Raw genomic sequence first — 72,089 nt, 5'->3', positions numbered from 1 at the left:
ACAATCATAGTCACCATGGCCATAAAGTATGTGAACCTTTCATTCATTTGTGGGTGTGGTAGTTCATCAGAGCTTCCTTCTTCACTTGGTGTACGTTTGGGATTGCTTAAAAAGCCAGTTTTTTTTACCATTCAGTTTATTTTTGCTACTATTTATGGATCCCAATTCACTTTTTGGTACTATTCATGGACACCACTATACTATTTCAGTTACTTTTTAGCTTTATTTACAGCACTTTTAACAAAAAAATTTCAGTTTCAGCTAAATAAGCTATTCCAAAACAAACACTTGGTCAATCATAATAGTCATGGGCCTTTTTAACTTTCCGCAAAGATTCCTCTGAGAGATAGAGAGAGAGAGAGAGAGAAACCAAAGACAATTGAGACGAGAATTTTATCCTAATCTAGAAGCATTTTATCCAAGTGAATTAGAGAAACACTCATTTTTCAAACAAACGGCTCTTTCTTGTTAAGGGTCTAAAAAATAAGAAAAGTTCAAACAAATTGCCCAAGATTTCTTAAACAAGAAGATCTCGGACTCAATCATATCTATCAGTAGTTTAGAAAAAGTTTTAAAAAATTAGGAGAAATACAATCAAAATCATTAAATTAATAAACGGTATATAAATCAATTAAAACCAAAACAACTAACATAAGACATCAAAGATGCCTATACTGCTCCATGCATTTAACAAATTGACACTGACACATTTTAATCGTCTTTTTTATTTCTGACTTGGGGAATTATATCTAGATTTTCAGTACCCTACCAAAATTTCACCCCAATCAACAAAGAAAACCTGGATTTTTCCCCCTTTAGACAGTTTTTGTTAACAATTTTGTTATGTGGCCGAAAAACAAACATTTTAGTTATGTAGCATCTTGAGTCTCTAAGACTTGAGTTCACTCAAGAAACTCATGTCTCGATAACTCAAGTTTCAAGAGGTGGCAAATATGATGTGGATAAAAAAATCAACGTGGAGACTCGAGTTCGAATAAAAATTCATGTAGAATTTGAGTCTCAATTCCTTTAAGGAAACTAAAATGTTATAAAAATCCTTAAGACTCAAGTTCTCTTATAAGTTATAACAACCTTATAATTTATTTTAAAAAACTTGAGTCTCTAAGACTTGAGTTTTTTTTTTTAGGAACTCTAAGACTTGAGTTCTACACGGATTTTTTATCCACATCAGTTTTGTCACTTCTTAGAACTCGAAAATTATATGTTTTTTTTTTTAATAAGAGAGTGTTAGATGTTGGGTGTACATGTGTAAGTGAAGTCCCACATCGAATAATAATGAGAGGAATGAGTGATTAATATATCATAATTGAGCTCATATGTGTTGAGTTTAGGCTTTTTGGATTAAATATATTTATAAGTTATATTAACTAAAAAATTAAATGGAGAAAAATGCTATTGAATGTATTCAACATTAGTGTTGCTATTTATCAAAAAAAAGAAAACATTAGTGTTACTAGAATTACACTTTCACTAACATGTGGAAAATTAGGTGGACAAGATTTTGGGGACCCATGAGCTTTACTCTACTAAAACTATATTTTCTTGGAGAAAACTAGACACTATAACGTGTAGAAAGTTTACACTTTCTTGAAAAAGACAAGATTTTGGGGAACTCTACTAAAACTATACTTTCTTGGAGAAAACTAGACACTATAACATGTAGAAAGTTTACACTTTCTTGGAAAAGACAAGATTTTGGGGACCCATGAGCTTTACTTTACTAGAACTACACTTTCTTGGAGAAAACTAGACACTAAAAGTCTATAACATGTGGAAAGTTTACACTTTCTTGGAAAAACTATACAATGAACAAAATTTTGAGGACCCATGAGCTTTACTTTACTAGAACTACACTTTCTTAGAAAAACTATACAGTGGAGAAAACTAGACACTAACATGTGAAAAGCTTTGCCCAATATAAAAGAGGCTCTAAAGACTTTAGAAAAGAAAAACAAAGTCTCCAAAACTCCCTTTTAAGACTTTAGATGTTCAAAGTCTTTGGATTATAAATTTGTAAATTTCAAAAAAAAAAAAAATAAAAAAATAAATTGAATTATCATTATTTGAACAATTAGGAGTTTAGAATTATCGTTTTGTATTTTGATTTTGATCACAATGGTGGCAACATAGCAGCCCCATTATGGTTACGAGGCATTTGATCTAAATTGGGTTTTTGAATAAGAGACTCAAAGTTTTGGTTATTTTTCTTAAAATTTTATGAGTCTTTCAACTAAATATTATTAACATTTTCGTTTATAGGTGTTATGTTGATTGTGTCAACTAATTTAGGTAATTGAGAAGAGACTTGGGAGAATTCGCTGCCCTAAGTGTTGAATTCCACAAAAAATTGGCATTGGCAGTACCGAATTAGGGGGAAGAGAGGGAGAAATTATACAGTCTTCTAATGGACCACATCACTTGTCCACCATTCTACTAAAAGACTTCCACTTGTTTAAAATTGCTGAGTCAGTAATTAGTTTTTGTTTAAAAAAAATTTCTAACTCAGCAATTTTAAACAGGTGGGAGTCTTTTAGTGGAATGGTGGACCATGTCACTTGTCCACCATGAGGACTTTATAATTTCTCGAAGAAAGGAGAGAAACTTTGATAGCAAATTTAGTACTTCCTTTCATATTACTATGAGATTAGTTGTCTCTATTAACATTATGCAAACTAGAGGACTCCTTTAAAAATACACACACACACCTGGCACTTCCGTTTGCCACGTCAGCTTCTTCTGTAACCGGGTTAACGGTAGGGACGATTTTAAAAACGATTTTGAAAAATCATGGATTGACATAGGAGCAAAATTAGTTTAGGGACCAAATCGAGAAATGACCCAAAATGTAGGGACCAAAAGTGTATTTATGCCAAAATTTTAATTTTACATCTTGAAGTTTGATTATGTTAGCAAAAAAACACCATTCGTTATTTTTGGGTGTTAAGTGACATGTCATCCTATTGACTTGTATTTGTTTTTTGCCAAATTAGCCATTAAACTACTGTTATTTCACTTAAAACAACATTTTTTTTCTTCTTCAAAATAACACCATTTTTTAAACAATTTTGTTAGTTAACATAGCTTTCAAACTATTTAGGAAACTAACATCTTAAGTTTGTTAGAATTGATTTTGCTAGCAAATCGTGTCTTAAAAACTCAATTTCTTGGGGGAAGTTGAGTTTGTAAATCTTGAGTTCCTTCTTTGAAAAACCAAAGACCCCACTCTCTACTTCCTTCTTTCTTCTTCTCCTCCAACTCAAAAATCACAATCTCAGCACCGGCATTAGAGCGGCTCTTGGAATAAAAAAAAGAAGAAGGGAGAATCGGAGAAAAAGAGAGAAAGTAGAGACAGGCCTAATTCGCCGCTGAGATGAGAACAGGTGGGTATGGGTCTCCTCTTCTTCTCTGTGGGTATGAATAGCATTTGTTGGGTTTTGGTTTACAGGTTCCGATTGGGATAAGTTGTGGCACGATTTTTGGTTATGGGTTTGTGAGTTCCGATCGGTATGAGGTGGTGGTGTGTTTGTTGGGTTTGGGTTTGAGTTTGTAGGGTTCCGATTAGCTTTGATTGGTATAAGGTGTTGGGTTTGGGTTTGTGAGGAAGGTTTTGTTCAGAATGATCTTACCTGGGTTTTGCTGGTTTTGTTCTGATTGGATTAGAATTGTGAGGAAGGTTTGGCTGGAGTTGATTGGATGAGATCGGACTTGTGAGGAGGAAGAATTTGCTGGAGTTGGTTGAAGGCGACAAAAGGAATTCTGTGTGAAACTCAAGTCTCCTGAGCTCGATTTCAATGTGGCCAGATCAAGGACCTCGAGTCTTTGTGCTCGAGTTACTATAGTAAAATTGACTCTAACAAACTTGAGATGTTAGTTTTCTAAATAATTTGGAAACTATGTTAACTAATGAAATTGTTTGAAAAATGGTGTTATTTTGAAAAAAAAAAATTCCCTTAAAATATAGAGAATAGATGGCATCTCCAAATAGTGTTGTTTTGTCCAACAATCAAAACACAAAATTCTAGATTTTTAAAGACACCGTTTCACCCAAATGGAAAACACAACTCATAAATCAAAACCCACGACACCCTTTCACCCAAATCGAACCTATTCCCAAATCCCTAACCCACGAACTCCATAAACTTATAGCAGATCTCATAAAACCACTGGCAATTTCATACCAAATCCACTCTAGAGCATTGAACCCCTATCTTGGAAGTTGAGAAGTCGTGCAACAAGTGGTTCTCTATATATAAAAGATAATATATATATATATATATATATATATATATATATATATATATATAGATGTAAGAAATGTAGACTTCAAATGCTGATTGAAACACAATGAAATTCTCTCAATGCTTTGTCAAACATAATGGGATCCCTACAGGCGTTTAATGCCCCTTAAAAAATTGGGAAACAAAATAACCTTTTCACTAACTCTTTTTACATCATGAAAAGACTGCATAGTTTGACGAAAAGTAGTTTATTGCACAGTTCATCTCTTTTAACAATAACTAAAACAAACAATTTGTCAATTGTTGAGCCGATGGTTTTGAGGGGATAGGTTCACGATGGGTCTCTGCTCTGCGATTTGGTATTGAGCTGATTTGTGGGGTTTTGAGTTTGGGAATAGCTACGAAACGGTATTGTAAGAATTTTAAAATTCACGTGAAACGACAACTATTCTCTATGTTTAAGGGCTGACTTGGCTAAAAAAACATGTCAGCACAGTGACTTGTCACTTAACATCCAAAATGACCCGAGGGTGTGTTTTTGCTAATGGAATCAAACTAAGGGTGTAAAATTAAAATTTTCAAACTTTAGGGTGTAAAATCCAAGAAACCCCAAATTTTAGGGATGTACATTGCAATTTACCCTATAATGTATTATAAACCCGGTTTAAAATACTAGTATTACTATTTTCATGTGTATTCTAATAAGTTACTGTTTACTCCAAAAAAAAAAAAATGTTGTAGTCAATTTTTATTAGCTTTCATTTGGGTTTGCTACTAACATCACTCTTTTTACTTACCAATAACAACTTACCACATTAATAGTTTGTAAAAAAATTTAAAAGCCTAACATTTTCCTTTATTTCAATATAGGGATGTTCATGGGTTAGATTTGGTCGTATTGCCCATTAATATGTCACTTGACCTAATTGGGCCAACTTCATTAGGTCTTATAAATCCAAACATTTGGTGAAGACCTTTCAAATTTAGTGAGATCTTTGTTGGATTTAGCAAAATCTGAACCGTGAAAAATGGTGACAAAGTGTACAAGGATGGACGACAACAAGGAATGGTGGGTTGGTCGAAGTCATTTCTTTTTTCAGAATCAAGACAAAGTTGTTTTATTGAAATAAAGCTAAGAAGCATTAGGAATTACAAAAGGTAAAACCTTATGAGGAACATCTTCAAGCTAGACCTGAAGGTTCTCAACATCTCTAGCCTTTCTTGTTGTGGCGTGATTAACAATATTTCCACTTTGCTTAACATGACGAACAAATGTTACATTCTTTGAAGGGGGAAAACCACCACTCGAATTGATATTGATCAGTTTGAGTGCTCTGCACTCACCATTGACTGTAGACTAAGTTTTTTATTTTTATTTTTTATTTTTTATAATTTGATAGCTAGAGGTGGAGGGATTTAAATCCTGGATGTCTCTCTTAAAAGTCCGATGAGATGTCAACTAGTTTAGGTACAAAGCTCTTGGCAGGCCTAAGTTGGACAACCCTACATCTAATACATGATTTTTTTTTTTTTTTTTTTTTGGGGAAAGAAGGTGTTAGGAGCTTTTAATGATATTAAAGCATCCATAATTTATTTTGGTAATTCTATATAGTATGATTTATTTGGTTTTTATCCAACTCAGGGCTGTCCAAACCCATTCGAAGACCTGACCCACCTAAAGAAACCGACTAGACTTGATTCGACACGGATCGACCCGACTACTTCGGTGGTCGGCGGTGGGCCTTTACCACTAGAAATAGACTCCAGCAGGTAAATTTCGGTTTACCTCCCCCAAAACCCAAAAAACCCGAATTGACTGATGTATTAAGAATTTCCAATAGAAAATTTCCAAATTCTGGTGAAAAATACCTAGATTCCAGCCAAAAAACCCAAACTCTGGCAAAAAATTCCCAAATCCTGGCGACAAAACCTAGATTTTGACAAGATATTAGGTAGATCTGGTGAGATTTCAACTGGATCTAGCAAAATCTCATTGTATCCGGTGAGATTTATGCTGGATTTGGCGAAATCTCATAGAATCCAATGAGATTTTCACCAGATTTGGCGAAATCTCACCATGTTCCTGCTATTTCCTACCGTTTTCTCAGAATTCTGACTCTGACCGACCCACTTGCTACCTGTTGAAGGTCTAATTTGCCTGATCCGACCAGTCTTTCAGTTGGCGGCGGGTTGATGGCTGCTCCACCTGACCAGGTCAGGTCGGATGCGGGTTGAGCTGAAACCCAACTTGACTCGACTCGTGGACTGCCCTATTCCAACTTATTCCAATTGTGTTTTCAAAACTTTTTGATTTATTTGGTTTTTATCTGACTAATTTTAATTTTGTTTTCAAAATTTTTTAATTTATTTCTACTTATCAATTTTTAAAAAAATTTATTTCTAATAACTGCAAGTATAAAATATTTGTATTAATTTTTTCCTTTAATTTAGCTTATTTATTTATGTAAAAATTATAAAATACCAACTCTCTTTAGGTATAATTGTACTTTCAAATTTTGCTTCGTTTTTTCTACTTTTTATTATTATTTAATTTCAAATATTCATTTGGCTTTAGTAGCTTAAAAAAAGTGTATAGCCACTCATACAATAAAGTTAATTCCATTTTTTTTTTTTCATTTTAAGTCTCTTTTAGAAGCCATTTATTTTTTAAGTAAATGTCTGTTAGAAACAATTTAAGTACTATAGGAAAAAATAAAAAAGAAATTATTTAACATGTTGAAATCATCGGAAAAAAATTGAAAGCCTTTTCCCTTTTCTATTACATTGCACGTATGATGTGTATCATACTGCCTTTAGTTGCACAAAAACTTCATTTAAGGGCATATTAGGGATTGTGCTTTTTTTTTTTTTTGGGAGAGAGAAAGGGATTGTACTTTAAAACCTTAAAAAAAGGGTTTCTTTTTAATAAAATATAATTTAAATCTCCATAGCCGAGAAATATCTAGGCCAAAATGGGCAAATGCCCTTTTCGTGCAAAAAAAATCAGTGTTTTGCCCAATTTCACAAACTAATTAGGAAAATGCCCATGTTTTGAAATTCGATTTTCTCAAAATCGAGTTTCAATCTAAAACTCGATTTTTGGACAATCGAGTTATAACAAATTGAAAATAAATAATAATAAAAAAAAATTCTGGAACTCGAGCTCCATGAACTCGAGTTCCATGCATTTTTATTTATTTATTTTATTTTAAAGTTTGATCGCCCCATACTCGATTTTCTACAAATCAAGTTTTACATTGAAACTCGATTTTCAGAAAATCGAGTTTCAAAAGAGGGGTATTTCCCTAATTAGTTTGGGAAAGGGGACAAAATGCTGATTTTTTTTTGCGCGAAAAGGGCATTTGCCCATTTTGGCCAAAATATCTATAATGGTATGTAATTAGAGGTGACCACTCATGTTTGCGTGTCAGGTTCGTGTTATGTCGATTCATGACTATCTAACTATATGAGTAAATACAAACTCGACATATTTATTAAATGAGTCAAGATTTCTCAATCCTAATACGACCTATTTATTAAATGGATTAGTTATGTCAACCTATTTATCAGATTTTATCAAAATGAAAAGAAAAAAAATAGTATTAACCAAATTGATATGAATTATGAAAAACTAAAAAAAAAAAAGTTTTAATATAAAATTCAGAAATAACGAGTAACTGAATCACAAATATTCATTCAAAATTAAAGTATATCTCAATATTACAAATAGTCATTCATAATATGTCATAGAAAATAAATCACAACAACTAATAAGTTTATATACCTAAGGTTTGAAGGGTATATTAGTAAAATGTCATTTAAATAAATGGGTCAGACGGGTCAAACGGGCTTTATGTGATGGACACTAACCCAACCCATTTATTAAATGGGCCAGTCATGTCAATCCGAATATAACACAAACCCATTAAATCTTAACTTATAACCTGCTAATTTCATGTAATATCGTGTCGAGTTTGCGAGTCATGTCCAATTAGGAATTAGAAATAAATAAATAAATAAACAAATCGAATTACAAAAATTAGGAATATTTAAGTATTGAACACATAGTATATAAAATGTATTGCAACGAGACTGATAAAATCTTTAATTCCTTAGAAAAAATTTTATAATTGATACCGGTATTTTATTTAAGATTTAACAATGATTTTTTTTTTAACCACAACCCTTTACATATATAATTATCATATATTACTGTTACAAAAATAGTGAAATTGAGTGAGGCATTTATAAAATCTGTACCATTTATTTCTCTATTTATTTTTATGAGAAAATACAATATATATATATATATATATTAAGTTCCTTAAAAGACTAATTTATTTTTTAAGGAGGGATTTAAATTTTTTTTGGAGACCAAGCTATTAAAAAATTTAAATGTTTTTATTAAAATTTGAAGTTAGAGGACAGTATAGCCCGTGTTTTTTTTGTAGTGAAAATTATATCATTGTGATTCTCGTATTTTATACCATTATATGATTGTTAATCCACTCTCCTATTTACGGTTGTACCATATTGTATTATAAGACTTGTAGAAAAATTGAACTAATGGTTTCAATAATCAACATTACAGCTTGTCAAGAACTTTGTATCTTGTAGCTCATGGGCATTCCCGATTTCTCCCATAGAATTGAACTTTGATTCAAATCCCTCTCTGCTTAAAGTCAGCTAAGAAACCAAAAAAAAAAAAAAAAACAAAAAAACAAAAAACAGAAATAACACAAAAGAGCACTAATATTTAATTTACAGTTTGGCTAAGGGTTTTGAGGCTCAATTATAGCTCCAAAGATCAAAATCAAGAACAATAAGAAAAGATAGGCTTTACTGGTAATAAGCTTGTAGTTTAGATGTTCAAACTTTTGTCCTTAAAGCAGAATATGAACACTACATGAGTTTGTGACAGTACATAAATGCCATGATATTGACACAATATGGTCATGGTGGCCCAGTGGTGTGAGATCCTGCGTGCATGCATGAGGTCCCTCGTTCAAGTCGTGGCGGGTACCTTGTGGGGGGTGGGTTCCTAGCATGCATTGCACCTTATTTGCTGGCTCTCTTAGGGTGCTAAGGTGAGATTTGTGCCCCTATTAGATCATGCCCTGGGGGGTAAGCCACATATGGTCTCCCCCCCTTTTTTCCATCAAAAAAAAAAAAAAAAAAAAAACACAAATTTTATTAATGCTACTTAGTAATGATCTGGGATGCACGGATGCGGCTCCGGACCTAGCGCATTCGCGTCCGACGCGGCGTCCTGCCACGTGGATTTCTCGACTCGCGCCGACGCGGCTCAAATCGGGCCGACTCGGGCCGTATCTACCGAAATCGCCGAAATGGCCGGTTCAAGCCAAAACGGTTGAGTTAGGCCGAAATTCAAAAAAAAAAAAAATGTGCAAAACGCACCGTTTGAACTTAACCTAAAACCCTAGGACTCTCTCACACACTCTCACTTCGTCCAAATACTCTCTCTCACTTCGTCCCTTATCTCTCTCCTCTTCTCCATGCTTTGTCCCTTATCTCTCTTCTCTGTGCTCCGTCCCTCATCTCTCTTCTCTATGCTCTGAGCTCTCTGCGAGTGCAGTGTGCTCGGCTTCAGCCTTCAGGTGTGCTCTCTCTTCTCTTCTCTTGAATTTTTACTCTCTGTTTTTTACGATTTCTCTCTTTCAAATTACTTAGAAATGAATTTGTGAATCTGAAAATTTGTGTGCTTGACTGCTTGCTGTGTTTTTTTGCTTGTTTTTTTGGTTCTTGTGGGAGTTAAAGGGTTTTGTTATTAATATGGCTGCTGTGATTTACAAATTTTAGTTAAAGGGTTTTGTTATTAATATGGCTGCTGTGATTTACAAATTTTATCAGTTAGGATAAGAATCCTAACTGATAAAATTTGTAAATCAGTTAGGATAAGATAGGATTTAGAAGTGATTTGTGAACCTATGATTTGTGAATCTTAGTTTCTTTTCAATCTTAGTTTTATTTAGTTAATAGTTATTATTATTACTCATTGTGATTTGTGAATCTGTGAACTTGGGTTTGATTTATCATTAATTAATTTAGTTAATAGTTATTATTTGTAGGTTAAATTGAATCTATTGAATTTGCAATGGACGAAGTTATTAGCACAGAAAGTTCACCTTCATCTAATCAAGAAGTGTCAAATGATGAATCTCCTCTTTGGCAGTATGTGACTAAAGTAGAAAAACCACCTGGTGCTTCTGTTAAATCAGGTGGAAACACATACTTTAAGTGCAACTATTGTGATATAGTTTTTATGGGATCCTATTCTAGGGTTAAGGCTCATTTATTACAAATTTCTGGCAAAGGTATTAGAGCATGCATTAAGGTGACAAAGAGCCATAGGCTGGAAATGTAGTGAATGCATGATCAAGTTGAGAATAATAAGTTAGAGAGAGAACAGAGAAGTCAAATTCCCTTACCCCCACCTCCCCCAGGCCGTGGGATACCTATTTCCCCATTTCGGAGACAGGAAGGGAGTGATAGTAGTCATGGTACAAATCCGATTGATGCTAAGAGGAGGAAGGTGACTATGAATTCTACTTTGGAGAAAGCATTCCAGAATAATGCTAGACATGATTTGGATGGCAGAATTGCTAGGATGTTTTACACCGGTGGGCTTCTGTTTAACTTTGCAAGGAACCCACATTATCGTAGTTCCTATGCATTTGCTGCTACCCATAGCATTCTGGGTTATCTTCCTCCTGGATATAATGCCTTGAGAACAACACTTTTGCAAAAAGAAAGAGCTCATGTTGAAAGACTTTTGAAACCAATTAAGGACTCTTGGCTTGAAAATGGTGTAAGTATAGTTTCTGATGGATGGTCAGATCCACAAAGGAGGCCTTTTATTAATATTATGGCTGTATCAGATGGGGGTCCAGTGTTTATAAAGGAAATTGATGGGTCAGGTGAGTTCAAAGACAAACATTATATTGTTGGGGTGTTGAAGGATGCTATAAAAGAGATTGAACATGAAAAAGTTGTGTAAGTCATCACTGATAATGCTAATGTGATGAAGTCTACTAGAGCTCTTATTGAAGGTGAGTATCCTAAAATATTTTGGACACCTTGTGTTGTCCACACTCTCAATCTAGTTTTGAAGAATATTTGTGCAGCAAAAAACACTGAAAAGAATGAAGTTACATATGAGGAATGTAGTTGGATTACACGTGTTGCTGATGATGCATCCTTCATACGTGTTTCTATCATGAACCATTCAATGAGGTTGGCAATGTTTAATGAATTTTGTTCATTAAACTGCTCCAAGTTGCTGATACTAGATTTGCTTCGGTGGTTGTAATGTTGAAAATGTTGAAGTTAATAAAAAGATGCCTTCAAGCCATGGCTATTAGTGACCAATGGGCTTCTTATAGGGAGGATGATGTTGGAAAAGCTCAAAAGGTGAAAGATATGATTCTAAGTGATCTTTGGTGGGATTATATTGATTATATCCTTGAATTCACAACACCCATTTATGATATGCTAAGAATAGCCGACACAGATAAGCCTTGTCTTCATCTTGTGTATGAGATGTAGGATTCAATGATAGAGAAGGTGAAGGCAATAATATATCGGCATCAAGGCTTGGAAGATAATCAGTGTAGCTCATTTTGGGGTGTGGTGTATGATATACTCATTGATCGATGGACTAAAAGTTTTACACCACTACATTGCTTGGCTCATTCCTTAAATCCTAAGTAAGTACATTTATTCTCTATTTTCCTTAATTCACCCTTTTAGTAAAACACACGTTTCATCTATATTTGTTTTTTAATCTTTAACTAGGTATTACTCCATTGAATGGCTTTCGGCGAATCCAAAACGCATCCCTCCACATCGGGATCATGAAATTTCTATGGAAAGAAGCAAGTGTTTGGAGTGATACTTTGAAGATGAGAATGACTTAACGGTGGTGAAGTTTGAGTTTGCTAAATTTTCAGGAGGGAGGTTTCCTTCACCAAGTGCCTTGACAGATAGGTGGGCCTTACAACCTTTGGTTTGGTGGCAATACCATGGCTCCGCATTTCCAACTCTTCAAACCCTTGCCCTTAAACTTCTTGGACAACCTTGCTCATCCTCATGTGCTGAGAGAAATTGGAGCACATACAAATTCATTCATTCCTTAAAAAGAAACAAAATGGCTCCTGCACGCGTTAAGGATTTGGTATATGTGCATTCTAATCTTCAACTCTTGTCAAGGCGCAATGAAGAGTACATACATACAGCAACAAAGATGTGGGATATTGTAGAAGACTCTTGGAATGAGAGCGACATACATGGAGGAGCTGGAATTCTTGAGAATGCAGCTCTTACACTTGATGAGCCAAAGTTGGAGGCTATGGTTATTGGGAATGTTAACACTAGTGCTACTACTAGTGAAAGTGAAGTTCGAAGTGAAGCTATTGATCTTGAGGATGATGATCTTAGTGTTTGATTGTCTTGTTGATTATCTTTTATTTTGTTTTAGTTTCAAACTTATGAGTTGTATTCTAATTTCCGAACATCATGGAATGTTTTAGTTTCAATCTTGTGGATTGTATTTAATTTATGAACATCATGTTTTAGTTATTATCTACTATTACTCTTAAATTTAGTATTTGTTTATATAATGTGAAAAAGTATGCTTAGCAATATATTAAAAATATATTGTAAAAATATTTTTAATAATTTTTTAATCACCGAGTCCCATTGCACCTGCACCCACCTTTTTCAAAAATTGCTGAGTCCCACACCCGCACCCACACCTGAGTCCCGAAACGCACCCGTGCTTCATAGGTAATGATGAAGCACAAATTTGTATTAACCCCTTGTTGGCATGATCTCGATCCCTGCAACAATAAGGCCATACTTCACTGAAAAAGACTTTACCTCCTTAAGTCCAAACTATAGTTCATCATCTTCTCCTCCCCCATTGAAAAATGGACCCAACTCAATCTCTAACCACCCATCCTCTCTCTCTTTGGGAGGTGAAGTGTGCTGCTGCTGCTGCGGCAGTACAACCTGGTCTTGTTGCCTTTGTTGCACGGCAGGCAGGTCCAAACCAACAGTCTGTTCATAAACTCCACCTCCTCCAGTAGTTCCAACTGAAGCCCTTAGAGGAGGGCGGTCAAATCCAAAGGCTTCCTTCGTCAACTTGTACACAAGGTAAGCGGCATAGTTTGTTTTTAGGGACAGGATGGAAGTACTCATCTTGCCAGAGATGTCAAACAAAGCCACAGAATTAAGTTCAACTACCTCTGGGAATCTATTTGGTTTTTACAATGTACAGAATTAAGAACTAAATGAAAAGCCTAAAATTAAAGAAGGAGTGCTAAAATAGAGTAGGAACAGAGTTGGAATTATGTCGGGACCTGGATTCAGGAGGAGGAAGTGAAACCCATTTCCAATACCAAGGAATGTCACCCGATTCAATGGTCAGCTCCCTTGCAGGAAGAACGTAACATTTCTTACCATTCAATTTGTCCAAGAAAAACCTTTGCTAGAAAGAAAGAAAGAAGATCAGCACAGATATGGTTATATTCAGCGTGGTGCTACCATCACTGGCCAGAAGCATACATTCAACAAAATCCTTCATAATTTTCTCAGAGATAGCAGGTGCTTTTTATGTGTTTTTTGTTTTTAATTCTGTTCTTCTATTCACTGATTGCATTACAACTTAATTCATGCATAATCACATAACTAATTTAAATCGAACACAATTTTGAGAGTCCACTTTGATACCAACCCACCCAATCTTGCTCCTTCCATTCCATGTGGATCAGATTTACCAAGTTATTAATTTTCAAAGCTGTACAATATGTTTGTGAACCAAAACCTTACACAAAATTGGATAAAAATATAGCTAACTTGAATGGCATATTATATTATTATGCCACTGTCAGTTTGATAACATTCTGTAATAAAATTTGTTGTAGTTTTTGAAAGCTCGATAGTCTAATTACTAGAGCTAATTAAGACCCCTAAATTTTAATTAGGGCTTGATTAATTTTAAGCTTAACACACTTAATGCGGAATATACGTGATTAGCAAATTAATTAATCGAAGCATTCAATAATTGCATGAATGAACAAATATGTGGAAGTCAATAATGTAAAAGGCAGTAGGGAAAAGAAAATCAAACCCAAGATAACACACGATGTGTTATTGAAGAGGAAAACCGAAGAACTAGGCATAAAAATCTCTCTGTGGCCCTCTAAGCCAAAATGATCATGTTAGTTTTTAGACTCCTGGAAAACATAGTTTGTTTAACCTAATTTATTGGCCAAGTTGTTACTTAGGTTAATTATTTAAATCTAGGTTAAAAAATAATAAATCATATCACACATAGCGGAAAAGTAAATAACATAAGCGATATGATGACCTAAGAAAACCAATGAAACCGTCCAGTTTCAAGGTAAAAAAACCTAGGGAGGATTTAACATAAATAATCCACAAGGCAACAATTCACTAATAGAATGGAAGTTTTTACAATAGACTTAACCCTAAATCTAATGCTACCTCTTGTAGTACTTACTCACGTGACCACATGTAGCTCCGAATCTACAAACTTTTCTATTCTGAATTTGTTGCACACAAACGATCCTGTTTATGACTTTGAGATCTCCACTCAAAGCTTTATATCATCAATAGTAGGTGATCTTGTTGCAGCAACTTAATTCCACCGATTCATGCAATATTAATCTAATCTCTGGTAAATGCTTGTTGAGTTAAAAGGTTACAGAACCTCGCAGGAGTAACTCACAAGACCTCGAAAATGTGTATTAGGGTTTTGTTTTTATACCTGGCAGTGTTGGACTCAAACCCTAAATGTTTCGCGGGCTTTTGGGACTTCTTTAAAATGTGCAGAATTTGTGTTTCGACTGATCGAAGGACACATTTGATTGGTCAAGTCTTGCAGTTTTTGAATTCTTCTTTCTGCAGCTTGAATGTTCTTGAATCTTAACTTGAATCAACTTGAGCAATGTCTAAGCCTATTCTAAGACATAAATATCTTATACTAGACATGTTATTATACTCGGTTTCCCGCCATACATAAAATTAGAACCTAAACATTTAATCTTAAATATTTAGAACCTAACAGATCCACTAATGAATAAGTTAGAGTACAAAGATAACCAAAGAGACCCCCCAAGCTTAATCTACCAAAATACTTGAGCCCTCCAAGCTCCAGCTTCTGATGGACTTCTCGAAGTCTTGTCTTCACTAACTTCCTAAATCCTACAATACTGCTCAATTGTATTGCCAAGCCTTATTGGCTTAATTTGGCAAGACCCAATACTTTTCAAGCTCCAAAACCCCCCTCAACACTTAGATTTTGTGTGAGTCGTGTTTGGGTAAAAATCTCCTCTCAAGTTATGACAATGGAAGAGAGGAGGAGAAGAGACTGCAAGAATATCTCTCAAGATTTCTCTCTTGAAGATGAGTAGCTCTCTCTAAAAGGTGGGTGTTCTAAAAACCTTAATCTCTCCACTTTTTCTATTTGATAGCCTCTTTACAATTTTATAGGTAATGAGGGTATATATAGTGTGGGTGAAGGATATGAAGAGTCATACAAAAAATCCAGTTGTCAGAGCATTTCGCGGGTCACTTCGCAATTTAGCCAAGTTGCGAGTTACTCGTGAAAGCTAGTCACGAATTCCACTATCTTGAATAATATTCACCAACTTAAGATTAAACCTATTATAATTAAATCTCACAAAATACAATGAAATAAATTCATAAAATTATAAAAAATTTTGTCATGGAATACTGCCAACAATAATGTTATGAAAAATCATAACTTAACCGTTTTAACTGTTATAGCATTGGTATAAGGTTAACTCTTGGTAGGGACGGAACCAGGATCTTTTTTTTTTTTTTTTTTTTTTTTTGGGGGGGGGGGGAAGCCTTAATAAAAAAAATTCTTTAAAATACAAATTAGCATATATTTAATGTTAAGAAAATATCAACAAAAGAGAGAAGAAAGAAAATAACCGTTTATTAATACATTTTAACTTAATCATTTACAAATAGAATGCAACATTCTTTTAAATAACAAAAATCATCTATAGTTGATTTTGTACTAAACTTTGCAACAATCTCCCTTTCAATCCTAATTTTCTTTTAATTAATGATACATGAATTTATAAAATTTATGCAGTAAAATTTGTAATACTAATAGCTATACACTACACATTAGCACCAATTTATTAATACAACTATTCAATTCCATAATACCCCACATAAAATTAAACTAATTTACTAATAAACAACCAACAACAACTACTAAGTGGTAAGTTAAAAAAAAAAAAATTTAAGTTAAAAATTAATAGCCAAACACACCTGCCATTCCACCCCACACACTAACTAATGGCCACCCCTGCACCCCACTCTCGCTCACTAATAGTACATTAACTTGGTTTGTAATTTGTATTTATCTATCTTTCTTCTTTTTTGCTTTGTGCATTTTTTTTTTCTTTTAAGCGAAAATAGTCATATCTTATTCACAAAAATTCAAATAATTAATCTTAATACTCATAAAAAAAAAAGCTTGGATCTAAGAAGAAATAGTAAGAAACAGCCAACACAGTTACACAAATATTGTAGTATAATTGTTTGCCAGTTGGGTTTTATCATTTTCATGGGTCAATTTATAACTTATTGGGAGAAGGGGGACCAAAAATAATTATTTTGGGCTTAATGGTTAAACTATTCATTAAATGTGTATATACTATGACTATTTTTTAAAAAATCTGGTCGGGGTGGGGGGCCATGGCCCCCTTAGCCCATTACTAGTTCCGTCTTTGTCTCTTGGCGTTAATATGTATGATTATATGCTGGTTGTGTCTATTTCCAAGGAGTGGCAAACTGTCTATAAATATCACATACACGTTAATGCTTATTTTCATTCAACGAATTCAGAAATAGAATTAAGAGTTCCAAAAGGGGAAAGCTGTTTGAAATTGAATTGACCCTAGTATATATATAACTTACTGAAGCCAATCAAATAGTTATAGCAAATACCTTTTTAGAGTCGTCGATCAAGATTGGGTTTTCGGAGAGATAGAGGTAGAGCTCTTTCTTAGGAGAGTAATTCAACAAATCCGACAAATTACGACTTACCCCGCCGAAGTTTAAATTGCCTACATGTAGTTAAAAATTTGACGTTTTATTCATTTGAGGTTAGCTCAGTTAAATTTCTGTAGTCTACTTAAAACATGACCAAAATGTAATTTTACTATACTTTTATGTTTCTCTCCTCCAAAAACACAAAAAATATAAAAATATAAGATTAAATAAAATAAAAAGCAATCCATTGGAACACATGCATCATACGATTTTAAACCACCTGTAGACAACTTAAATTCCGATCAAACTTTAGGTGCGTAAAGTGTTAAATTTTAAACCACAGGTAGACAACTAAAATTTCAGCCAAACTATAGGTAGGTAAGTTGTAATTTGGCCTTACTCATTTATTTTTATTTTTTTCAAACACGGGCCTAAATTAGTTTAACACCAAACAAGGTTTTATGTATAAGCTTGGCTTAATTTTTTATCGAACAAGCTCAAATTTTTTCAAGAGTTACTTGATTAATTTATTCTTTTTCATTATGAAAACATGACTAAAATGTTTTATCTTTTCTTGATTTTATGAAAATTATAAATAATAATTTAATACCATATAAACATATTGTTAAACTTATACAATCCAATTTCAAATTTATATAAATATATTTTTAGACAAGTATACATATGAAAATATAGTATTACATATAGTTAATTGACCTCTCATGTTCACAAGCTTGTTGTGGAACATATTATTATGTTTGATTTTGATTTGTTTAATAATCTTTTTTTTTTACACAAATAATAATTTATTTTAAACTTAGAACATTCTCATCAACCTAGCTAAAGCAACATTTAGCATTAAAAAAAAAAAAAACTATACTCACCCAAAACTTCCACACATCAGTTTTAATATTTTGCCCTAAAAACTTAACAATGAATAGTGTCCTCAATACATCTATTGAGCACTATCCACTCAATACACCAGATAAAAATCTTATTTTATTCACAATTTGAAAATGATGAGTTAAAAAAAAAAGTTCCGGTTACTTTTAGGGCTATGGTTAGAAAACCATTTTAGGAAAGTTTTCATAGGGAATATAAAAAGTCGTAAAAAACATTAATTGCTTTTGTAAGGACCAGATTTAGTTCTTTAGCCCAAAAGGTGGATGGATTTCGTCCCAAAAAGCCCAAAACAATGAATTTGTAGAGAATGGGTTAGAAAACTAGGCTTTAATGAATCAGACAAACATTAAAGTAGATCCAGATGACAAGTGAATGAAATTAGACAGGTTTATGCTGAAGAAAATCATCCTCGACACAGTCTGACTCACCGTTTAGTCTGCCTAGTTTGAACTTGAACCTACCATTGTTCGAAGTCAGACTCACTATCACACCAATCTTTCCCACAGACAGCGCCAATTGTAAGGACCAGATTTAGTTCCTTAGCCCAAAAGGTGGATGGACTTCGGCTCAAAAAGCCCAAAACAATAAATTTGTAGAGAATGAATTAGAAAAATAGGTTTTAATGAATCAGACAAACATTAAAGTAGATCTAGATGACATGTGAATGAAATTAGACAGGTTTATGCTAAAGAAAATCATCTTCGGCACAGTCCGAGGAGATCAGTTTTTATATATTTCTTTCGGGTTTGAATACAAAGTTAGTTCTTGATTGCTACAGTGTTTCTCTCTTCATTTTCCTCATCCAATTCTGATTGCTCCCCCTTCTTTTATACCCTTTTCCCTTTTCATCTCTACCCTTCACGTGCAGGCCAGATTGGTTGATCTTGATACTTGTCCCATCAGCCCATTCCCAAAGTCTTTAGGCAGTAGCTGTAAGGTTGAAGGCTATTGTTCAGGTATCACCTCTACATTAATGCGGCCAGAGAATTAGCTGCAGAGCATTTAATGTGGCGGTAGCAGCTTTCTCCTTAAATATTTTAGGACTCCTCCCTGTTTGATGTCTTTGCAATGCTTATTCGTTCCAACATAATTTCCTGGAATGTTATCCTAGTTGATAGACTACCTCTTCGGATCTCAGCTTTGTCTAGCCAAGGATGCATTTATCCTTAGCCCACCCTCTTAAACCATTATGACCAAAACTGACTTCTTTATGCACTAACACAGTCTCTTTTGACAAAGATTTCTCCTCCTTAGACAAACCCTCGTCGTCGCCTTGGGCCACAGGCCCAATATACAAATAGATAATGAACTCTTAGGCCCAATATCCCTACAGCATTTTTCTATAAAAGATTTTTATAAACATTTCTTAAACCAATGCCCTTAGAATATTCATTAAATTTTCACTCAAAAAATATATTTGTGGAGAAAGAGAATAATATCAAAATAGAATAATGATGGAGTGCTGAGGTTGATGTAATTGTCTGTAAGTAGTAGATTAACTAAACTAATAAAAGTGAGTTTTTAAGACTAAATTTGACTAAAAACTCACTAGGCTGATGTGAATGCTCCTGAGACTTGAACTTAAACAAGCTTTTTCTTAAGCCAAACTTGTTCTATTCTTGGTTCATTTACAACCCTATTTGCTGTATTTTGATTTGCCGTATTTTGATAGAGATGTATTTACATTTTTATCCTTAAAAAAAGTTATATGGCCTACAGAGTGTGAGAGGCTATTTGGTCTCTTGGCTCTCAGTTGCTGAGCCTGGGATTACCTGCATGAGTTTGTCCAGATGATTAAGGGGGCATTTTGTGTTGTCTCTCGTATTACGGATCTACAGAGGACAGGTAATCTCTTTCAATGAATTTCTAATTTTATGCATTCTAGATTGAAGTAACTGAGATTGCTTTTGTAATTTTTGTGCTTTCAAATAGGTTTTTAAGATTTTCGTTATTGGTCTGATCCAAATCAATTTCATGTCTAGATTATGAAATGTATGCAATATTCTTTATTTGTGGAAGGAATTATGTGTATTGTATAGTCTGTATGTAGTTATTTTAATGGAAATTTGAGGGAAAATTAGTCTTTTTTTTCTTCTTCGATCCACTTTATCTACAAAATCAATGTCAAGCTATACAAAAAAAGTAACGCGGAAAATTATAATGTGTAATATACACTTTTCTTATTCCAGCTTATACTAACTATCATGCTGCATCTTCAAATTTTTAAGTTTTTAAAGATTTTTATTCGTAAAGAGCTATCCATATCTTTCAAGGAATTTAGAAGAGCTATTTAAAATGATTTATTGACTATGATTAATTACTCTCATAATAATTAAACATTAAAATCTTATAGGTAACTAGTAGATGGTCTAAACTGTCCAGTACTCATGGTAACTCTGAAATTCTTTAAAACACATGCCTGGCCTAATACCAAATGAAACAAAAAATAGAAAAGGTAAGTATTTAATTAAAGTTTGTTTGATAGTTTTTCTGCTCTCGTTAGACACTTGCTCAATCGAGGGCTGGACAAGATTATGCAGAATTGCGTTTTCTATAGAATTTATTACCAAGTGTCATACCCAAATCCAAACCAGGATTCAGAGTCAAACCGACTTGCTAATATTAAGCCTGTACCTGATATTAACACAAACTAATTAACTGTGTATGAAAATTTTCTTTTCCAGTTACAAATCTTTTACTCATGCTTATCAAGTGATTCTATTTATCATCTATAAGATATGAACGATTTGCCCATCTACAGGAAGTGACGAATCAGAGCATCTAGAGTACCATCAAATGTAATAACATAATGATTAGGTAACCTCAATATACATAGCACAACAGAATTTATTTTTACATAGCCATCGTTAAAATTGTTCCATCTCCCACTACCATACATCATAACTATCTAGGTACTCAGTGTCTTAAAATACAATAACAATTCCATCATGACTCCTACATAAACTCCTCCACTGCGGAGACTTTGAGCTGCAAAAGGAAAATACCTGCTCTCTGAAAATGTTAAGGGTGAGCATACCACCTGCTAAGTAAGGGAGGCGTGACATGAGCATATATCTAACCTGCATGATAGAAAAAGTGTTGTTAACATGTGGTTACAACTTTCTTATAAACAGTTTCAAGAGTTTGCATAAACATGTATAACATTCTCGAAAACATAAAGCATATATCAATCTCATTCTGGAAACATCAAAATAGATCACATGCTTATAACATAAGGTAACATCTTTTGAAAACATTTCCTGTAAAACATGACTTATGATCATTAGCTTGGAAAGCATCATCAATTCAACATATAACTGGGTTCCATACACCATTCATGAGAATCATAACTTCCATACTGAAAATGCCTATGCAGATCATAACCGCACATAAATTGTGAAACTCATGAATCTAAAGCTAAAACTATCATAATGTCAAACATATTAAAGAAATACAGGATCATAATCATTTAAATCATTTTCATAAACTTAACTACCCGACCATTAAGGCCAGCCATTATCTGGTTATGCGTCCCCCAGGTACAAACATCAGGGTACAGTTCATCTGACTGTGTTAGGTACTCCTCGGCCTATGCCGAGTACAATGTTAAACTGACTTGATCCACAATAGTATATCATTTGGTTTGAAATTCATTTTCTTTCTAAAAACATTCTTTTCTAAAAACAAATTTGTTTCCATAATAATAATTTCCTTGATCTTTAGTCTCAAACAGAGGTTATAAACATCTTGCATATCCACACGATTTACTCATTATCTCACTATAAAACATATGTGTAGTTTGACAAAAAAACATGCTTAATTTCAATGAAACATAAGCATAATCATGTTTATCAAAAAGCTTTGTTTAAAACACATGTTTACAAAAATATGGGCTGCTAGACCCTCATATCACAATCCCTTACCTCAAGGCAAATGCTTTTGCTTGTAGTGGAGTTCCCTATTGGTCTTCTCCTGCCCCTAAATAGAAAACAGCCACTTTCATTATTAAGCACACTATTCAACTCATGGAGTGTTCTGATCCATAATTTCGTTACTTACCCCCTCAAGTTCCAATACCTATTAATTCTTCACCCTAACTAGGCCCCTGTGAATTCCCACAACCATCCCAAATGCAGCCAAACACTCAAACATGCAATTACCAGTTTAAAACATCAAAACACACAAAACTGAGCACTAATCATAAAAAACTATAGTTGCCGGGCTTATAATTTTTCCTTTGTGTTCTAAACAGTAGAACTAAGGTACATGAACATTCATCCATACTTTATACATACTAAACAGAGCTCCCACAAATTTACAACTCAATCCATTCACCTTAACTAGAGAAATAAATCCCCAAAGTTAGGTGGTACAATTCATTCTTACTGCTTTATCCAACAAAGTGCAACTTACTTCCAAACTTCAATTGAGTCACCAAAACACATCAACATGTCATGCCAATTTACAAGGATATTACCCTATATGTCTTACACATGCCATAAAATTCTGAAAGCCAGATTCTAAAGCTACAATTTAATAAAAATCATACAAGCTAGTACACTCAAATCTGCCCCAACAGATTTGAGGTCTAGATAGTAATTCCACTATAAATTTTATACTCATCCAATTGGCTTGGGACCAATATCAAGTTCGATAGAATTGCAATTTAGTGTATCATCAATGTCACTTAGTGCTAATAAAAGCATAAATTTTACTAACTCGGTTGTTGGCCTGATCTCGATCCCTTCAACAATGAGGCCCCTCTTCCACTGACGAGAATGTCCCTCCAAAAGTCTAATCCGCAGTTCATAATCTTTTCCTTCCTCATTGAAATACTCACCCAACTTAAACTCTAACCATCCATCTTTTCTCTGACTTGGATGCGAAGTGTGCTGCTGCTGCTGCTGTGGCGATACAATCTGACCCAAAAAACCAGTTTCCATACAAACTTCGCCTTCTTCAGTAGTTCCAACTGAAACCGTTGGAGGAATGCGATCAAATCCATAGGCTCCCTCTGTCAACTTGTACACAAGGTAAGCAGCATAGTTTGTTTTCGGAGACAGCATGGAAGTACTCATCTTGCCACAGATATCAAGCCAACACACATCTAAAAGTTCAGCTACCTCTGGGAACCTGTTTGATATTTACATGTACATAATTAAAAACTATACGAAAAGCCAGAAATTATAAAAATGAGTACTAAAATATGTAAGGTTGAATTTAATCAACCATCTTGTTGGCTTCATTTCGTGCCAAATTTGCTTCTATTTCAGCAATTAGTAACCCTGTATTTAGGTGGGTTTGTTGTAAGGGTAGTGAGTGAGATAGAGTGATTAAATGCTTAAGAGTGTGCAAGAAAACAGAATCTCGCGGCTTGATCTTGCGGGTGACTCGCGGCTGCAAGCCGCCAGAAGCAACACACATGCCAAGCATGCCAGAAGTTGAAGCGTTATGCTAGCTGGAGCATTACAGGACAAAATAGGACAACTGGCCATTCTATTATCGCGCGGCTGAATCTCGCGACTCAATCAAGCCGCGAGTCCAAGCCGCGAGCCACCCCTGTTTTGAAAAACCTGACGTTTCACATTCTTTTCTCACCTCAGTATAAATACCCCTTATACCCACAAAAGAAAGAGAGCTTCCAGAGAGAATTTTGAGAGAGAAACCCTAGAGTAAAACAAGATTGATTCATCTACAATCTTTACATAAGAGTCTCTTCAAATTCCTCAACTCTCTTCCTCTCCATTGTCAAATCCTTAAGAGGCATTTTACCAAAACCTTTTTCTCACCATATCCATTACTGTGAGAGGGCTGTTTGGTGTTCTGGAAAGCAATTAGGAAGGAACCAATTTATATTGGTTGATGCTATGGTCAAGTAGCAGAATCCGGGAAGCTAGGAAAGAAATAGGTTCGGCACAATCTCGTTGGAGCAAGAAGCTTGGAGGACTTAGGTGCACTGGGTGGATTAGGCTTGGAGGGTCTATTGCTGTCCATGTATCCCAAGTACATTTTCTAGTGGATTGTTTACCGCTTGAAGGGTGGTGGAGAGGTTTTACGCCGAGGGTTTCGGTTTCCTCTTTGATAACACATTGCGTGTTGTCCTTATGTTTGCATCTTCCTTCCCTTTTTATCTTTGCCTTTTATTATCTGCTGTGGGTTGTGATTTTAAATTGGCTTAGAGTGTTTACCAATTCTGTTTTATAGTTTTTGTTCATTTTTCGCACACTTGTTGTTTGACATAAAGCTTGAATTGGTTAATTTGTAAATTGGGGGTCTAAACGTTCAAGGGTGTTTTTACACTATTTGAACCTTCAATTGGTATCAGAGCGGGTGCACTTGTTGTGGTTTAATTACCTAAATGCAATCCTAGACCTTTTTGGATGATGTTATGGAAAATACCATGCTGAATTATAGTTTAAGTGTTTGTGAAAATGACTCTATGAGTATGTTTGAAGGGTGTCTTAACAATGAACTCGTAGAGTTGTTAAAAACAAAGAAACATGCTAGGATATTTGTTCACATGCTGAAATATTTTGAAAATCAGAATCATATCTTACACAGTAGCATATTTGAATCTAAATCGTTGATTAAGAAATACAAAAGAAAGAATAGAATGTTGTGTGAGATGATTGAGAGTCTAAAAATGAAAGGTCAATATAACAGAAGCATGAAAACTGATGATAAGATTCTGTTTGAAGGTCAAGAATGTTTGTCTCATGTGAGCTTATTTGTGCATACCTCATTGAAGGTATTTGATTAATGCTTGTGGTATCTTGACAACGGTTGTTCTCGTCATATGACAGGGGATAAGTCACTGTTTAAGACACTCAAAGAAAAGGTTGGTGACTATGTGACTTTTGGTGATGGAAGTCATGCTCAAGTTCTCGGCAAAGGGACTATCGAGATACCTGGATTACCTCTGTTGAAAGATGTGTTATACATCAAAGGGCTGAACGCAAATCTTCTGAGCATCACTCAAATATGTGATGAGGATTTCCTGGTACAATTCTCTAAGAAGGGATGCTTAATCATCAATGAAGAAGGGATTCAAGTCTTGGAGGGAAATTGGACTACAGACAACTGCTATGGAGTAGTTCCCACGACACCCATTTCGTGTAGAAGTGCTCGTGTTGACATGCTGGAACTTTGGCATCACAGATTTGGGCATGCGAATTTCAAACAAGTAGCTAAAGTGTCCAAACTTGAAGCAGTTGAGGGACTTCCTAAGTTTGGAAAGGTGAAAAAGACTATTTGTGGTGCATGTCAAATGGGAAAGCAAACAAAGGCAAGTCATCACAGGGTGAATGTGATTGCTACTTCTCGGTGTTTAGAGTTACTTCATGTTGATCTAATGGGACCTACCAGAACTGAAAGTCTAGGAGGAAAGAGATACATTATGGTTGATAGTTTTTAGACCCCTTAAACAATTGATTAAACCTAGGTAATTAGCCAAGTTGTTACTTAGTCCAATTAAACAAGTCTAGGTTATCACAATAAAAAAGATCAAATCATGCAAAGCAGCGGAAAATAAATAACACAAGATATGATCACCTAGGAAACCAAACCGATAAAAACCTGGGGAGGATTTGACCTAACTATCCTCAAGGTAAACCTGAATCCACTATCTTGAAAGAATCGAAGTTCATACAAAAGGACTTACAAGCACCCCCGCTTGACTTCCTAATGCTACCAACCAGTAGAACTTACTGACACGACCACGTGCAAGTTTCGAATCCACGGACTCCTTCTTTCTTGGATTCCCACCAGCTACAAGCACACCCGCTTGTGTATTCTTTAAGCTTTAATGGCAGCAACTGAATTGATCATCAAGGTGTAGAAAATATCTCCTCCTTGAAAACCCTAAGTTTGTGTAAAGGAAAGCTCCTCTAGATCTCACAAGAGATTTACACAAACCGCAATATGAGCAACACTAAAACGTGGCTAGGGTTTGCCTTTTATACTTAGGACAAATAAGAAACCCTAAAAACGTTTTAAAACAAATAGGGCTGAGTTGGACGAATCTGCAGAAAAGCGATCTGCCCGAGCTTCGATCGGTCGAGCCTAAGCTTCGATCGATCGAGCCAGGCCGAAAGCCACAGTGCTTCCTGCTTTAAACTCGATTCCAACTTTACATTGACATACAACTTTGAGCTAGCTTTAAACACTTCTAAACACATTGTTTTGATCATGGTTTGCCAACAATACAAATTAGAGTTCTAAATACATAAAATCCTAAACTTTAGAACCTAACAAACTCCCCCTTTGGCAATCCGTGACAAAACACAACTTAGAAGCTCAAAGTTTACAAAATGAAAAGCCCTTTACAAAATAATGCTCATAAACCAAATTCAATCCTAACTACTATCCATCAGTTGCAAGTGTAGACAACAGCTCAATTGAATCAACCTGTATATTTCCTGAAACACTAAACAAAATGCATAACCGCATGCGTGGAAATAATACAAGTAAACAAAATAACTTCTTGATTTCAAACAACACACAAAGAAAGATATATATCAATGAATAACTCATAAATATAAATCAATAAGCAGTTTGAAATAATAAACAAATAAAGTACCAACAAAAACATAAAAACTCCCTCTAACATGAATATCCCATCAAAAACAAGGTAAGAGCTAAAAAAGTTAAGTACACAGTGAAGCACCTAGATATAATCTAAAACTCCACAAGTTCCAACCAAAAACAAATAAACTCCCCCTGAAAACAAAAAAACCTACAAGTACTCCCCCTTTTTTTGACGGAATGCCAAAGGGCAAACAAGATATCCATCATCAAAAGGGAGGTGGTCTAAACTACGCTAACTCCGCATGCAAGGCACGAATCTCATCAAGTACGTCCACCAAAATCTGTCCTTGAGTAGCCTGAATGGTCAAGACATGATCCAACGTGCGACGAATGTCTGAATCATCCGAAGCAGTCGGTGGAGGAACAGCAGCATCAGCATCAGCAGCAGCACCTGAAGTCTCAGCAACAGCTGTACCTGTAGAAGAGGGAGGAGGGGGAACACTACTAGATGACGCACCTCTAGGACGAGGAGGAGCAACTCTCAACTGAGCAGTCCTCTGACGAAGAAAGGTGGCACCTATGGGAGCTATCACATGAACAGGCTCACCCGACGGATAACCATCTAGACCTAAGTAGAGCAGAATCTTATGAATGAAAATAGGATGAATCAGCGCATGCCCTACGGCAGAACTTCTATGAACCTCGTTCAAAGAACGAAGGAACAAGTGAGGAAAACTGATGGACGCTCCAGAAGTAAAGGCGTACAAAAACACACATCACTCTAAAGGGATGATGTGGAAGTGAGAGATAGGTCACAAGGAATGACATGCAATCCTAAAGATGAGATAGGCCGTCTCGGTAAGCTCAGCGGATGTGATCCGAGAATCAGTACCCCACTGGATAGATGACCCAGTGATGTAAGATATGACAACATCTAAAGAGGGTGACTCATTATAGGGATAGTCAGCATCCCGAACAACCGGCACCCCAAGAGCCTTAGCCACTACCCGAGGGGTAATGGTGAACTCTACACCTCGTATCCAACTCCTAACTAGGGTGTTGGAATCATAGATGTGGCAAGAGAGGTTTGAGTAGAACTCTCTAATCAGGGCGGTCGGGGGTGGATAATCTATCTCTACGAGAGGCAACCAACCCCTAGACTCAAAATTGGCCCTAATGGCCGGATCAAGCGCATCTAACACAACAGCTTGCTCAGACCAGATCTTACGCTTACAGTTCAAGGTGTCATAGGCTTCTCTACACTTATCATTCTTAAACAGCTCAACTCTAGTGGGAGACTCAGAGGAAGTGGAAGTGGTCCTATCAGCTCTAGTTTTCCTAGGCATGGTGCTAAGATAAGGATCAAAACACAGAGTGAAAGAACAAAAAACCACAAATCAAAACCAAGGGCAGACTGCAAGTTAGCACAAAAACAAAAAAAAAAATAGAATCAAAATCTATATGATGCATGAACAAGTTTAAATGTCATGATGCATGTTCTAATGCAGTGAATTAAGTCACAAAGGTTCAAATTACAAAATTGGCTTGAACATTAAGGTTTTTAAAACAAAAACCCCAAAATTTGAAAAACCACTTGATTAATTTGAAAAATATTGACGAATTGATCATTACACAGGATATAATAACAAAAATAATGACCAAATACATCAATTGGATAAGCCAATTTCATCAATTTAAGCCAATTTGACAAAATCCCCAATTCGGATCAAATTTAAAACCCTAGAATTTCCAATTTTTCAAAAACCACAAAATTGATCAAATTAAACTATAGGGAACATCAATATAACATCATGGCACAAAAACCCATTGATCAATTACACAAGAATAGGCTTGAATCATCAAAAACCCCAATAAGTTTGAAGATGCCGAAAATACCCATGATAATGCATGAAAAATGCAAGAAAACAAGAAATAAACTTGAAAAAGAAGGGCAAAAGGGACTTACCGGCTTCTAAGGACAAAAACCTTGCGAAAATCTTGAAGGAAAACGACAAAAATTGAATGGTGGAGCCAAGAGCCAATGCGGAGAGAGAGAAAAGAAAAGAACTATTTGAAAAGTAAGTTTGAAAAAGTCCAATTCTGCCTTTTGAAAAAACCTGATTCACGAGTTTCAATCGGTTGAAAATCAGCCTCGACCGGTTGAAACAGACAGAGACTCCCTCTCTTAAATTTTAAAAATTTTAAAAAATTTCGATCGGTCGAAAAACAGAATGGATCGATCGAATCAGGCAGAGGCTCACCATATTTTTGAGGAAAAACACAAATTTTGAAAAACAAGTTGATTTAACTCAAAGCATTGAAATTTAAGAACAAAAATGCATGAGTATGAGATGATACGATTTTCCAACAAAGAATTTTAAGCCCAAAATTCCCAAAAAAAAAAATTTTTTGCATTCTCCACAAATTTTCAAGTAACAAATTTAGTTTGCACATAATTGAAGGTAATTGCAAAAACTTGGTTGGTCAGACCATAAACACACACAATAACATGTACAATGTTTAGCAAAGAGTAACTCGTGTAGTGTGTGCGACTAGCAAAAACTTGAGATACATGTGAGGTGATATGTGAATAGCAATCAATCACAAAGTCTACAAAATTCATCACAAAGAATTTAAAAGAGACTATCACCTAAAGAGTTACATCATATAACTCCCACATCTCCTAAATCATAAGCTTGCAATCATGTAAGTTTCTTGTATTTTTGCCTCATAATATACATTCCAATTTTAAGTTATGTGAGTTTGGCATCAAGCCTAATAGTACACACCAATTTTGATTTTAAGAATTAAGCACTTTAACCGAGGCTTCACCTTATGTTCTTTTTGTACATGTGCTACACTTTCTCGAGCACAAAATCTTATGATATGCACTAAGGTGTTCATGATTGGCTAGTGAACAGTGGTGAGATGGTTATTTATACCTTTCTCTAAAAGTTCAAGTCCAACATTTAAAAACATGTGACTTCAAGATTAAGACATAGTAATCAAAAACCATACACATCTTTCCCACACAACATGCACTACAAATCTTCAACTAGTAGAGTGCAATAAATAAGCTCATCAAAGCTAAACAAGGTACAAAAGACATGTTATGTGAAAATAAATTGACCAACCTTGTTCTCAAAAACCAAGAAGAATAGTGCAAAAACAAAATGCGCTTCCTTTTCCTTTTTTTTTTTTTAATTTTATTTTAATAAAAATAAAAAACACCTAGAATGAAATGCATGAATGTTATGCTATGCAAATCCTAGAGACACAAAAAAAACAAAACCAAAGAACAATGGTCACAAAAGGGTAGAGCAATGAAGCACAAGGACCAAGAGGCCAAAGACAAATCAGGGACACAGAATAACACCAATCACTTGACGAAGAGTCTCAAACTTACTTCTATCAAGAGGTTTGGTAAAAATGTCGGCATTCTGACGCTCAGTAGGAATATACTCAAGACACACAATTTTTCTTTCAACAAGATCCCTAATGAAGTGATACCTAATCTCTATGTGCTTAGTCTTAGAATGATGAACAGGGTTCTTAGATATGTCAATAGCATTAGAGTTATTACAGTAAACCACCATCGTATCTTGGGATATCCCATAATCTGTTAAAACCTTTTTCATCCAAAGAAGTTGTGAGCAACAACTTCCAGCAACAATATATTCTACCTCGGCGGTAGACAAGGACACAGAATTTTGCTTTTTGCTCATCCAGGCAACAAGGTTAGCACCAACATAAAAACATCCACCAGTGGTGCTTTTTCTATCATCAGCATTACCAGCCCAATCAGAATTAGAAAAACCAGCAAGAGACAGATTAGACTCTTTGCTATAAAATAATCCATAGTCACAAGTTCCAGCAACATATTTAATTATTCTTTTGATATCATTTAAGTGTGAAACCTTAGGATTAGACTGAAATCTAGAACAAACACCAACACTAAAAGTAATATCAGGTCGACTAGCAGTCAAATATAACAAATATCCAATCATACTTCTGTATAGTGTAACATCAACAGACTCACCTGATGGATCATTTGTTAGTTTTGCATTGGCAGCCATTGGTGTTCTAGCATGGGCAGCATGGTCCAGTCCAAATCTCTTGACTAGATTCTTTGCGTATTTGGCTTGCTTGATGTAGATCCCTGAATCCGTTTGCTTCAGCTGTAATCTCAAAAAATATGTTAGTTCACCAACCATACTCATTTCAAACATTGCCTTCATTTCATCTGCATAAGAATGAGCAAGAGAGTCAATAGTAGCACCAAAAACAATATCATCTATATAAATTTGAGTTACAACAAAACTGTTCTTATCCTTTCTTATGAAGAGAGTAGTGTCTGCAAATCCCCTTTTGAAGCCGTGCTCAGTAAGATATGCAGTCAATCTATCATACCAAGCCCGTGGAGCTTGTTTCAAACCATACAGTGCTCTCTTCAATTTATACACATCATCCGATCTGTGAGGGTCAACAAATCCTTTAGGTTGTTCAACATAAACTTCTTTTTGCAGCATTCCATTTAAGAAAGCACTTTTGACATCCATTTGATATAACTTGAAGTTTAGATGACTAGCTATAGCCAGCAATATCCTAATGGATTCCAATCTTGCTACTGGAGCAAAGGTCTCATCAAAGTCAATCCCTTCCACTTGTGTGTAGCCTTGAGCAACAAGTCTTGATTTATTTTTGATGACAGTGCTATGTTCATCTGACTTGTTCTTGAAGATCCACTTAGTTCCAATTACATTCACACCTTTTGGTCTAGGAACTAATTCCCACACATCATTTCGAACAAATTGATGAAGTTCTTCATGCATAGAGTTCACCCAATCAGCATCTTGAAGTGCTTCATCTACCTTCTTCGGTTCAAATTGGGACAGATAGCATGAGTGTGTAATTACACTTAAGGCTTTTGACCTTAATCTCATATTGTCATTCAGACTTCCCAATATATTTAAGGAGGGATGATTTAGCCTTACTCTAGAGGAAGGACCTTTAACCAGAGATCTGGATATACTTCTCTGTTCTGATGAAGGACTAAACTCATGTTGAACCTGTTGAGTCTCATGAACTGGAGTGGATGGTTCAGGACTTGATGACACATATATTGCATCATTCAACACCATTAGCTCCTCATCACTATGTTTCACAACATAATCATCAGGGAGAGAGTCATTAACTTCCATTTGCTTATCTTGAACCTGAGTAGTACTTTCTGGATGTGCTTCTGGACATACTTCATCATTGATCACAACATTTGAAGATTCCATGACAGTTTTGGTTCTCAGATTGTACACCCTATATGCCCTACTAGTAGAGGAGTACCCTAGAAAATATCCTTTGTCACTCTTAGCATCAAATTTCTCTAGGTGCTCTCTATCACGTAGAATGTAACAATCACTACCAAAAATCCTGAAATACTTGACAACTGGCTTCTTTCCTCTCCAGAGTTCATAGGGAGTCTTCTTGGAGTCAGGTCTGAAATACACCTGGTTTGGTGTATGGTAAGCAGTGTTAATTGCTTCTCCCCAGAAAGATTTTGGCAATTTTTTATTGTGCAACATCACACGTGCCATCTCTTGAACGACCCTATTTTTCCGTTCAACTATTCCATTTTGTTGCGGTGTCTTGGGTGATGAAAATTCTTGATGTGTGCCCTGTTCATTGCAGAAAGTAGCTAGCTTGGTATTCTCAAATTCTCTTCCATGGTCACTTCTGATTCTGGCTACCACTGTATCTTTTTCAACCTGCAATTTCTTACACAGATGTATCATCTTCTCAGGAGCCTCAGCTTTATCTTTCAAGAGCACAACCCAAGTATATCTGGTAAAGTCATCCACAACCACTAGAATATATTTCTTTCCTCCCAAACTCTGAACTCGAGTAGGACCCATAAGATCAATGTGCAGTAACTCCAGAGGTCTTGAAGTTTGAACACTAGCCACAGACGGGTGTTTAGATTTTATCTATTTACCTATCTGACATGGTCCACATATGCACTTATCTATCTTCTCAAACTTAGGTAAACCAACAACAGCATCACATTTTGAAATCTTTTCTAACTGCATATGACTTGCATGCCCCAGCCGTTGATGCCACAAATCAACTTGATCAATCTTTGCACTAAAACACTTGTTGCTTATGCTTGGTGTCAATCCATAACAGTTGTCCGCTGTTCGTACACCAACACACATACAGTCACCTCCACCATCAAGTATCTCACATTCATGCTTAGTGAAGAGAACATTTAGTCCATTGTCACAAATCTGACTGATGCTGAGTAAATTTGCCTTTAGTCCATCAACATACCAAACATCTTCAAAGACCGGTAACCCTGGGATGTCCACAGTTCCAATGCCTCTGATGACAGATTTGCTTCCATCTCCAAAAGTGACTGTCCCAATCTTTCCTTCAAAAAGAGTCTTGAATAATCCTTTGTTTCCTGTCATATGCCTGGAACAACCACTATCCAAGTACCAAAGACAAGAATCACGTGCCTTTAAGGCGGTTAAGGCAGTATAACACAAATAATTATTACCACATATGATAAGACCAAAATGTTCAAGGAAAGATTTAACAAACTCAACAAGAGACAAATATACAAAGTAAGCAAGTTGATGAATAAGCAGAAAGAATTTCCAAAAATCTCAAGGATCAGCTCAATGATCAAAAGATCAACAACAAAAGAGCTACCCGCTCTGATACCACTTGACAGTTTTTAGACCCCTTAAACAATTGATTAAACCTAGGTAATTAGCCAAGTTGTTAGTCCAATTAAACAAGTCTAGGTTATCACAATAAAAAAGATCAAATCATGCAAAACAGCGGAAAATAAATAACACAAGATATGATCACCCAGGAAACCAAACTGGTAAAAACCTAGGGAGGATTTGACCTAGCTATCCTCAAGGTAAACCTGAATCCACTATCTTGAAAGAATCGAAGTTCATACAAAAGGATTTACAAGCACCCCCGCTTGACTTCCTAATGCTACCAACTAGTAGAACTTACTGACACGACCACGTGCAAACACCAAATCCACGGACTCCTTCTTTCTTGGATTCCCACCAGCTACAAGCACGCCCGCTTGTGTATTCTTTAAACTTTAATGGCAGCAACTGAATTGATCATCAACGTGTGGAAAATATCTCCTCCTTGAAAACCCTAAGTTTGTGTAAAAGAAAGCTCCTCTAGATCTCACAAGAGATTTACACAAACCGCAATATGAGTAACACTAAAACGTGACTAGGGTTTACCTTTTATACTTAGGACAAATAAGAAACCCTAAAAACGTTTTAAAACTGTAAGGTTGAATTTTTTCAACCATCTTATTGGCTTTATTCCGTGCCAAATTTGCTTGTATTTTAACTTTTAGTAACCCTGTATTTAGGTGGGCTTGTTGTAAGGGTAGTAAGTGAGATAGAGTGAAGTTTGCTCAAGAGTGTGCAAGAAAACAGAGACTCGCGGCTTGGCCTCGCGGGTGACTCGCGGCTGCAAGCCGCCAGACGCAGCACACGTGCCAAGCATGCCGGAAGGTGAACAATCATGCTAGCTGGAGCACTACAGGACAAAATAGGACAACTGGCCATACGGTTATCTCGCGACGGGATCTCGCGACTTAGTCAAGTCGCGAGGTCAAGCCGCGAGCCACACCTGTTTTGTAAAACCTGACGTTTCACATTCCTCTTTCACTCCAGTATAAATACCCCTTTTACCCACGAATATAAGAGAGCTTCCAGAGAGAATTTTGAGAGAAAAACCCTAAAGAAAAACAAGATTGATTCACCCACAATCTATACATTAGAGTCTCTCCAAATTCCTCAACTCTCTTCCTCTCCATTGTCAAATCCTTGAGAGGCATCTTACCAAACGTTGTTCTCACCATATTCATCACTGTGAGAGAGCTGTTTGGATTTCTGGGAAGCAGTTAGGAAGGAACCAATCTTCATTGGTTGATGCTACGGTCTAGTAGCGGAATCTGGGAAGTTAGAAAAGAAAAAGGTTCGATGCAACCTCGTTGGAGCAAGAAGCTTGGAGGGCTTAGGTGCACTGGGTAGAATAGGCTTGGAGGGTCTATTGCTGTCCATGTATCCCAACTATATTTTCTAGTGGATTGTTTACCGCCTGGAGGGCGGCGGAGAGGTTTTACGCCGAGGGCTTCGGTTTCCTCTTCGATAACACATCGCGTGTTGTCTTTGTGTTTGCATCTTCCTTCCTCTTTATCTTTGCCCTTTTATTATCTGCTGTGTGTTGTGATTTTAATTTGGCTTAGATAGTTTTACCAATTCCATATTATAGCTTATGTTAAGTTTCCGCACACTAGTTGTTTGACATAATGCTTGAATTGGTTAAGTTGTAATTTGGGGGTCTAAACGTTCAAGGGTGTTTATACACATATTTGACCTTTCAATTGGTATCAGAGCAGGTACACTGTTATTGGTTTCATTACCATTGTGTGATCCTTGACTCCCTTTTGAGATGGATCGGTCTCAATCCCTAAATGCACCTCCATATTTTGATGGTAGTAATTATGCTTTTTGGAAAGTTCGCATGAGAGCTTTTTTGTGTTCTATTGATGAATCTGTTTGGGATGCTGTTGAGATTGGTTGGACCAGACCTGAGGCAGCTAAATCCACATGGGATAAGGCAGCACTTGTTGCATCTAATGCTAATAGTAAATCACTCAATGCTATTTTCTGTGGTGTGTCTCCAGATGAACTTCACAGGATTTCTCACATTACCGTTGCCAAAGAAGCATGGGAGATATTGGAAACCACCTACGAAGGCACCAAGAAAGTGAAAGACACCAAGTTGCAAATGCTGACCACTCGGTTTGAGGAGCTCAAAATGAGTGAGGATGAGTCATTTGACTCTTTCTATGGGAAGCTAAATGAGGTGGTTGTCAGCAAGTTCAATTTGGGGGAGAAAACGGAGGATTCTAAAATTGTAAGGAAGATCCTTCGATCTTTGCCGGAAAGTTTTCATGCTAAAGTGACAGCGATTGAAGAGAGCAAGGACCTTGATGACATCAAAGTCCAGGAGCTGGTTGGTTTTCTTTAGACTTATGAGATGTCGCTGCCCAATCAACGAAAGAGTAAATCTCTTGCTCTTAAGACCATTAATGAGAAGGTGGAAGATCATGACTCATCGGGAGAAGATGTGGTTGACAAAGATGTTGCATACCTTGTTAAAAATTTCAGAAAGTTTTTAAAATTTAAAAATAATGGCAAATTTGATGATAAAAGAAAATTCCAAAGTTCTGGAAGGGAGAAAAGGGAATTCAAAAAGAAAGATGGAAAAGAATCTCAACCTACACAAGGTGTCACTTGTTTCGAATGTAACGGGCATGGACACTTTAAGAAAGAATGTCCAAATTATTTGAAATAGAAAGGCAAAGTGTATGCCACAACATTAAGTGACTCGGATTCATCCGACTCAGAATCTGAAGAAAGCTGTGATGGAGAGGGGAACTACTCAGCTTTTATGACTATTGCTCATGTTGAGTCTTCAGACGAGTTGAATCTGCTTGTACGAGACCTTGGAGAACATAGTGATGAAGAATCAGTGGGAATTGTTGAAGAATCAGATGCTGAAGAAGATGAAAGCACAGCCAATCTTCAAGAGAACTATAACTCACTCCTGGAAAAGTCGGGTGAGTACACAAGGGTGGCCAAGGCTGCTGTGAGAAAAATGAAGAAAGCAGAGGAGGATTACAAAAGTCTCCTAATCCGATATAGGGAGGCCAAATGTGAGATAGAAACACTGAATGGTGAGCTGTCAAAAGCTTATACAAAAGTGAGATTTCTTGAGCAAGAGGTTGTGCAAGTAAATGCTAAAATAGAGAGGGTCACCACCAAGAAGCTAGATGATGTTATTTCATCTCAGAAGAATTTTTCAGACAAATCCGGATTGGGATATACCGGAGGAAGTAGCTCAGCTGGAACTGTCACTAAAGAAGTGAAGTTTGTAAAGGCTAAAGATCCAGTTGTAGTTGACCTTACTGCTGAAAAGCTCAAGATGGAGGAGAAGAAGAATGTGGAGAACCAACGGGTGTTGAATCCCCGTAATCAATCTGTGGGCAGGTCTGAATCTCGTGCCAAGTCACGTCCACGACCACAAAGAGGTTCTAGGGCAACTTATGTGTGTCATCATTGCGGACTTCAAGGGCATACTCGACCAAATTGCCAAAAGTTGAGAGCAAAGAATAGTGCAACTCCTCAAAGGTCACGAGGACCTAGAAATGATAGAAGAAATTGGGCAGGTGAACAATCTAGAGATCAGAATGGTGATCCCGGAATGATGAACGTGATGAAGATGTTTGGTGCATTCACCAACTGCTTGGAAAGCTTCTCACGAAGGTTTGAAAGCCCTAACTCCCGTACCCAATCCTATAAGGAAATCATCCAAAACGCAAGTGACGTGGGATGAAAAAGGGTACTCATGCATAAGCATTACAACATGTCCATGCATTAATACTTCCTATGCTTTGCGACGATGTTTGTTTGTTTGCTTGTTGTTTTTGCTGTTGGTCGTTTGCTTGTCTACTTGTGCATACTTTTAATTTTTTTTTTGTTTTTTTTGTTTTTGATCAATCTTTTGCTTCTAGTGTCAAAAATCCAAAAATCACATAAAAATTAGAAAATCAAAAAGTTTGATTGACATTGTTGAGCTTTTGTCTCAAAACCTGTTTTGCCTTGTACCTTTGTGCTTAGGCTTTGTGCATTATCGAGCATTGCTTGTTTCTTTGCACTCATATCACTGTGGGAAAAATCTTGAAATCTATGTGATTGTTGTAAATAGATCTTCAAACTTGTCATGAATGGTTAGTGAATGGTTATGTTGATCTTGAGACATGCATAGACTTGTGTCTATATATCTTCCCACTCTTTATTTTTGTTGTTGCTAAAAAGAGCTCACCAAATGTAAATCTCCAAATGAAAAGAGATATTGAGCTGCAAAAGCCTGTCGCACATTCTAGTATTCGACTAGGAAAAATGGTAAGCGACCTTATATTAAAGAGAATGTTTATTCAAAAAGCCAAAGGCTAGTTCTTTAAAGTGAGATATCAAATATCACTCTCACAATGAGAGGTGATTGTCTCAAAAGATCAAAAAAGTCAAATGGTATGATTGAAAGTGGAGTCAAATGTAAAGCTCCAAGATATGTTATCAAGTTTTGTGGGAGGTCATATATACATATTTCTATAATTGAGATGGATCACTTGATCTAGTGCTAATTGTGTATGCCTTGGTTGAATTGATCATTGAAGCTTCACATTAGACTAAGGACTATCTCATTGTTGAATTCCACACACAACACACAAGTTTATGTTCAATAAATGCCATATTCATTTGTGTGATTGTACTTGATGAAATGTGTTTTCACATGACTCAATCTTTGTTAATTCAAACACAAAAAGATTTTTGAGTGTTTTTAGGTGTTTTTGGAAAGTATTTCGTTTAAAAATCTGAAAATTTCAAAAACCCAGTTTTGCCCTGTTTTGGCGACTCAGTCGCGGGTAAGTCAAGTCGCGAGCCTCAGTCGCGTCTTCGCGGGTCATTTTTGGCGACTTATTCATGAGTGGAAGGTCCAGTCGCGAAGGTTACTTAGAGATTTTCGCAGCTCAGCTCGCGACTCTCTTGCGAGTAGACCTTCCAATCGCGAAAAACACTTAGAAAAATTTTTCAAAATTTTGTCTTTAAGTGTTTTGGCGGCTCAAACTAGCGACTTTGTGGCGACTCACTTAAGTCGCGAAAAACGCGTGTTTGGCAAAAATAGGGGCAGTTTTTAAATCTTTTTCAGTTTTTCCCTTGAACTTTTGTGACTGTTCATCTTCTCTCTCAACTATCTCCTTCCCAAACACTCTGTGCTCCCATTTCCAAACTCCATTGTTGCGTATTTTCTGCTCAAAATCTTCAAGTAACAGGTATGGGTTTTCATTTTTGGACTCCTTTCTACTTGATTTTGTGTTTTTTCCCCTTTGATTTTTCTTATTAGTTTATGTTTTTGAGATGGGTTTATGTTTCGGCTATTGCTCTTTGTTCATGCTTCGCTTGTGGTTGCTGCTGCTTGAGTTTGAAATTATTTTAGTTGTTGTGTTTGGTCTTCATCATGTGCTTAGCTAAATTTTTTTTGGTTACTCATTTTGTCTAAACTTGTGCTGATGAGTTGTTTCAAAATGTTTCTATTGTGGATGTGATGTTTACTGTGCTGAATGTGCATGTTCTATTGTGTGAATACATTGGGAGCATCTGTTAGTTTTACAATGCTGTTTATGAGTCATGTCATTTTCATTCCATTATATGTCTCATTGACATATATCTGTCTTTAGGATATTTTCTATATCTGCTGATTTAATTCTCCCCTGCATTCTCCATGTTGTTCTTGTGTTTCCTCTTTTAGGCTTGTTTATCCATGTGGTTAATCTAAGTAGCATAATGTTTAAGTGTTCAAGTTCATCTGTGTGGCTGCAATTTTTTTGTTAATTACATGGTACTGACTAGTTCTACACATGTATTGGTATATGCTGTTGTGACCTCTTCTGATTGTTCACAGATGACTCCCTCACCTCCAAAGAAGAAAACTCCTGCAAAGAAGGCTGACAAACGATTGAAAATGGATTCTAATCTGTTTAGGTCAGTTCAACACTTTGAGAGATACAATGACTTCTTCTTGAAAGCAGGAATTATACAAGAAAGATTTGTAGATTTGGAGGATTTAAGAAACTCCTTTATCCCCAGCTGTTTTGAAGGGAGAGGTTGGGAAAAGCTTCTGAGTGATCTCCCTGTAGTGTGTGAACCCCTGATTAGGGAGTTTTACTCAAATGCTGTGATAAGGGAGAATGATTTGAGTTGCTGGGTTAGAGGTAAAGAATTCATTTTGGATGCACATGTCATTGATGATGTGCTAGGGCTTGAAGGATTAGAAGATCAGGAGTTTGTCAATTACAAAGATAGGATTGTATCTATTGAAACTGTTCAACAAAGGATAGGTGGACAGAGAGAAGGGAAATGTCTGAATACCACAGCTTTTCCCGTGGACATGAGGTGTCTAACAATAATCATGATGTTTAACCTTTATCCCATAAAGAAGTTGACTACAATCAACTGTGCAAGAGCAATTTTTCTGATGAATCTCAAAGAAAATAATTTCATTGACATAAGCTCCCACATATATGACACTATTGTGGATGAGACTAGAACAACCTCTAGGCCAAAATTGATCTTTCCTAGTTTGCTAATGAGGATCTTTAGAAAGAAGGGTGTTCCAATCCCTCAAGACATCAGTCCCATGTCCACACCCTCTGCAATTAACAAGCTTACCTGCAAAAGGATAAGTGTTAGGCTTCCAGGAGAAGAAGATTATCTCCTTGTGGCACAAGTTTACGTTGATGACATAGTGTTTGGGGCTACCATTGAAGATCGAGCTATTGAATTCTCTGAGGAGATGAAGAAAGAATTTGAGATGAGTATGGTGGGGGAACTCACATTTTTCTTGGGCCTTCAAGTCAAACAACAAAAGGAAGGTATATTCGTTTTACAAGAGAAGTATGCTAGAAACATTGTCAAGAAGTTTGGACTAGGCTCCAAAAAACATGCCTCCACTCCCATGAGTTCGTCTACTAAACTGAATGTTGATTCTTCTGGAGTGGAAGTAAGTCCTACCTTATACAGGAGTATCATTGGGAGTTTACTCTATCTTACAGCTAGTAAACCGGACATTACATTCAGTGTTAGTGTTTGTGCCAGATATCAAGCTAATCCAAAGGAATCACACCTGACTGCAGTTAAGCGAATTATTCGATATATTAATGGAACTTCAGACTATGGTCTATGGTATTCAAAAGACTCAAATGCTTGTCTTGCTGGGTATTCAGATGCTGACTGGGCTGGTAGTGTGGACGATCGGAAGAGTACTTCAAGAGACTGCTTCTACCTTGGTAACAATCTTGTCTCGTGGATGAGCAAGAAACAAAATTCCGTGTCTCTCTCTACTGCTGAAGCAGAATACATCGTTGCTGGAAGTTGCTGCACCCAGCTTCTTTGGATGAAGAAATTACTTCATGATTATGGTATTCCTCAAGAGACGATGTGTGTCTTCTGTGACAACACCAGTGCCATCAATCTTTCCAAGAATCCTGTCCAGCATTCAAAATCTAAACACATAGAGATACGTTACCATTTCATTCGAGATCTGGTATAGGAAACAGTTGTGTGTCTTGAATTCATACACACCGACAATCAAAAGGCGGACATCTTCACCAAGCCTCTCGATGGTCCACGGTTTGAATCCCTCCGTAAGACCATTGGTGTTGGTACAATTCCTTGAATCTCTTGTGTGATGTGTGCTTCACATATTTACAATGTGTCAGTTTTGTTTGTGTTAGGGCACACACTACTTTGTTGGCTTTTTGTATAGCATGATTCTGTTAGATGTTAACTGCTTTGTTTGCTTTTGTTGTTTTTACATTATTGTCTTTGATAAATCTTTTCTTTCTTATGTGTCAAAAATCCAAAAACCACATAAAAAATAGAAAATCAAAAAGTTTGATTGACATTGTTGAGTTTTATCTCAAAACTTGTTTTGCCTTGTACCTTTGTGCTAATGGCTTTGTGCATTTTCGAGCGTAGCTTGTTTCTTTGCACTCTTATCACGGTGGAAGAAATCTTGAAATCTATGTGACTGTTGTAAATAGATCTTCAAACTTGTCATGAATGATTAGTGAATGGTTATGTTGATCTTGAGACTTGCATAGACTTGTGCCTATATATCTTCCCACTCTTTATTTTTTTTGCTAAAAAGAGCTCACCAAATGTAAATTTCCAAATGAAAAGAGATATTGAGCTGCAAAAGCCTGTCGTACATACTAGTATTTGACTAGGAAAAAGGGAAAGCGACCAAAAATTTATGTTTTATTCAAAAAGTCAAAGGCTATCTCATCCAGGTGAAATATCAAATATCACTCTCACAATGAGAGGTGATTGTCTTAAAAGGACCAAAAAGATCAAATGTTATGATTGATTGTGGAGTCAAATGTAAAGCTCCAAGTTATGTTATCTAGTTTTGTGGGAGGTCATATATGCATACTTCTATAATTGAGATGGGTCACATGATCTAGTACTAATTGTGTATACCTTGGTTGAATTGATCATTGAAGCTTCATATTAGACTGAGGACTATCTCATTGTTGATATCCACACACAACACACAAGTTTATGTTCAATAAATGCCATATTCATTTGTGTGATTGTACTTGATGAAATGTGTTTTCACATGCTCAATCTTTGTTGATTCAAGCACAAAAAGATTTTTGAGTGTTTTAGGTGTTTTTGGAAAGTATTTTGTTCTTCAAAAACTGAAAATTTCAAAAACATTTTTTGCCTTGTTTTAGCGACTCAGTCGTGGGTAAGTCAAGTCGCATGCCACAGTCGCGAGCTTGCGGGTCAATTTTTGCGACTTGTTCGCGAGTGGAAGGTCCAGTCACGAGGGTACACAGAGATTTTCGTGGCTCAGCTCGCGACTCCCTCGCGAGTAAGACTTCCAGTCGCGAAAAACACTTAGCAAAATTTTTCAAATTTTCGATTTGAAGTGTTTTAGCGGGTAATCTTGGCGACTTACCTCAGTCGCGAAAATTGCGTGTTTTGCAAAATGAGCTCATTTTCAACACTTTTCTCAAAAAGGGGTTCTCATTTGGTTGTCTTGCACTCTGTGTCTGTTCACTTTCTGGTCTTACTTTCACTTATTCAACATCACTGTGGTAATCTTCAAATTCTTTCACCAATTTGTTACCATTCAATCTATCTTCAAGGAAAGGTATGGGTTTTGTCCTCTACTCTTTGTTTTTCTTAGTTATTACCTTGTCATCATGGTTTTTGTGTTCTATTTGGTATTCATATATCTCTTACCCGTGTTTTGTTACTTGAGTGTCTAATGTTCTCATTTTTGTGTGGTTTTAATCTGATCCAATCTATATTGTAGCTACATTTGGGTCATTATTGTCCCTCATTGTTATTTTCTGGTCATTTCCATCTAGCTCTTAGGGTTTTCTTCATTATCCCTAATTTGACACTAACCCACTGCTAATAATGTCTGTTAGATTGTGTTCTTTCTTTTCATCTATTACATGATACAGACTGGAAATGTCTCCATTCAAGAAAGCAGTTGTGAAAGGAGGTAGTTCCAAAGGAAAGGAACCTGTCATTGATGTCGATGACTACTCACCTCAAACAAAAGGGACTCGTTCTTCATCAAAAGGGTTCGATCCCAATAAGTTCAGATCCTATGCTACCTTTTAGTCTCATGAGAATTATTTCTGAAATGCTACACCATTACTGGAAAGACCTGTTGACCAATCATCACTTCATGACACTGACATTCCGATATGGTTTGCTCACAAGGATTGGAATTACCTTCTCTCTGATCTGGATGACGCTTATGAGAATTTGGTAAAGGAATTTTATGCCAACGCGATTGTGGAAGGAGAAGAACTTAAGTGCTGGGTTAGGAAAAAGAGTTTTTCAGTCTCTCCTGCATATTTGGCAGAGATCCTTCACATCAACCGACCAATGCTTCGACACTCATCAGTTTATGATGATCTTTGTCCTGATGAGGAACTCCTTAAGGAGGGTTTGGACAAGACTTGGAATTCTCATCCAATGGAAACTCCGTCAGTGTTTCCTCTCTTCCTCCAAAACTGAGAGTGCTTACAATTGTGATGTTTCACAATTTGTACCCCCTATCAAGCGCTGGGTATATAAATCTCGGACGTGCCTTGTTTCTTCATGACCTAATCTCTGATATAGAAATTGACATCTGTGCTCATATCTTTCATGTTCTGTGCAAAACGGTTCTATGAACTGAGTCCCGAATATGTGTTCCTTTCTGCTGTCTCATTTCAAGGATCTTGAAGCTCAAAGGAATTTATCCAACGACAGATGAATCTCCTTGCTCAAAACCGAGTCCAATCAACATGCGTACATTCAACGTAAGCATTGGTTATAGTCGGAAGAGAACCAAACCGGAAACTTCCACATCTCACAGTGGTTCGCATTTCAGCATCTTCTCCCTTGACGAAAAACTTGATCACATTGTATCCTCTGTACACGAGTTGAATACCAAGATGTCCGGACTCACATCTACTCTACACCATCACAGCACTCGATGGGATATGAAGTTTACCTCACTCCAAACTCAATTGGATCAGATTCAGAGGAAGCTAGAAGAGAATGTGTAGCTATTCCATGACAAAAAGGGGGAGATGATGTCAAAAGGGATGAAGGGGGGAGTGATAGCTTGATCAGAGGGGGAGGATATTACCTAAGGGGTAGTGTTTACCTAAGGGGGAGTGTTTCTGCAAGCAGTTTCAATACTTTACTTTAAGTTGTTTTTCAGTTTAAGTTGTTATTCTGTGTATATTGTATTTTGTACCCATGTTGCTTCTATAAGCTTTTAGGGTTATGTTTTATGCATTTCTTGTAGGCTCTATGATTTGTACCATGTTTTATGCAGCCTCTATGTTTTTGTTAAATCAGTACTTCTATCCAAATGTTATGCATTTTCTGGTTAAGTACTGTCACTCTTGTGCCCTTGTAGGATTGTTTCTAGATGCATATACTTAGTGTATTATGCATTGGTTGAGTATTGGGCATACAAGAAACTTGCATTGTTCTTGTTTGCTTATATGTTCAAGTGTTCATTCCAAGTGTGAATGAGCATTGTGATCACTACCTTGTAGTGATTACTTATTTGATCAAGCCATAGTTTGTTTCTTAACTTCATCCTTGCTTGATCACCTTATGCCTGTCTCATATGCATTTCATGTTTTCTGCATACAATGACCATGGCATAATTTTATGTTTCAGAAGTTTCATGCTCATATGATTCAAGTGCTTCACAGTTTCTAGAATTAGGTGTGAGTGAGTTTTGCTCAACTGTTCCCAACTCACATTTTAAGTCTAGAGTCTGTTTTAGGGTTTTGTCACGGAATAGCCAAAGGGGGAGATTGTAAGGTTGAATTTAATCAACCATCTTGTTGGCTTTATTCGGTGCCAAATTTGCTTGTATTTCAGCAATTAGTAACCCTATATTTAGGTGGGTTTGTTGTAAGGGTAGTAAGTGAGATAGAGTGATTGAATGCTCAAGAGTGTGCAAGAAAACAGAGTCTCACGGCTTGATCTTGCGGGTGACTCGTGGCTTCAAGCCGTCAGAAGCAGCACACGTGCCAAGCATGCCAGAAGTTGAAGCGTCATGCTAGCTGGAGCACTACAGGACAAAATAGGACAACTGGCCGTTCTGTTATCGCGCGACTAGATCTCGCGACTCAGTCAAGCCACGAGTCCAAGCCGCGAGCCACCCCTGTTTTGAAAAACCTAACGTTTCACATTCTTTTCTCACCCCAGTATAAATACCCCTTATACCCACAAAAGAAAGAGAGCTTCCAGAGAGAATTTTGAGAGAGAAACTCTAGAGTAAAACAAGATCGATTCATCTACAATCTTTACATAAGAGTCTCTTCAAATTCCTCAACTCTCTTCCTCTCCATTGTCAAATCCTTGAGAGGCATTTTACCAAAACCTTTTTCTCACCATATCCATTACTGTGAGAGGGCTGTTTGGTGTTCTGGGAAGCAGTTAGGAAGGAACCAATTTACATTGGTTGATGCTATGGTCAAGTAGCGGAATCCGGGAAGCTAGAAAAGAAATAGGTTTGGCGCAACCTTGTTGGAGCAAGAAGCTTGGAGGGCTTAGGTGCACTGGGTAGATTAGGCTTGGAGGGTCTATTGCTGTCCATGTATCCCAACTACATTTTCTAGTGGATTGTTTACCGCTTGGAGGGCGGCGGAGAGGTTTTACGCCGAGGGCTTCGGTTTCCTCTTCGATAACACATCGCGTGTTGTCCTTGTGTTTGCATCTTCCTTCCCTTTTTATCTTTGCCTTTTATTATCTGCTGTGGGTTGTGATTTTAAATTGGCTTAGAGTGTTTACCAATTCTGTTTTATAGCTTTTGTTCATTTTCTGCACACTTGTTGTTTGACATAAAACTTGAATTGGTTAATTTGTAAATTGGGGGTCTAAATGTTCAAGGGTGTTTTTACACTATTTGAACTTTCAAAATAGAGTAGGGATAGACTTAGATTCAGGTAGAGAAATCCATCTCCAATACTGAGGAGTGCCACCCCATATAATGCAAAGGTCCCTTGCAGTAAGAAGGTAACATTTCTTTCCACTCGATTTGTCCAAGAAAAAGCTCTGTAGAAAGAAAGAAGAAGATCAGTACAGATCTGGCCACAAGCATACATACAACCAAATCTTTCATATTTTGAACATCGAGATAGAAGCTCCTTTTATGTGTGTGTGTGTGTTTTATTCTGTTTTTCTATTCGCAGATGGCGCTATAACTAAATTCATTCAAGAACTGACCCCTTTACTTCTTTTCATTCAGCAAATTCAGAAACAGAATTAAGTGTTCCAGAAGTGGGAAAGTAGGATGACAGTTTGTAACATAGTAATTAATTATTAAGGGATCGATAGTAGCACCTTTTTAGTGTCGTCAATTAGGATGGGCTTATCGGAGAGGCTGAGGTAGATCTTTTTCTTTGAAGACAAATTCAAGATATCCGATGATGATGATGATGATCGAGCAATGATGGCTTGATAATCGGATGGCAAGAACCTCTCCCAGGCAGCGTCGGACTCGGCAACTGCACGGAATATGGGCGAAACCGCACACGCTCTGCAAGCATCCTTAGGACTCGTCAATGAAAATATGTCTGATATGCATCCCTCTGGTAATACTGATATGTCTGCAACGAAGGGTGGACCATTTCTTTCTCCTTCTCTCTCTTTTTCCATAATTTTCTTCTCCCACGTTTCTATCTCCCTCACACTTTTTTTTCTTTTTGGCTTTAATTGCTTATTGCTTAACGGTTAAGTTTTTTTTTTTTTTTTTTTTTTTGATGGGAAATACTTCAAAAACTTTATTAATCAATAGAGGTAGCAACTACATCCTGGTTGAGAGCTTGTTCAAGGAAACAAGGAGTCTCTTCAACGAACGGTTAAGTTTTTGTTCTCTCTACGGTCTGATTTTTTTAAGTGCTTATTGCTTCATGGTTAAGTTTTTGTTCTCTCTATAGTCTGATTTTTTTTAAGAACCAGTAAGTTGCCCGTTCAATGCACGGATAGTTTTGTAATATTTTATATAAGACGGTATTAGATAGTGTTATACATATATTATAAAAAAAAGTAAACTAAATTAGAGTAAAGAAATATATACATTTTGAGATATTAAAAATTAATTTAGTAGTTTCACTACATATTTATAGCCTTTTCAAGGTAAGATTTAAAAAAAAAAAAAAAAAATCATGAAACCAAAAATAAATGCAAGAGTAACGGGGACATGAAAATCAACTAATTTATGTTGTGTTCACATATTTAATACTATGAAATAAAAGTATGCCGAACTCTCTCACTGTCTTTCACTCATCGATAGTGCGACGTTAAAACATGATGTGGGTAAGTGTGTATGCATGTGTCTTATAAATGATTTAAAACCATGGTAGAATATGGCTTTACATTGCATACCAAGTATTCTCTCTATTTATATACCCAAAACAAAAACTATCCAACCAAATGACCCAAACCTAAATTATATTTAATCCCCTAATTTAAAAAGAAAAAAAAAATACCCACAAGGGTTTCAGCGTCTTGATGGTGGTGGGAGGCCAATGTGACGGAGGTGGCGGCCCCTCAGATTTCTCTTTCTCTCTCTTTCAAACGTTTTGTCAGTCTCAGGTCTTTAATTTTGGTAATATATACAATGCATTTTATTTAACAACCCTCAACATTTTTGTGTCTCTCTATCTCTCTCTAAGGCCTTATCTAGTTAGTTATTACCATTAGTCCTTAATTATTATTTTTTTGCTTTTTTAAAAATATTAAAATGGTGGGTATGTTAAAAGACATGAAAAAGAGAGAAAGGTGTAATGTAAGCTTAGGAAATTAATGAGAGATTAATGAGATAACAGTAAAATAAGTTAATGTAAACTTTTGAGTAACAGTAAAAAAAACTTAATGAATGAGGTAAAAAAATGTTAAATGCAAAATTAGAGTGTTACTTGTCAAGACCTCATGCACTTTTGCATGAGATCTCTGCTTTATATATATATATATATATATATATATATATTGATGATTATTCCTTTAAAACTTCTAATCACTAGTTAGGATGAGTTTCAAAAAACTTTGTGATAAGACTTTATCATACGTACAAAATAAGCACAGATTTTTTTTATCTTTTTTTTTTTTAAAAAAAAAAGGATATTGCTATTGTGTTCATCCTTATAAGAATTTAAGCATAGATTAAATTTTCATTATTTATGACAATTTTTCTTTGATTCCTTTATAATTTATATATTGTATTGGTTTAAATGAATTTTTTCTCAAGCTTTCAAATGATGGACTTTAGATAAGATGATCAATTTTTATACGCCAAGCATTGACTATAAGTCTTGTACATGGAACGAATCAAGATAAGAAATTAAGAATGTAAGGATAAGGGCCCAAAATTATATATTGGGCCTTGGGCCTTATCCAAGGACGTTGGCATGTCCGAGGAGGGATAAATAGTTATGAGGGATCCCAGTTTAGAGTCTCGTAAAAAAGAAAGGATTGGAAGCGGTCCAAGGAGGAATTCCTCCTCGGATATGACAAATATGGCTCAGATATGTATTCCAACGATGAAAGTGATCTTCATAGAAGTTTCAGTGATAGGAATGTGCCTCATGAGCATACGAGAAGGAAGGGAACCCAAAAATATCTAAAGGAAAGCTGCTCCCACCGCATTAAATGCACTGCAGCTACTTTTCTGGTCGCATTTATGTGGAGAAGACTCCTGAACAGTGCTGCATTGGCTACCGCAACTCACAGAGAGCCAGAGAGGGTGTCTGATGGGACGAGCATTCGAGTAAGGGCTCAAATGATCAACAAGTGTAGGGTCGAGATGGTCCAATGGGAGCTATATAATGTAAGGGACCTTCCTAGAAAGGGGAGATCAGAAAATTAAGAGAGAAACACTGTAATAATCTAGAACCAGGCTTGTAATAGAATTTAAAAGGCAATACCTAAGAATTAGTCTCCTCGGACTTGGCCGAGGACCTTTTTCCTTAATGAACGTCTATTATCTTTCTCTCTTTGTCATCAAAATCTATTGGTTTGTTGCTTAATTCAATAAAACCCAGTTTTCCAACTCATTCTCTACAAATTTGTTGGTATGGGTTTTTTGAGCTTAAGTCCATACACCCGTTGGGCTAGGTGTTCAAATCAGGTCCTTACAAAGAATATGGTTCATTTTGGTTGGCCTTAGCTTGATTTGTCTAGACATCAATTTTCTCTCTTGCCGAAAATTTGACTTATTTTAGGCAGAAGTTTCCTTGATTATTACTTGCATACAAAATTCCATGATCATTAAATTGGAATAGGACCTTACTGACCTAACCAATTGGAATAGAATGAAATTTCTTCCCATCCACACTAATCGTTGTGTACACTCCAATTTTTTTTTTCTGCATCTCATAATGATATGTTGTGGAAAGGTGTCATCCAAGTCCAACATGATTGAGAGTTGTAGTTAAGACTATGGCCCAAAAGCTTTACTATTCAATACTTTGCGAGAAAAATTAAACACTCATTTGATGTAACAGGAGACTATGGAATTTGACACTGTATACATTGGGATTTGTTCTTGATGTTGTGAAATTGTTGTAGGTACTAGAAACTCTAGTTTGATTAATTGGCAAGTCATGTTCTTTAAGCGTGAAAAGTCTACAATGGAAAACTTTTAGGTTCCTACAATAAATGTTTTGGAGAGAAAATTGTTAGCTCCCTCATCCCATCGGGACCCCCCTATTTATACAAAGGAAAAAGGGTCCAATATTCCAAAGTGTGACTTAGTTACATGGAATTTTTGTGCAATTGTGCCTAGATTTCTTTTAAAAATTTAATTATAATTTTAAACTCTAATTTGGTGATTTTTATATGATTTTTGTGGTTTGATTTTGACTTAGTAAAGACATATTAGCCAAAAGAAACAAAGGTAGAGCTATTAAAGAAATCTATACTTTCAGATTGGCAATTACCGATGGCCAATGCTGCATTATCATTTGTGTTGTGGTATGAATAAGCGGTATGTTGTTTGGGCGACTAATTGAGGCAAAGCAATTAACCATATTAAAAGGGATTAGCAACTTTTTTTCTTTCACCTTTACCATTTGTGGTATGTATATGCCTTTTTCACATATGCTCAAGTGAAGTACCCATTAGGATTTCCCTTAATTATGATAAACCTATTAATTTTTTTTAAAGGATGTTCTATATGTATATTGTTAACACGTGGATACGACTTCCTTATAAACAGTTTCAAGAGTTTGCATAAACACATATAACATTCTGAAAAATGTAAAGCATATATCAATCTCATTCTGGAAACATCAACATTGATCTCATGCTTATAACATCAGGTAACATCTTCTTTGAAAACATTTCCTGTAAAACATGATTTATGATCATTAGCTTGCAAAGCATCATCAATTCAACATATAACTGGGGTTCCATACACCATTCATGAGAATCATAACTTCCATACTGAAAATGCCTGCGCAGATCTCATAACCGAACATAAATTGTGAAACTCATGAATCTAAAGCTAAAACTATCATAGTGTCAAACATATTATATATATACTGGATCATAATCATTTAAATCATTTTCATAAACTTAACTACCCGACCCTTAGGCCTAGCCATTTATCTGGTTATGCGTCCCCTAGGTACAAACATCAGGGTACAGTTCATCTGATTCTATGTCAGGTACTCCTTGGCCTATGCCGAGTACAATGTTACTTTGACTTGATCCATAATAGAATATCTTTTCATTTGAAATTCACTTTCTTTCTAAAAACAATCTTTTCTTAAAAGTATTTAGTTTCCTTGATAATCATTTCCTTGAAAAATCCATTAGTCACAAACAGAAGTTATAAACATCTTGCATATCCACATGATTTACTCTCCATATCTCACTATAAAACATACGTATAGTTTGACAAAAAACGTGCATAATTTCAAAGAAACATAAGCATAATCATGTTTATCAAAAAGCTTTGTTTTGAAACACATGTTTACAAAAATATGGGCTGCTAGACCCTCATATCACAATCCCTTACCTCAAGGCAATGCTTTTGCTCGTAGTGGAGTCCCCTACTGGTTCTGTCCTGCTCCAAAATAAAAAACGGCCAATTTCATTATTAAACACACTATTCAATTCATGGAGTGTTCTACTCCATAATTTCGTTATTTACACCCTCAAATTCCTATACCTATTAATTCTTCACCCTAACTAGGCCCCTAGGAATTCCTACAACCATCCCAAATACAACCAAACACTCAAACATGCAGTTACCAGATTAAACATCAAAACACACAAAACTGTGCACTAATCATTGAAAACTATAGTTGCAGGGCTTATAATTTTTCCTTTGTGTACTAAAGAGTAGAACCAAGGGTCATTAACATTCATCCATACTCTATACATACTAAATAGAGCTCCCACAAATTTACAACTCAATCCATTCACCCTAACTTAGGGGTGGCAAATGGGTGGGTTTGGGGTGGACATAATTGGATTGGGTATATAAAACTCATTTATCCATTAAAACCCATTTAACTAATTACTTCTAACCCAAACCCAACCCAACCCAACCCAACCCAATTATAATGGGTAAACCCCAACCCACCCAATTACCCAATTATCAAAATTACCAAAATGTCCATAAACACAGAAAATAGAGGAATAAGATAAGAAACCAAGTGGTCCACCGTTTGGTTGCCAAGAAAATTTAGAAAAATAAGGAAATGAATTTTGAAAATTGGATTCCAACTCGGCAATGTCGCCCCATAGACCATTTCTATGCATACCCAACGCTTTCAATTGTTGTAAGTTCCAAATTCCGGTCGGAAACCCATTGTAGAAGTTGTTTTGAGAGAAATTCAAGTAATTCAATCCCCAAAGATCGTTAATCCGGGCCGGGATCGGGCCATAGATGCTGTTATTGGATAGATCCAAATGCTGCAAAGCAGTGATCGTGTCGAGAACCGGCTCGACTCGGCCGTTGAAGTTGTTTCCAACGAGGCTGAGGTTTCTGAGTGCTTTGAGTTCAGTGAAAGCGTGAAACTTCAACTCGCCGACGAGTGCGAGACCTTTGAGGACGATAGCGGTGACATTGCCCCAGTTTGCATCGTCGCCGCCTTCGCAAAAGACACTGTGCAAGGCAGAGGGAAAATCATTGGCGTTTAACGATGCAACGGTAGCCAAGTCCCAAGACAAAACGGCACCATTGGGGTCACTGTGGATCCCTTTCTTGAATTCGAGTAAGGATCAGAGCTCCAAGTCTGAGGCGGAGTGAAGTAGTGGAGGTAGAGAGAGAGTGAGAAGAAGAAGAAGAATAAGAAGAAGTGTGAGTGAAAATGGCGGTCTAGGAGCTCTCTTTTAATGCTTTTGTTAAAGATATTAACGAAATTGGAATGCATTTGGTTGCCGAGAAAGTTAGGGAAACAGAAATAAGAAAATTAAAGCCTAATTTTGTCTGAGGGCTGGGTTTTTTTTTTTTTTTTTTTTTTTTTTTTTTTTTTTTTTTTTAAATATGAATCACTGGGTCTAATTGGTTGATGTCCATTTAACCCAACTAATAATTTGGTGGGTTTGGGTTCAATTAGAGTGAGTGAGTTTGGGTGGACAAATAGATTTGGGCTTACTTTGCGACCCCTACCCTAACTTGAGAAATAAATCCCCAAAGTTAGGTGGTACAATTCATTCTTACTGCTTTATCCAGCAATGTGCAACTTACTTCCAAACTTCAATTGAGTACTAAAACACATCAACATGTCATGCCAATTTACAAGGATGCTACCCTATATGTCTAACACATGCCATAAAATTCTGAAAGCCAGATTCTAAAGCTACAATTTTACAAAAATCATACAAGCTAGTACACTCAAATCTGCCCCAACAGATTTGAGGTCTAGATAGAAATTCCACTGCAAATTTTATACTCATCCAATTGGCTTGGGACCAATATCAAGTTCGATAGAATTGCAATTTAGTGTATCATCAATGTCACTTAGTGCTAATAAAAGCACAAATTTTACTAACCCTTTGTTGGCCTGATCTCGATCCCTTCAACAATGAGGCCAGTCTTCACGTTACCAGCTTCTACCTCTGTAAGTCTAATCTGCAGTTCATCATTTTCTCCTCCCTCATTGAAAAACTGACCCAACTCAATCTCTAACCATCCATCTTCTCTCTGCTTGGGATGAGAAGCATGCTTCTGCGGCGGAGGTACAATCTGGTCTTACTGGTTTGGCTCCACGACAGACTGGCCCAAACCAACAGTTTGTTGATGAACTTCACCACCTCCAGTAGTTCCAACTGAAGCCCTTGGAGGAGGGTCATCAAATCCATAGGCTCTTTCAGTCCTTTTGAACACAAGGTAAGCAGCATAGTTTGTTTTCGCCTTTTCAGAGATAGCATGGAAGTACTCATCCTGCCACTGATGTCAAACCACCACACAAAACGAAGTTCCGCTCCCTCTGGGAACCTGTTTGATTTTTTTTTTTGGGTAAACCACGATATAATAGACCTGTTTGATTTTTACATGTACACAATTAAGAACTAGATGAAAAAAGCCTAAAATTAAAAATAAAATAAAATAAAGGAGTACTAAAACAGAATAGATACAGACCTGGATTCTTCTGGTAGAGAAATCCAATTCCAATACTGAGGAGTGTCACCATTACCCCATAAAATGCTCAGCTCCCTGGCTGAGAGAAGGTAACATTTCTTGCCACTCAATTTGTCCAAGAAAAAGCTCTGCTAGAAAGAAAGAAAGAAGATTAGCATAGATATATATATGGTTCTATTCAGCATGGTGCTGCTTTCACTGGCCACAAGCATACATTCAACAAAATGTTTCATAATTTGATCTCAGAGATAACAGCTCCTATCTGTGTTTTTTTAGTTTTTGATTCTGTTCCTCTATAACTAAATTCATGCATGATCACACATAACAAATTCAAACCAAACACAATTTCGAGAGTCCATAATGAAACCAACCCACCCAAATATTCAAACCGACAGATCAAAACATAAAATGGGATGTAAATATCAAAACCCACAAACCAAACCCAGCAAAAATGATTGTATCTTGGAAGCAAATAACATAAGATATCATTAACAGCTGAAACGTATGTACTTTTGTAGCTCCATCAATGAGGATTGGATTATCGAAGAGAGAGAGGTAGAGGTGTTTCAGAGAAGAGAAATTCAAGGGAGTCACAGATCGGGCGATGATGGCTTGCCAATCAGACGGCAACATTCTCTTCCAGACAGTGTCTGACTCGGCAGCCGCACGGAGCAGAGGATAAACCGCACAGGCTCTGCTGGCGTCCTTAGGAGTCGTCCATGATAGTATGTTGGCTATGCATCCCTCTGGTAACTCTGCAAACCCATTCCTCTGGGAAAGAGAAACCATGATCGCTCACTACTCTGTTTCTGTGGCTCACTCTCACACTCAAAGCAATGAGAACAAGAAGCAAAGTGACTCAACTTTCTGTAGACGTGTGTGGAGCGAGGACAAGATGATTAAAAAAATACAGTCAATAGACGGACGGAGACTTTTCAAGATACTTTTTAAAACCGACTCTGCCTCTTACAAGCAGGTGGCCCACACTAGTGTATTAGAGATTTTTTCTACTTCCAATATGTTTGGTAAATTGTAATAGAAAATAGTCATTCTTTATAAATAACTATTCTTTAAAATGAGGAATAATTATTTCTCTAAAATGGATGTAATAACTATTCCTATGGTTATTTAGTAATTTTATTATTTTTTTTATTATAGAGAATAATCATTCCTTATGAATAATTATTCTTTAAAATGAGAAATAATATTTTTCTAAAAAGGATGTAATAGTTATTTTTTAGTAGGTGTATTAATTTCTACAATTAATATATTTCTAAATAAATAAACTTTCCATATGCACCTAACAATTATGAAAATAAAAAATTATAAAAAATAACTAATCTTTCTTTTAAATTTTAAAAGTATTATTTTTTATGAAATATAATTATATGAGTAAGATATTTCCTAAAATATATTTTAAGTTTGATTTAAAATGTTTTCATTTCATTGTCTTCAGGGTTTTATTACTGTGTTGTCACCAAATAAATGAATAGTAATAAACATTACATTACGGTATTTTGTATTCTTTGTAATATTTATTCCTATTCCTATGTAATTACCGTTACAGTCTATCAAACGTGCTTTTAGAATTTGTTGTGAAAGTATTATAAAATATTATAGACGTAACATTTTTCAAATAAATAATAAGTTAATACTAACCAAGTTAATTAGTTTTAAAATGTGACCGCATTAGCCTAAATCTTAGGTGTTGACTACATTTTACCCAATAAAAAATAAGATTAAAAACAAAAAAAAACTATATCAATTGATTAGAGCCATTAACCCATTTTTTATTTATTGAAGGATAAATTACTATTTTAGTCCCTAAACATTACCAAAAATTCATTTTTCATCCCTAAACTATTGAAAAGTTCATATTTCCTCCATAAATTATTGAAAATGTTTTCTTTATATCCTTAAACTTTACTAAAAGTTTGTTTTTCATTTCTAAACTATTGAAAAAGTTCTTTTTTCATCCTTATTTTTGTCTCTAAACTATTGAAAAACTCTTTACAAAGTTTAAGGAAGAAAAAAGAACTTTTTAAAACTTAGGGATGAAAAACAACTTTTTGTAAAAGTTTAGGAACCAAAATGGTATTTTCCCCTTTATTGAATTATTTGTGTGAGTTGTTATTATTGTAATAGAAAATTAAAATTTGCATTTTCTTTTTCATACTGTACGACATCGAGATCTCAAGACCCATATAGGCCCTTGGGCCCAGGCCCAACGGGAACAGCCCCATTGCCCTAAGCCCTTCTTGGATCTGCCTTAGCGCAAAAACCAATTTTGGGCCTTGAATTCTGATGTGTGCTCGGCATAAGTTTTCCCGAACAAGCGTATTAACCGTGTCCAGGTAAATCATGATATGCTCGGTAAACTGCATTACCGAGCACTATCAACTAAGCTGGAACCAAGTTCCAAGGTCATAATTGTTGCACCCCCCTCTCACCTAAAAATCCACTTAAATCAGATAATACTGGACCTTCAATAGCACTAACAGATGCTGAAATCATAATCTCACCACTAACCTTGGCTATAAATAGCAGAAGTTTGGAAGGAAGAGGAGATTTAGAAAAATAGAGAGAAAACAATCAAGTGAGAAGAAGAAACTGAGTGTTGATTTGAGTCTCTCTGCCGAGAACGACCCAGAGTAGGAAATCCTCAAGTCCACTACAAATAAATTGTGAGCCCAAGAGAGTTAAGGCCCAACAGCCTCATTCCTGGTTCCCACAATTGGCGCCCACCGCGGGGCTCTCCTACGAAGCTGTGGTTCGACCGAGACTCAAACAAGGGAAATGTCGGAGGAGCATTCAGGAGGGCACGCACCGAGCAGTTCCATAGGATCTTCTCAGAGATCGACGTGGAGGGAGAGAAGGCAGAAACGGCGGGAAGATAGGGGGCACCCTAGAGGAGAGGAAAAGTCCGGATTGGGAGAAGGGTCGGCCCAGACACACCGAACGGTTTCAGGCGTCTCGGTGCATCGGCAGTATGATGATAGAGACCGGGAGTTGGAGCAGCTGCGCAGATTGGTAATGGATTTGGAGCCAGAAGCAAGGGGTCGGGGCCAAGAAAGGAATCGCAACCCCCAGCAAAGGAGAAATCGGGGCGAGGAGGGCTCCAGTCGATCTGGTACGCAACGATTCCGAGACCGATCACGCTCTCAAGAGTCACACCGGCACTCCCGGGAGCCACGTCGTCAGCGGGACCGTTCACAGTCTCATGGATACGGTGACCGAGGGTCAGAATCGCCGGAGGAACGGTAGCACCACAATGCCGCCATGGACGCCATGAGCCGAGCCTTACGGATGGCTGCCCGATTGCCGTTCTCCGATGAAATTGAACGGGCCCCTATGCCGAGCAGATTCACGCGACCGCCATTCAATTCCTACGAGGGGAAGACAGACCCCGTGGAGCATGTCAGTCATTACATCCACATGATGTCTTTGCATGCACACAATGATGCATTGATGTGTAAGGTATTCCCCTCAAGCCTCTGCTCAACGGCCCTGAGATGGTTCAATGGGTTACTGAAAGGCTCCATACATAGCTTCGCCGAGCTAATTTAAGAGTTCGGCAGTAGATTCGTGACATGCAGCCGAGTGCAACAGCCGGTTGATGCGTTACTTTCCATGAAGATGAGGGTCGGAGAAACCCTTCGGAGTTATGTCAGCCGATACTGGGAACTCTACAACGAGATTGGTGGAGGGAATGAAAAAATCACGGCAAGCACCTTCAGGATGGGGCTCCCCGAAGACTCTGAATTACGGGAGTCGTTGATGAAGAGACCCCCCGAGGATATGAGGCAACTGATGAGACGCATAGAGGAGTACAAACGCCTGGAGGACGACCGGCTGCAGAGCAGGGGGAAAGCTCCATTAATTGGGAGATCTCGGCAAGTCATTGTACTGACAAAACCCAAAAAAGACTTCAGAATGCAGGAACCAGAGGTGCAAGTCGAAGGGGTTAATGTGGCGTTTAAAGAACCTATGCACAAAATCTTGGAGCGGATCAAGAACGAGTCATTCTTCAGGTGGCCAAACAAAATGGGGGGTGACCCGTCTCGGAGGAACCAAAACCTATACTGCACATATCACAGAGACAAAGGACACACCACCGAGCAGTGTCGGGTATTAAAAGATCATCTCGGGCAGCTAGTAAAGGCAGAGTACCTGAAAGTTTGTAGTAGACTCCACTAACCGAGAAGCCGGACAGGGCGTCCAACAGAAAAGGAACCCCCTCCCGCCTCCACTGGGGGTAATCGAAGTCATCCATGCTGCACCAAGAGGAACGGCAGCAGCAAAAAGGGTATTAACAGTGGCTTGCACTAGAGGAGATTCAGCCGAGAAGAAGTAGAAAGTTGAACAGCTGACCATCTCGTTCGGAGAGGACGATTTGGAAGGAACGGTCCAACCTCATGACGATACTTTGGTGGTAACAGCTCGGATAGGCGGGTTCCTGGTGAAGAGGGTAATGATCGACCAAGGGAGCGGGGCTGACGTCATGTACCCGGACCTCTTCGAAGGGCTCAGATTGAAGACCCAGGATTTGGCGAAATATGACACGCCGCTGGTCTCATTTGACGGGAGAGTCGTAATTCCCGAGGGACAAATCTCTCTCACGGTGGACATGGAAGGCAAGGGAGTTATAGTTACCTTCATAGTAGTCCGATCATTCTCACCGTACACTGCAATTCTGGGAAGGCCGTGGATTCACGCCATGAAGGCTGTTCTGTCCACCCTCCATGTGAAGGTAAAATTTCTCACTGAGTATGGAGTTGCCGAGGTGAGGGGGAACCAACAAGTGGTGAGGCAGTGTCTTGTCGTCGCGGTCAGATGGAAAAATGAACAGCTCGGGCAAGCTGAACATGCCGAGAAAGAAACTTCATAGCAATTACAGAAGCCCCGAGGGGAAACGGGGGCGGACGTGGCCGAGGAGGTATTGAAGGTTAGAATTCTTCCAAATACTGACAGGTATTTCCAAATAGGTACGAGCATGAATGACCGGGAAATGGTAGAGATTTTGTTTATTCCTTTTGCAGAACGTAGATGTTTTCGCATGGAACCCATATGAAATGCCCAGCGTAGATCCCGAGTTCATTGTCCACAAACTCAACGTGGACCCATCATTTCCCCCGAAGAAGCAGAAATCGAGAAGAGCATCAAAAGAACACGTCGACGCAGTAAACCTGGAGGTCTAGCGGCTGAAGGAGGCCGGAGTCATAAAAGAAATATTCTTCCCGAGATGGCTAGCAAACACTGTCGTAGTGAAGAAGAAGAACGGCAAATGGAGAGTTTGTGTGGACTTCACAGACTTGAACAGGGCGTGTCCCAAGGACCCATTCCCAATGCCCAAGATTGATCAACTAGTAGACGCCATGTATGGGCACCCGAGGATGAGCTTCCTGGATGCCTTCCAGGGCTACCACCAGATTGCCTTGGCGCCCGAGGACCGAGAAAAGACAGCATTTATATCCCCGAATGCAAACTATCACTACGAGGTCATGCCGTTTGGATTGAAGAACGCCGGAGCCACGTACCAGCGAATGATGACGAGAATGTTCCGAGAAAAAATTGGATGCACGGTTGAAGTTTATATTGACGACATGGTGGTAAAAAGCAGAAAAGAGTCACAGCATACGGAAGACCTCCGGGGAGTATTCGAGATACTACGGCGGCACAAATTGCGCCTGAATGCTGAGAAGTGCACTTTCGGAGTGGGGGCTGGCAAGTTCCTGGGTTATCTGATCTCTACTCGGGGAATAGAGGCTAACCCCGACCAAATAGAGGCCGTGAACCACCTCAAGCCACCAAGCAATCCTAAGGAGGTGCAAGTGCTCACTGGAATGTTAGCCGCTCTGAACCGATTCATCTCCAAGTTTGCCGATCGCTGCCGGCCGTTTTATCAACTTCTAAAGAAGTGGAAGGGGTTTCGTTGGGACGAGGGATGTGATGAGGCTTTTCGAGAGCTGAAGGAATACTTGGCAAAGGCGCCAAGGTTGACGGCCCCGGAGCCCGGGGAGGATTTGTTTATGTACCTCTCAGTCGCCGAGCATGCCGTAAGTGCTATGTTACTAAGGGACCAAAGAGTACAAATGCCAGTATATTACATAAGCAAAATCTTGGTAGATGCCGAGACAAGGTACCTGCCTTTGGAGAAGTTAGTTTTAGCCCTGGTACATGCCAAATGGGGGACTCGGTTGGGATCGTCTGACATAAGATACCGACCTAGAAGCTCGGTGAAGGGACAGGTTCTCGCGGATTCCATCGCAGAATTCACACCCAAGAACGACGGCAAGGTAATCTGTAGTGCAGAAATTCGCCCGTGGAGGGTATTTGTGGATGGCGCTTCAAACGCTCTGGGGGCCGAGGTTGGTATCGTCATAATCACCCCTGAGGGCATACGATTGGAACATTTCTTCAGATTGGGATTCAAAGCCTCAAACAATGAAGCCGAGTATGAGGCCCTACTGGTCGGTCTGAGGGCCATATTGCATATGGGCGCGAAAGATGTTGAGATTTACTCGGACTCTCGGCTGGTTGTTTATCAGATCACGGGAGACTTCGAGGCTCGGGACTCTCGAATGAAAGCTTATCTGAGTGCGGCCAAGCAGATTATTGGTCAATTCGGAACAGTAAAGGTGTCCCAGGTAGCTAGATCACAAAACAAACACGCTAACTCACTTGCCACGTTAGCCTCATCGGCTACCGAAGACACGTCACGACTAGTCACAATAGAACTTATAAGGGAGCCAAGTATCAGTGTGAAGAGTATCCCCGACCAGGCAAGAGTAGAGGTGGCGCAGGTAGCAGTGGCTAATCCGTGTTGGATGAACCCGATCATAGATTTCCTCGCCGAGGATAAAGTGCCGGAGGATGAAGACGAGGCCAATAAGATTCATCGGGTAGCTCCCCGGTACTGGCTGTCTTCGGACCACAAATTGTACCGAAGGTCCTTTGCAGGCCCTTACCTTTTATGCTTACATCCCGAGAAAGTCAGAGAGCTTCTGACTGAGCTACATAAGGGGGTGTGTGGCGGCCATGTTGGGGGATGATCTTTAGCACACAGAGCAATGACCCAGGGGTTTTGGTGGCCGCAGATGCAGAGGGATGCCGCTGAATATGTTCGGAGCTGCGAACAGTGTCAAAAGCACGCCCCTTTGATCCATCAGCCTGCGGGTCGTCTAAATCCCGTGATCAGCCCGTGGCCGTTCGCACAATGGGGGCTTGACATCCTCGGACCATTCCCCCGAGCAACGGGGAACTGCCGTTTTGTGTTGGTGGCTGTAGATTACTTCACAAAATGGGTGGAAGCTGAGGCCTTGGCCAATATCCAGGATACTGACGTGAAAAAGTTTGTATGGAAAAACATAGTCACAAGGTTTGGGGTGCCAAATTTGCTAGTAACAGACAATAGGCTACAGTTCGACAGCAAAGCTTTTCGTACCTTCTGCAGCGAACTCAGTATCAGGAACAAGTATTCAACCCCGGCTTACCCACAAAGCAACGGCCAAGCTGAGGCAGTGAACAAGACTATTTTGAATGGAAGAGCTACCCAGTGTATTGTGGGCTTACTGCACGACCCCCAGAAGATCCACGGGGGAGACCCCGTTTTCTTTGACGTACGGAGCAGAGGCAGTGATACCAACCGAGGTGAGCTTATGCAGCGCACGGGTCGCAGGGTTTGACCCCGTCCAGAACGGCGACCTGATGATGGAGCGTTTGGATTGGCTAGAAGAATGCAGGGAGGCCGCGACCATACGGCTCGCCGAATATCAGCAGAAACTAGCCCAAAGATACAACCGAAATGTAAAGGGGAGGGAATTCAGTGCCGGAGAACTAGTGCTAAGAAAGGTTGTGGGAAACATGAGAGACATAGCTGCAGGGAAGCTTGCTCAAACCTGGGAGGGACCATACAGAGTTACAGCCATCGCGGGTGCAGGGCCCTACTACTTGGAAGACCTCGACGAGAGACCGCTTCCCCGGCCGTGGAACACCAACAACTTAAAGAAATTCTACGCATGATCATCCGTGTAAGCCAGAACTTGTATTTCGCTAAAATCAAGATTATGATGAACTTATTTGTATATGCTGTTTTTGGTTCCGTGACTGCACACCAAGAGAATTGCAAATAATATCTGTAAGGACAGAAACCTGGTCCTCGGCTCAATCAAAATCGCCGAGCAGGTGGAAACCTTATAACTAATATTTCAAAGGACAGAAACCTGGTCCTCGGCTCGATCAAAATCGCCGATCAGGTGGAAACCTTATAACTAATATTTCTAAGGACAGAAACCTGATCCTCGGCTCGATCAAAATCGCCGATCAGGTGGAAACCTTATAACTAAAATCTCTAAGGACAGAAATCTGGTCCTCGGCTCGATTAAAATCGCCGATCAGGTGGAAACCTTATAACTAATCTCTCAAAGGACAGGGACCTGGCCCTCGGCTCGACTAAAATCGCCGGGCAGGTTGAAACCTTATCACTAAAAACACCAAGGACAGAAACCTAGCATTCGGTTAATCTCAATTCGCCGAGCGAGTGAAAGCCTTATCACCATCAAAGAATAAAAAGATAAAAAAACCAGAACATCACCCTCGATAGAATCACAATCACCGAACATACGGGAACCCTAACTCTTTACAAACGCTAAAACCATTGGCGCTCTCGGATTCTCCAAAGCACCGCGCAATAGGTTTTGGGGGTATCATTCCATTAAATGGCCAAAACACTAGCATGATCCAAGCAAACATACAGATAGATAGAAATTCATTCAACAGGTTAAAACAGTTTACCAATCAAACAAATAAAGGTAATTATTCGTTCACCACATCCCGGTGACATAGGCAAATAAACCAATAGTTTGAAAATGCGATAAAAATAAGGAAAAGCTTAAAGGGACTGTAAAAAGAAAATCAGCTGGAGGGTAGGGTCGGGCCGGGTCCATCGCTTCTGGCTGGTCGGTCAGGGGGAAACGCGAGTCTTCACCGAGAAGCTCCTACACAGTTGGGATGCTGATGGCTTCCATGTCCTTTAGCTCGGCATGAGCGTCAATTTGTTCAACCAGCTCCCTCATGCTTGCCATTTCCTCCTCGTCAATAGCAGCCGGGGTGTCCTGGACGGCAGCAACAGGGCTCGGAAAGGGAATTTGGCCGGGGTCTCTCAGGTGCGAATCCTCGGGAACACCCAGTGCTTGGAGAGAGGCGAACCACCCGACCTCAAAACCCAGGTTCCGAGCCTGAGCCACTACCGGTTCTGCAGACTTCTTGGCATCAGTGAAGCCTTCGTTATACCATTTTTGCTCTGCGGCCGCCAAGGCTGCCCTAAGGTCAGCTAACTCCTCGGCGTTGGCAGTATTGAGGCTGATGGCTTCAGCTAACTTGACCTCCGTCTCATTCTACTTGGCCAAGAGCTCCGCACACCTCTTTTCGGCCAATGCCCTGTTCTTCTCCGCGGCAGCAGCCTTCTTCTCGGCGGACTCAGCTACCTTGAGCTTTTCCTTCACCGTTTTGGCCGCTGACTCCCGCATTCCCTTTTCGCGCTCGACTTCCTCGGCGAGATCCCGTGTCCGGCTGGCTTCTATGTGAGCCAGTTGGGCAGCCTTGCAAGCACAAAAGTTAATAAAGAAGCAGAAGTGAATGTATGGGAAAAAATGAATAAACTAAGTAATTATCGCAATGGTGTGCCACTCTAACCGGCGCCCCACAGACTCCTCAGATCCCTCCTCAAAGGCATGCACATCCTCGGGAAAAAGAAGACCTTTGGCCAAAGTTTGGGCAATACGGCCACCCTTGCCCTTCTCCCACATCCGAACACAGGCGGTTGAAGGCAGCGGCTTGCCGTCCAATAAGAACTTGGGCTTCCACGCTGGAGCCACTTGGGAGGAGGACGCAACCCTCGTACCAGCCTAGGTTGGCGGCTCACGGATAATGATTCCCCCTGTTGGTTGGGGAGGAGTCTGGATGGCGGCATCCCCCGGGCCCGTGGAAGGTTGATCGGTTACCTTCTGTTTCTTACGGGCCCATCCAGCCTGAGAAGAGGGTGGAGGTTGAGGCCCCTGGCCCCGGCCCTGAGAAGGTGGGGGCTGGTTGGGCTGTCGTGCACCGGGCACGAAACGGTCAATGGTCATGACTTTCCTTGACACCATCCTTCCGCCGGGATGGATAGCTTCAACCGACAGGGCAGCTGCTTCAACCACAGGTTGCTAAGTCTCGGCCGGGGGATTCTCGGGCTGCGGCTGCTCTTGAACAAGGCCCTCTTGTTGGACAGCTTCGTGGGCTAACTCCCTAAGGCGCCGAGACACCCGTTCCGCGGACTCGTCTCGCAATGGGGCTAGCTCGTCCGAGTAGGTGAAGCGCCGTCCAAAATCTCTCGCCTCCCCGGTTGTAAGCGTCGGCGGTAGGAAATTCGCGTACTGGACGTCTATGTATGACAGCAGGGGATTGTCAACCAGAAGTGCCTGCTTAAAATTCTGCCATGTGGAGTAAACTGGCTCTATCCCGAGGATTAGGTGCGAAGCTCGGAGTTGTCCGTCCCAATGCACGTATATCTCGGAGCGAAGGATGAAGTTCAAATCCTTGGCGTGGACGGTTCTAATGTCCGGAACAAACACTTTGCCGTCTGCAAAAAAACAGGTGTCATATCAGTATCTGATTATAAAGATTTATTCCATTAAAAGAAAAGGAAAAGCGGAGGAAAACAGTTAGATCAAGGGATTGGTACAAACCCACTTCACGCTGTGAAAGGGGGTAAGGGACGTCCCCGGCAAACCAATTGCCGCGCACTTGAACGAACTCCCCGGCGAAGTTCCTGTTCGAATCAGGCAGGCATGATATCAGCCGTACCCGATTATCTCGTGCCTTTAGGTAATAGTTGGTAGCTTTGTTCCCACAGAGTCTATACATATGCTTAATGTCATGGTAATTTAACTGTAAATTAAAAGTATGGTTCAACCTACTGACACAGCTAACTACCCGGTAAAAGTTGGGGGGCAGCTGGTCGGGACACAGCCCGTAGTACCTAAGTGTATCAGTCAAAAGGGGATCCACGGGGAACCTAACCCCGCCTTCTAAGATTGCCATTAGAGGAAAAAAGGCTGTATCAAATCCTCGGTGGAGAGCAATATCACTCTCGTGGCAGTAAGCCACATCCACGTCATCGGGAATACTAAATGTGTTCCTAAAGGTGGCCAAGGCATCCGGGGACTCTAGAAGGTAAGAGTAACCCATCTATAACACCTAATGCTATGAAAGGGAACTTGAAGAAATAAGCTGAAGGAATAGAAAAAGGAAGAAAAACTTACTTTGGGTTCTAAGGAGGAAAAGAACACTGGGCAGGAGAGTAAGCACACAAAGAGTTGGTCGGTAGAGAGTAAGCGTGAAATATCAGAGATGGAGGAAAAATGAGAGAATGTTCTATGGGGAACTATTTATAGAGTCAGAAAGGGGGGGGGGCAAAGAAGCGTTTAATCAAGCAGTAAATGGGCACGATTTACGAATGACCCTGCGGATGCCAAACGTAACCAGTACGCGCGCCGCTCCGGTTCACGAAGCGTCAGGCAATAATGACAACTGTACCTGGCGCCGCGAAACGGCGCATCTGTTGAGATGAGCATTAATTAGGAACCATAACCACGATTCCCAGGCCATAAAAGTCTCCGAGGTCAAAAGGCTCGGCCAACTTCTTAATTCTTCCCGGCAACCGGGTATGAATCAAGGGGGGGCCTAATGTACGGCACCGAGATCCCAAGACTCATATAGGCCCTTGGGCCCAGGCCCAACGGGAATAGCCCCATTGCCCTAAGCCCTTCTTGGATCTGCCTTAGCGCAAAAACCAATTTTGGGCATTGAATTCTGATGTGTGCTCGGCATAAACTTTCCTGAACAAGCGTATTAACCGTGTCCGGGTAAATCATGATATGCTCTGTAAACTGCATTACCGAGCACTATCAACTAAGCTGGAACCAAGTTCCAAGGCCATAATTGTTGCACCCCACTCTCACCTAAAAATCCACTTAAATCAGATAATACTGGACCTTCAATAGCACTAACAGAGGCTGAAATCGTAATATCACCACTAACCTTGGCTATAAATAGCAGAAGTTTGGAAGGAAAAGGGGGTTCAGAAAAATAGAAAGAAAACAGTCAAGTGAGAAGAAGAAACTGAGTGTTGCTTTGAGTCTCTCGGCCGAGAACGACCCAGAGTAGGAAATTTTCAAGCGCACTACAAATAAATTGTGAGCCCAAGAGAGTTAAGACCCAACAGCTTCATTCCTGGTTCCCACACATACACATGCTTTGATTTGTTTTATCTGTGTTGTCTTAAGTATTTATATTTACAACAAGTGGCATTGAATTTGGCTTTCTTAAAAGGTCAACAACATTTCGAGTAGCTTCTTAAACTTTAGGATCTGTTTGGAATCCGCTTATTCTGCTATCTGGTTAGTCGGTGCGAGAGAGGGGGCCGCCGGGAGAGGGGGGGGGGGGTGGGGGTAGTAGTAAACTATTTAGCTTCCCTGTCCCTCCCCTGGGGATCTTATAAAAAATTCTCTAAGTATTAGTAGTAAACTATTAATAAATGTAGTAAAATGTTATTTGCCCCTCTTGACAAACAAACAACTTTTTACTAGTTATATATATGTATTAGTTAACTTGTGTTTGTGTTTCAAAGAAAAATCCAAATTTCAGACCTATCTTTTGGCTTCCCCAATTTTAGATCTCTTGATCAAACAAAATCCCAACCTAAACTTCCAAACTCCAACATAGATCAATAAAAATTCCCATGAGCAAACCAAACACAAACCCAGGTAAATGAAAATTCCCATGAGTAATCACTGAACACCAGCCTAATTTTGAATAAAATTAGAAGGTGTAATTTGTAATTTAACCTCAGACTATGCATTTCTAACCCTAACACGATTAGGTCAAAACCAAACCCATTCAAACCATTTAATTTGCTAGGCCAACTCCTGAAATAATAATAATAAGTAATAATGGGTTGGCTAGTCCCATGACTTGATTTTGCTTTATCTGTGTTCTCGGATGTTCTCTCCAGAATGGACCTCTTTTTGGCTTTTCAAAGCTGCATACTTCACTACCCTTCTCATCATTTCATTATGGGTAAAAAAATGATATTACAAGTAAACTTCTAATGTTCAAAATTTTGTCAATAAAGCAAAATATTAACACAATATAAGTATGATAGTACATCAATGCCACTTAATGCTGATAAAACACAAATCTCATTAATGCTACTTAGTGTGCATTTGGACCTGGATTAAAATTATAAATTATTTCACTATTCAGTTTATTTTTGCTACTATTTATGAGCTTATTGCACTTTTTGGTACTATTTATGAGTCTCATTGTATTATTTCAACTAACTTTACCTTTATTTACAGTACTTATTAAAGTACAAATTTTATTAACCCTTTGTTGGCCTGATCTCCATCCCTTCAACAATGAGGCCGCTCTTCCACTGACGAGATTCTCCCTCCAAAAGTCTAATCTGCAGTTCATAATCATTTCCTTCCTCATTGAAATACTCACCCAACTTAATCTCTAACCATCCATCTTTTCTCTGACTTGGATGCGAAGTGTGTTGCGGCTGCTGTGGCGGTACAATCTGGTCTTGCTGGTTTGGCTCCACAGCAGGCTGAACCAAAAAAACAGTTTGCCTACAAACTTCACCTCCTTCAGTAGTTCCAAGTGAAACCGTTGGAGGAAGGTGATCAAATCCATAGGCTTCCTCTGTCAACTTGTACACAAGGTAAGCAGCATAGTTTGTATTTGGAGACAGCATTGAAGTGCTCATCTTGCCAAAGATATCAAGCCAACACACTTTTAAAAGTTCAGCTACCTCTGGGAACCTGTTTGATTTTTGCATGCACATAATTAAAAACTGGATGAAAAGCCTAAAATGAAAAAAGAAGTACTAAATAGAGTAGGGACAGACCTGGATTCTTCAGGTAGAGAAATCCAGTTCCAATACTGAGGAGAGCCACTCCATATAATGCACAGCTCCCTTGCAGCAAGTAGGTAAGATTTCTTACCACTTGATTTGTCCAAGAAAATGCTCTGCTAGAAAGACAGAAGATCAGTACAAATATGGTTCTATTCAGCATGCTGCTGCTTTCACTGGCCACAAGCATACGAACAACCAAATCGTTCACAATTTGTACACAGAGATAGAAGCTCCTTCTGTGTGTGTGTTTGTTCTGTTTTTCCATTCGCAGATGGCGCTATAACTAAATTCATGCATGATCATATAACTAATTAAAACCAAAAAGCAATTTCAAGAGTCCATAGTGAAACCAATCCACCCAATGTTGCTGCTCCCAGGTAAATCAGAGCTACCAGGTTATTATTTTCAAAGCTGTTAGCCATACGAAGAATAGAAGATTAACTACTGAATTTCAGGGGGGCTAGCATAGATGCAATAAGTATGTGAAGCAGAGCCTCACAAAACGTAGGATAATGATATATAGAAAGCTCAAAAGCTAACACACTAAAAAATTTGTTGTAGTTTTAGCATTACCCTTATGATTTGATAAAGAACTAACCATATCATATTTTCAATGTTAGTGCGTGGTTTTGACGGGTGATCACACCCTAATAAGGTTATAACTCTTGGTATTGATACGTGTCTGTTTATACAGGTTGTGTCTATTCTCATGGAGTGCAAACTTGCCTATAAATATCACATACACATTAATGCACAAGACCGAATTCTGAGATCTCTGCCATCCACACAATTAGGATCAACATTCAAGAAATGACCCCTTTGCTTCTTTTCATTCAGCGAATTCAGAAACAGAATTAGTGCGTTTGGGAGGTGCAAATCGCACGTTTGTGTTTCAGATTTTTTTTTTTTCTCTCAGCCGTAACTTTTTTACTTCTCTTATGTGAATAGTATTCTTATGCAATGTTTATGAATCTCATAAACTACACTTATCAACCACTTTTTCATTAAAAATAGGTCCCACAATACTATTCACACGTTTAAAAATTATTTTGCTATAATATTTTTCAATTTTTAATTATAACCAAACGGAACCTTCATATTCTAGAATTCAAACCAAATAAATAAATAATTAATAGTTGTAGAAGTGAAATCTAGGGGTCCGTAAAATTAAAAACACGTGTAAATAGTGTACTTATTATTAATATTTTTAAATATTTAAACAGTATATATTCAGTATGTAAACAGTACATACACGGTTTAAATTTTATCTCTCTGGAAGTCATCATAAGCGGTTTGAAAAAAAAAAAAAAAAAAAAAAAAAAAGGGCAAAACGCCAGACACCATACGCAGACGCGCAATCTAAACCGCACCTAGGAGGACAGTTTATAACATAGTAATTAATTATTAAGGGATCGATAGTAGCACCTTTTTAGAGTCGTCAATTAGGATGGGATTATCGGAGAGACTCAGGTAGATCTTTTTCTTAGAACACAAATTCAAGGAATCCGATGATGATGATGATCGAGCAATGATGGCTTGATAATCGGACGGCAAGAACCTCTCCCAGACAGCGTTGGACTCTGCAGCCGCACGGAATATAGGAGAAACCGCACACACTCTGCAAGCATCCTTAGGAGTCGTCAATGAAAGTGAAACTATGTCCGATATGCATCCCTCTGGTAATACTGATATGTCTGCAATGAAGGGTGGACCATTTCTTTTTCCTTCTCTCTCTTTTTCCATCATTTTCTTCTCTCCTGTGTTTGTCTCTCTTTCTTGCACTCTGACATGCTCCCACTTTCTCTTCTTTCTTTGGCTTTAATAATTGCTTATTGTTTAATGGTTAGTTTTTGTTCATTTTTTTTTTTAAATACTAATCGTTGACCTATGCTTTCGCATAGTTTTTTATTTTTTATTTATAAATTTTGCAAATATTGTAAGCACACACATTAAAAAAAAAATTATATTAATCATCTAAAAATATATATATATTAATTATTATATAGAGAAGTATTTATAATGATTTCACCTAATCCTATTTTAAAATGTGGATGATTTTTTTTACCTCCTTGTTAATATAACTTGTACATGTCAAAATGTAAAAAATTATTAAGTGTACTTGAGGGGCATGGTAGCAATACCGTGTGTTTGGCAAAAATTATATTTGCTAATTTATTTTATTATTCAGTTTATTTATGTTACTATTTATGGATCTCACTATACTTTTTCATACTATTCACGGATCACATTTAGGGATGGTCATGGGTAAGGTATAAGTAGGGTATATCCATACCCAACCCAATTAATTTATCCATAGATACCCAATTACAGTACTCAATTAGTATCCATATCCAATTGTTACCCAGTTTGTTTACCCATAGATAGGGATGGCCATGGGTAGGGTATGGATCGGGTATACCCATACCCTACCCAAAATATTTGTCCATGGATACCGAATACCAATACCCATTAATATCCATACCCGATCCTTACCCGGATCTATTATCCATGGATATCCATACCCTACTCAAAACCCATTTAAAAAAAAATGCATAGAATATCATACACCTACAGACCTACCAATCAATAAAGCAAAAAAATTTGATTTTTAAAATAAATAAAAAATCACGAATATACATATTATCAAATTTTTGCTGAAAAAAAAAAAAAAAAAAAAAAGTAGAAGAAGAAGAAGAAGAAGATACCATTGTATCTCACTCAGCTTGCTCAACAAGACTAGCCAAGTAAACCAAATGTTCTCCCTTTCTCCATAGCTTCGTTTCTCAGCTCTCTCTCTCTCTTTTGGAAGCCTTGTGATTTCACCAATTGCTTTCTGTGAAATACGGAGCAGAGAACCAGATGTGTCTCTTTCTCAACACCATGGCTTTGTGTCTTAAGAACCAAATGCCGAAACTGTAATCGCCATCAACAACGGCTTCACAGCAAGCTTGCGTAATGGAGAAAGCTAAGTTGAGTTTGATCGACCATGACCCACTCCAATCACCTTCTCTCGCTGCTCATGTACATCACAGAAAGCTCCGATCCTGTTCTCTCTCACGATTTTGAAGACTGACCTTCTCTCTCTTTGATTACATTCTCTCTCTCTAATCATGTTCTCTCTCATGACTGTTGATTTGGGTGATCGAGGTTTTTTTTTTTTTTTTTTTGGAATGGGTTTGATCTGATTGTGTTTGTGTGTTTGAGGAGAGGCAGAGCCGCAGAGAGCTTTAAGAGAAAGAAATTTAGGTTTTTTTTTTTTGTACGGGTCGGGTTTGGGTAATATCCATACCCTACCCGCAAAATTCGGGTAATATCCAAACCCTACCCAATTATCTTTACCCATAAAAAATCGGGTATTACCCGGAACATTTGGATCGGGTAGGGTGGGATATCCATTACCTAATGGGTATGGCCATCCCTACCCATAGATATCAATACCCTACCCAAACCCAATTTTTATAAAATCACCAAATATGCTCAAAAACCACTAAAAAGACCAAAATATCGTCAAAATCTCTAAAATGAGCAGAATACCCATGAAATCTCTAAAATGGCCAAAATACCCTTGATATCTCTAAAATCACCAGCTATGCTCGAAAACCACTAAATGACCAAAATATTTCAAAATCTCTAAAATGAGCAAAATACCCATGAAATCTCTAAAATGACCAAAATACCCCAAAATCACCAAATATGCTCAAAAACCACTTAAAATTACCAAAATACCCCCTAAACCTAAAAAATGACTAAATACCCACGAAACCTAAAAAATGTCCAAAATACCCCCGAAACCCAAAAATTACCAAAATACCCCAAAAATCTAAAAAATGATCGAAATACTTTCGAAACCTAAAATTTGACTCAAATACCCCTGAAACTTGAAAATTACCAAAATACCCCCAAAACCTTAAAAATGACCAAAATAACCCCTAAACCTAAAAAATGACCAAAATATCACTAAAACCTAAAAACTTACTAAAACACCCCCTGAAACTTGAAAATTACCAAAATACCCCCTGAAACTTAAAAATTGACTGAAATACCCCGTAAACTTGAAAATGACCAAAATACCCCTAAAACCTACAAAATGACCAAAATACCCCCCAAAATATATAAAATGACAAAAATGCCCCTAAAACCTGTAAAATGACCAAAATAAGCCCTAAACCTATAAAATGACCAAATACGTGCAAAACCTCTAAATGACCAAAAATAACCCCAAACCTCTAAAATTACCAAAAATACCTCGAAACCTATAAATCGACCAAAATAGCCCTAAACCTCTAAAACAACCAAATACCCCATAAAATATCTAAAATGACCAAAACACCCTTGAAAACTTTAAAGTGACTAAAATACCCCTAAACATGTAAGATGACCAAAATACATTTGTAATCTCTTAAATTACAAAAATAGAGGTTTGGGGTATTTTGGATGTTTCGAGGGTATTTTTGTCAAGATTAAAGGTTCTAAGAATATTTTAGTCATTTTCTAGGTTTTGAGGGAATTTTGGTAATTTTTTAGGTTTCGGGGTTATTTTGGTAATTTTTTAGATTCTAAGG

General features: G+C 37.9%; 2 protein-coding genes and 1 pseudogene across 3 annotated transcripts; all 3 read right to left on the bottom strand.

The window, feature by feature from the left end:
• Window positions 1-13,088: 13,088 nt before the first annotated feature.
• LOC115961539 lies at window positions 13,089-21,756 on the bottom strand (annotated as a pseudogene).
• A 1,102-nt stretch (window positions 21,757-22,858) lies between these two features.
• LOC115961538 (putative F-box protein PP2-B12) lies at window positions 22,859-69,315 on the bottom strand. Its single transcript, XM_031080510.1, has 3 exons — window positions 68,953-69,315; window positions 67,519-67,640; window positions 22,859-23,372 (listed from the first exon to the last, which is right to left on the bottom strand). The coding sequence occupies exons 1-3, from the start codon at window positions 69,271-69,273 to the stop codon at window positions 22,859-22,861; spliced, it is 957 nt and encodes a 318-aa protein (XP_030936370.1). The 5' UTR covers window positions 69,274-69,315.
• Window positions 50,839-54,441, bottom strand: LOC115959625 (F-box protein PP2-B1-like). Of its 2 annotated transcripts, none has more exons than XM_031078087.1 (4): window positions 54,078-54,441; window positions 53,568-53,695; window positions 52,979-53,465; window positions 50,839-51,041 (listed from the first exon to the last, which is right to left on the bottom strand). In XM_031078087.1, exons 1-3 carry the CDS (start codon window positions 54,354-54,356, stop codon window positions 53,111-53,113), a joined length of 762 nt encoding a protein of 253 aa, XP_030933947.1. In that variant the 5' UTR covers window positions 54,357-54,441; the 3' UTR covers window positions 50,839-51,041; window positions 52,979-53,110. The 2 variants fall into 2 exon arrangements, with proteins under 2 accessions (XP_030933947.1, XP_030933948.1); XM_031078088.1 differs by having other exon boundaries at window positions 52,979-53,423.
• Window positions 69,316-72,089: the final 2,774 nt, after the last annotated feature.

The sequence above is a fragment of the Quercus lobata genome, chromosome 9 (genome assembly GCF_001633185.2).
Source record: "Quercus lobata isolate SW786 chromosome 9, ValleyOak3.0 Primary Assembly, whole genome shotgun sequence".
Taxonomy (NCBI): Eukaryota; Viridiplantae; Streptophyta; class Magnoliopsida; order Fagales; family Fagaceae; genus Quercus; species Quercus lobata.
This window is presented reverse-complemented; position numbering and strand designations above follow the sequence as displayed.

Excerpts from the sequence above, each read along its gene's own strand:
- LOC115959625 (XM_031078087.1), bottom strand. The coding sequence starts at position 54,356 with ATGGTTTCTCTTTCCCAGAGGAATGGGTTTGCAGAGTTACCAGAGGGA. Across the intron at positions 53,696-54,077 it reads TCATTGATGGAGCTACAAAA|AGCTTTTTCTTGGACAAATT; the intron begins GTACATACGTTT and ends TCTTTCTAGCAG. Across the intron at positions 53,466-53,567 it reads TCTCTACCAGAAGAATCCAG|GTCTATTATATCGTGGTTTA; the intron begins GTCTGTATCTAT and ends AAAATCAAACAG.
- LOC115961538 (XM_031080510.1), bottom strand. The coding sequence starts at position 69,273 with ATGATGGAAAAAGAGAGAGAAGGAAAAAGAAATGGTCCACCCTTCATT. Across the intron at positions 67,641-68,952 it reads TAATTGACGACTCTAAAAAG|AGCATTTTCTTGGACAAATC; the intron begins GTGCTACTATCG and ends TCTTTCTAGCAG. Across the intron at positions 23,373-67,518 it reads TCTCTACCTGAAGAATCCAG|GTTCCCAGAGGTAGCTGAAC; the intron begins GTCTGTCCCTAC and ends AATATCAAACAG.